Raw genomic sequence first — 67,963 nt, 5'->3', positions numbered from 1 at the left:
AGAAAAAAGGCAAAATTCCAGCAAGGGGTTTGAAGCTGTATACAGTTGGCTCCTGACCTTTTTACATGAAGGCGGAACCACCCTGCAGTTTTTTGTAACATTCAGGTCAGCAAGTAACCTTACATATGGTCTTCGTGATTTTCTTCCCCCTTTTTTGAGTAAGCCTCTTCTCTTTTCTTTAAGTAAAGATACACAGTTAGGTCTTAGTAGGCCATAAGTATCCCTTTAGTTAGTAAAATACATGGATTTGTGCGCTTTTTGGCTTGCCAAGGTTAAAAATTGCCTAATGAGTCCTAGAGCAATTCTGATAATAGGTAGTAAGTAACTGATGACTTCAGACAAGCCAGAAGTTCACTTTCTAATTTGTGGAGAATAAGGCAAGTGGGATCAGCTTTTTTGACTGTAGAGACAGAAAAGCTTGGGGACCTGATATGGGAACAGACAGCTGCTGAGAAGTTTGGTTTGTTGCTGTGACTGGTTAGGAGAAGAACAAGAAAACGTAGAGAATGGTTATTTGTTGGATAGCTAGCTATACTAGAAAACAGGGAAAGTAATGTCATACAAGATTAAAGTTGGAGGGATGAACACTGAATTCAGAGCTTTGTTGACACTTGGCCGCTCATGTAAGCGATCATTCCAGCAATTTTTGTACAAGGGTAAACCCTCAGTGAAATGTATTGCCTGTTTCTTTGGTTTCCTTGTTTGAGCTGTCCTTGAAAATCGACACTGACTTGTAACACTTTTCAGAGTAAGATACTGTAGGCATTAATGGCTCATCTAGTTAACTTGTCTCTAAAAAAAGTAATAACTTTGATAGTATTAATGAAAGATGAATATTGGGAGTTTTGTGATTTATGTGTAGCTTTTTTTTGGGGGGGGGGGGAGGGGAGCATTTTATATGAATAAAACTGGTAAATACATGACTGAGAAATGAATGCCTAGCTGAAATTCCAGCCTTTATTTCACTCCTCTGTGTGTTTGAGGTGCTCTCTGATGTAGTAAATCAAATAAGAAGATAAGAACTATATCTGATTCCTCTCTCCTGTAAGGAAAAGTGATAGTCCTTAATTTCTATTTCTGGCACTCAGACCCCCCCCCCCAGCATATGTGGAGAATTAAAGATTCAGGGCTACTTATTGGCAAGTGGCTAATAGGGATTCCTGCTGTGACTAATGTATTTGTTTAGAAGATGAAACACTAAATCTGGCATTTTGTGAGATTTTTTAGGCCTGCTCTAATACACAAAGCAACAGAACCAAGAACAGGGTAGCTGTGCCCTCTGTGTGCTTGCGCCTGCATGTGTGTGTCCTTAGTGTGCGCATGCAAAAAAAAAAAAAAAAAAAAAATAAAAAGTGAATGCTTTTTAATTACTTCTCAGACCTGTGTATTTACAGCATCATGTTCAATTACTGAATGATTAAAAAAACTTTTTTCTTGACATTTTCATACAGATTTCTTCTTGAGGTCCACTAAAGATTGCATGATGCATAGGCTAATTTCTCTAATGAATGACAAAAGTTACTCTGTGGATTTAGTTCATAAACTGGTTACTTTTTTTGGTTATTGGTAATTGTTTTTGACAGTACACTGCTTTGCTATGAGTTTTCCCACCTTTTTCTTTGCTGTTGTACTTAGGAAATTCCACAGATATAGATAGATACTTTATTTAGGAAATGTTAAAATGAGTAATTTTCTCTGGAGGTTGTTATCCTTATATAAACAGATACTGCAAATGACATTTGGAATCTCCATAAGTTAACACAGTCCTTAAGTGTGTCCTTTTGGAGATCATGCACTGAAAGACAAATAAATGAATGGTGACATTATAAATTGTATGATTTTCATATGCCTCAGGGAAGGTGTTCCATATTCTTTACTTGGGCAGAGTTCCTGCTGACTTTCAGGGAAACCTCAGCTAGTCAAAACATGGCTTGTGATCATATATTAATATTGTCCTTAAAGTAAGCATTGCTAAATGATGCCTTCTCAAATTATCACTCTTTTTTAGGAGGCCTCACCAATCTTGGAACACTGATCCTAGTACTCTTACAGCATTTTGGAAGCCAAGCATGGCCAAAATGGCATTTGAAAGACTGAGCCAATTCACATCTGTGTCTTAAAGTTACTATGGGATTATTATATATATTTTTTTAAGACTCATCTTTATGTTAGCTTTGTAAATACAAACCGTAGATTGAGAGAATTAGGAAAAAAAAAAGCAAGTTAGAAAAAACAATTTATTAAGTAATATCATATAAATAACTTGTTACAAAAATCAATTTGCAAAAAGGCAAATTCACTCTATCTTTGAGAAATCGTTGTTCAAATTGGTTTCTCATTAAATTCATAAATTTCTTTCTTCCCCTCCCCCACCCCAAAAAAGCCGTTACAGTGAACAAGAAGTATAAGGGAGAGAGTGCACACTTTCCATCTGACCATAACAAATTGCCCAGCCACGCTGCAAGAGAGATAATCATTCCAGCATGGATCCCTTTGTAATATATGGAAGCTTCTAGGTGTAAACCTCTTGGGTGACAGAAATCGCCCATAAATGTTCTTCTATGCTTGCTGGTGACCGGTTCCATCCGATGCTCAGACTCCTTCATAGAACAAGGGGATGACACTGTGAGAGACTATGCAGCTGGAGTGTGCCAGCAAGTAAATCCTCCCAGTTGGTGGCATCAGTTTCAATTTATGCTTGGAAGTATTTTTAATTAAAAAAAATCAATACCGAAAAGCATTTTAAGGGTTTAAAAATCGCAAATCGCAATAGGAGTTTGCCAGATTGATTTAGCTCAGTAACACAGTTAAGATGCACATAGCATTTATTATAAGGCCTTTTTTTAAGTTTAATTTTCAAAGCAATGAAAGTAGTCACAAAATTAAAACAGTACAGTGATTCTGAAGAGCTTTTGTGTGTCAAAATCCAAGACAATTTCATGTTTGTAGTGTTGTTTCTTTGTTGTTTTTACCTGAATGCTTAATAATTCTATACATTTGTTTCTTTAATAAACACTAAGGTAATAGATCATAGAAAACTAAAAGCTTATAGAAAGTGTCTCCAGGTATATTTACATAAATAGTGCAGTCTTATAGGAAAGGTCAAAAGCCTGTTGGAGTGGAAAGGATTTCTCTGAGTGCTGGACTTGCGCCTTATTTGTCAAATCAGCTTAGTGGAAGGGGAGATTTTAAAGTTTGCAGCTCCTGTCTTTTTCTCTTTTTCCCCTTCTCTTTTTAAAGAAAGAATAAGACACATGCAGAAGAAATAAGTGCAGGTTCTGTAAAAACTCTTTTGAAATCTAGTAACTGTGCATAATATGACAGCTCTGTGGCTTTTAAGTGTCACGAGCCTGCCTTGTATATGACTAATTACTTTCTGCCCTAAACCCCATGCAATTAATTTTCTTCTTTTTCCTGAAACTCCCCATTTTCTGACTATTGAATGCCCTATAACCCCAGACATGGTTTTTAGATACCTAGTGCTGAATTTTATGAACTGTTCATGGCAAACACAATTCTGGGCTGAAGAGTGTAGTATTGTGGAACGATAGGCAGGTTCAAGATTGCATCAGCTGTGCTGAAATAAAATGGCTGAGAGGACAGACGGGCATTAAAATGTGAAAGGCATCTTGCTTCCTTTCTCATGTGAATTGACTATTGTGCTTTTCCCCTCCTACCAGGGCAGTGTGTAAGGCTATAGACATTAAATATGTTTTTGTTCTTCTTTCTTAAAAACAGAAATAGTCTCTTAGAAAACAATTCTTTCTAAATATTAAAAAACGCTGTAGTTTTGACATTTATTGGAGAAGGCTGCTGTTTCACAGTTCTAGAGGGGTTGAAACGAATACTGCCTTTCACAGTTTATGAACTAGAACATACTAGTCAGAAGTAGTGTAATGAAGGGACAGGAGATGGCAGCATCCAGTGGGACAGTGGTCTTTTAAATCTGATACTTCTTATAGCAATGACATAAAGAGGGATTTTAAAACACACTCTGGTAGGAAGAGCTAGTGTGCTGGTGTCCACAGTCACCAGCTCAGAACCACTGGCCATAGTTCACTGAACACTGCTACGGAAGGCCATCAAGATAGACCTGTTGCAAAAAGTTTAACATGCTTTAGTAATAACCATCAGAAAGTTGCACCAGTTCATCAACTGTGGAGAATTTCTTCCCTAGAGATTTGAATCAAAATAGCCTAGATTTGTTTTGTTTATTCTAAAAAAGGGATAGTATCTTGCTCTCTATCCATGCAAAACTCCCTCTAGCTGGTCCAGGAATTCTGGAGGCGGTAGAAATGGCTCTGCACTATAGACTCTTCTCAACATGGACTCTTCTCAAGCTGCCAATGTTCATTATATTTTTTTGTTCATACTGTGCCTGTGCACACACATTTCTATAGCCATTTTTACCTGCTCCGCTTGCTTATAACCATACCACTTTTTATGAGATTACACAAATTCAGTTATTTTTTCTTTTCTTTCCTTAACTGAGAAATAAAAATGTTGTGCCTTGTAATGCAGCTTGCTACTTGCAAAACTTAATAATTTGAAGACTGCCTCTCTCATTCATGTTTAACAGCTGTAAAATACCTTTCTGCACAGTGAAGCAAGACCTGACAGCTAACAAAATATATAAAATCCCTTCTCTTCTTCTGGAATAAAGTGGTCACTTTGGGAGTTAGAGTGGAATAGCTATGCTAGAATCCTTAATCTATTGTAACTGTAGAGATTTTATTGTTCTGCAATAGCAAGACTGGGAATTTCACCCATGTAAACAGGCCCTCATTTCACCTTAACCCCACTGAATTCCTTGGTGTCTTTTAATAGCTCACCTGTTTTTAGATCTCATGCTTTTCCAAATTAAAAGTGAACTGCATTGCTCATCTCCACCTGGCTTAGCTAAGTCTCTTAACATTGTTTCTTCTTTTCAGATAGATGTTGTTCAAACAGAAGCAAAGTTTCTTAACACAACTTTGAAACCCACTTTGTAACCCATAATCTGACACTTCTATATCTCTAAATGACAGTTCTAGTATTGCGTGAAAGCATTGCATAATATGCATTTCCATATTGTCTAGCACTCTGGCATGCAACACGGTGCAAAGAAATACTATAGCAAAGTTTTGTATTCACTGCAATATGGCATTTTAAGTATTTAATATGCAGTACCAATTTTATAAATTGCACTTTGTGGTACTGCCAAGAAAGAAGGAAGGTCAAAATTGAATTCTTCTTACTGTTTGTGAGAGATACTAAATCTACCTAATTTGTGGAAGAAGAAAGAACTCAAAATCTAGGTGTGTAAATAATAATTCAGATGTGAGTTATGCATTTTCCTCTAATTTTTTGTTTGTTTTTAGAAGAATGTTTGCTATTCAGGCACCACATTTGTGATGTCATTACATAATTTATGTAAAATATTTACATAACAGGCACAAGTAGCCACTCTCTATTTACTGTGTTACTCATTGGACAAGATAAAATTGGCTGTCAATTAAAAAAAAAAAAAAAAAGGGCAAAACTTGAGCTTGAACTGTTGCTGTCACTAATTCAGACAAAATCACTGTATGAACATAGCAAAATGGTTGAAAGGAGATCAGTGATCCACCCCCATCTTGTTATTCCACTTGACCAAGGCAAATTTACTTGCAGGTTGGTCCAGTCAGGGTTATGGGCAGGCTCCTTGTGTCGAGGTGGGTATAGGGACTGCCTTCAGTCATGTGGCAGTGTCTCTCTCTTCCCTTTGGGCTGAGAATGGCTTGCAGGGCCGAATGCCTGGGCATCCACAGGCTTGGAAGGTCTTACAGCCATCCCCTTGCCATCACCTCCCCTCCCCATACAGATCTGTTTCCTAGGGGCTGGAGGAGGGGAAGGGAGAATTCGCTGACACTGGTCGTCTCTGTTGTTCTGAGTTTGAGGCAAGTTGCTGTGGGTTCACTGTACTGCAAAGGGCGAGAAATGGGCACCTTGCAGGGAGCAGTGTGGAGCACTGAAGAGAGGCTCCTGCTTGAAAGAGCCCCCTGAAGGGCACTGTCATCTCTCCACTGACAGTGTGAGGAGACCAGCCCAAAGTGAGGGGCCTGCAGTAGGTGGTGCCAAGCATTTCCTTCTCTACCCATGTTGCTGAAAACCATTTTGGAAACATCGTCTGCTTTGTGTGCCAGAACCCAGTCTCAGACAGGCTGCCTTCTGGATGCTCTGATTTCAAGGAAGCCATGGAGGGCTTGATTTTTAAAGGTGTCATCTTAAACTGCAGAGGGATCCTTAAGAGAATGCTAAGAGCCTAGGCGCATCATTGCGCTTGTGATAGGCACAGCATGCTCAGGCACCTATCTCCACTGGAATAAAGCAGCCTGGAGAAGCCTTAATCAGTGAGACTGGAGGCTCAGCAGCTTTCAAAACTGGGGACTCTCTGCTCTGATGACCTGTGTTACCTATGATGCTGGACAGCTATAAACCACTAGCTACTTTGCTTTAAACTTGTAATTGTGTAATGATATCCGCTGCAAAGCAGTTCTTTCTGATCATGGGTGGGCATCTCAATGCAGGCTGCTTGTCCTTTTAGCTGTGAGTTGGTTTGCAAAATCTGAAATTATGTTGCTGTGCTCATAAATATTTAATACTCTGGCATCCTACTACTCTCTTTGTTTAACTCTCTCTGAGTAATGAATTCCAGGGATTAATTTTTAATCCTTTTTAATTTTTTGTTTATGAACTTTTTTCCCTTGTATTTTATTTTTTGAGTAAATTGGAGCTCTTGTTTGGTTTTCAAACTGTTTCACTGAAGATTCTTGCAGGGGATGGAGAGGGGGAGTCAATCCATGCTTGTAATTCTAGTATGAAATACTGTTTCAAAAATTAGATGAATGAGATTATTTATGAGAGGTGTGTGAATGTGTGTATAAACACACACACACGAACGCGCATATCTGCCCCTTTCCTTGGTATGGTGTCACAGGCTATGTCCCTGCTGTGGGACTCAGGAGTGCTTTTGGCTCCTGAAACTGAGTGGGCCCCATTGCTGCCCCTCAGGATTTTCTCCAAAAGGCCTCTTCTGAATGGCTGGATTTGAATAGCAGCCACTGCATGTTGTTGACAAATCAGCAGAAGTACTGGGTGGTACACAAGCTATAAAGAAAAGGTTTTGATACAAGTACTGTGGCATTCCCTTTCTCCTTACAACAGCCCAGTCAAAAATTGCTTAACTTTGCAAAGTGAATTAATATACCCATGGAGGATTTCTGTTTAAAATGCTATCTTTTGGTGAAGTATTTAATGTCCCTAGCTTTATTAAAAAGAGAATTATAGTTATAAACCCTACTGTTCAGGCCTCTAGAATGACAATTGATTCTTGTGCACTCAGGGCTTGAAATGGCGGAAAAATCCTAAAAGATGAAGAATTACATCCTAGTGCAGAATGCCAGCATCTTCTCTCTCTAAAGAATTTTGCAAATGACTCATCTAATCCTTGCAACATCCTGATGAGGTAGGCATTGTTTCCCCGCTTTACAGATGGCCAAACTGGCCAGAGAGTCAGTCGGGGAGCCACCCTGGACATCCATTCAGGGCATAAAAGTATTCTTTTCCTCCTATGCAGTTACTTCTCTTGCCCCAGTGAGTGGTAGTCACCTTAAAGCAACCACTCCCCTCTTGCACATGTGAAGAGGCAGAAGTAGATAGATATGAAAAGCCTGACTCCCACACCCCCAGCACAGTGGCCGGCACCACTGAACTGATGTGCAAGTGAAGCCATCCGAAGTACAAAGAAAAGCTTTTTTTCTGCTCCTTCCTCCAAGTCACGATCTGGACTTAGATTAGATGACATGCTGCATGTCACAAGGCAAGGCTGGGTTAGAACTTGGAAACTGTCTGAGAATTAGATACAGGGGCTACTGACCACAGACACATGCACACACACAAATTTCTCCAGCAATGCTAGGTCAGAAGAATATATACATAGCAGTCAATGAAATATATGTATGTGTTAATATGATTCAGTGCATTGGGGCAATGGCAAGTTCTAGAAAAACACTCAGATCTGAATGACTATTAGGCCTGTCTACCCTCCTCATGAGTAAAATGCATATTTGATGGTTTTTCTCAGCTGACTCTACTTGTGTAATAAACCTCCATTCCACCACCACTACTTTTGACTATAATACATAGGTTAAACTAGGGTACCTCATTACATAAGGATGTGCAATACACAATCAACAGAGCAGTTGTCTGAGCTGAATAATCTGAATACAAGTAAAAAGAGTAAGTGAGCTTAAACAGTAATATACTCCAATTTACAATATAAGCAGAACAAGTAAAAATATTGCTCCCCATCTGATCCTTTTTTCCCCCTTCATTCTACTGCTGTGCCTGTACGATTGACTTGGTAAACTGGTTACACTAAAAAATAATAACTTTGCCTCTTGGAAGCTCATAAAATGATACTAGAAAAAGTTTTCTGACAGTTGAGCCACACAGACTGCAGTCATTAGACAATTAGAACTGGTAGGATAGAGAACCCTTTCACAGAGCTGTGGAGAAATAGAAAGAAATAGCCACTTCACATATCTCAATGCTGTTTTTGAAAATGAAGGAAAAAAAAAAAGGCAACAGATTAAGAGTCTTTGTCACTGTCCATTGCACCATACATATCTGCCAGCTTTTTAAATCGAGGTCCCCAGTCACTGAGGTAATCGTAGTCCTGATCTCCTTCTGTAGTCACTGACTCCAAGGAGCTGAGGGACTCCGCCACAGAACCATTACCTTCATATGCGTAGGTTGCTAACGAGTCATATGGGGGTGCAGTTGGATCTGTATCATTTTCCTTTAACCTTTGGTTAATGAAATCTCTGACATCCGTGTTATCTCGCGCTGTTGCAGTCCGCCGTGGCATGAAAAGTGTTTCTGGCACAATGTCTCTGCGTAATTTATTATCATCTATGGCTTCGGGGTTCCTCAGCGTGCCAATGTCAAATGCCTGGGTATCTTCCTCTCCGCCACCTTCATCATTATAACTGACGATGTTGTCTCTGATATCCTCTTTGGAAATAATCAAAGGCTCTTTTTTCCGTTGCCTTCTCAGTGCTGCAAACAGCACCACTGTAACTGGAAACAAAAAATAACAGAGGAAGAGAAAGGGAAAAGTTAATCCCTTGCTCTGTTAAAATCCACAAGAAGTGTGGCACCACTTAAGTTTTAAAGGATGTTCTGCAAAACTGTAAACATATACTCCAGGTTTTCAGATTGTGCCTTGTCTGCCTGTGTGTACCTTGTGAAATGAGATGGTATGGATATCCACTAGAAGAAAGGAGATGGTAAGCTTGTAAGAAGCTAACGCAGAGTGTGATTTTTGTCAGAAGTCATTGTTTTACCTAGAGACCTGTTGCTTTGAAAACAGAGCTAGTTTCATTGCAGTTGGGAAGGGAGAAATACCATCACCAAAATAGGTAATAACATCAGGTGTTAATTACCTTGAACCTCTGGGATGAGATGAAGCTTGTGCTATGGACGAGGTTAGTATCTATTAGGCTATCATGAAAAGTTGGCAAGGCTACATTTCAAGAACGATAAGCATCTCCTCCTCTGAAAAGAAGTTTGGAACGGGATGGGTTCTGAGCCAGCACAAAGTACAAGTTCAGTTAGTTTTCCAGTATTTTTACAATCACCTTAAAATAGTACCCAGCTTAAATCTTAAAGACTGATAAGATACTGGTATTATTTAATCTATTAAAGACATGAGAGTTCTCAGACAGGTATTTTACGCTATATATCTACATAATATTCTATAATTGTATGTATTATATATTATTATAAAGTATATGTATACTCTAAAGTGTGTATGTATACATACATACATACATATATATATATATATATATATATATATCTTTTATTCTGAGGGTAGGAATTCTTTCTTAGGCTCTGATCCAGATTTACATATTCACAGTCAATAATGGTCCCTAATACTGTTAGAGAAGTGGGCACAGAAAGGTGGAAGGGGATATATTCAACACTTTATTACCTTTAGAAGCTAATTTCAGGCTTCTTTGGTTGGGTATTTTCTTAAATTGATTGAACTGATTGATTAAATATTTAAAAATGAATAGGGGCAAGGAGCAGGGATGTATTACTACTTCACTTGCAACTGTGTGGAAGTCAGGATATCCCCAAAACAAAATTTTAGCCCATTGAAACTAATATTCCTTAGTTTCACTTGTCAGACTAAAAGATAAATAAATAAATAAATAAAGTTAACTTAGAGCAAGATCCTCTTTGTAGGTGAGCTTAAGCATATTCTGGGAAAGGCTCTTGCTCTGTTTCTCTCTGCTGACTATAGAGGAAGACAGGATAAAGTAGGAGAATACTCTCCTAATTCCTGCGGTGTCTTTGTCACAGACTAGTGTGAGAATATCTGTCAGTATGAGTTGAAAGAAAATCAGTGAAGTGATGAAACTGAAAGAATTAGGAAGGCTCGTTCAGATGATGAAAGCCTCACACTCTCACACTAATGATAATTTACTCATGGTGTCACCTAAAGGCCCTAATTTGAATGATGTTTCTTTATGCTGCTGTACAAAAGCAAAGTAAGAGAGAAATCCTGTCTTAAAGAGCATAAAGCTATAAGACTATTTGGGAAGACTGGGAAAATTCTATATGAGAGAACAGAGGTATCTGAACAAAATCATGGAGAACTTGAAAACCAAAGAGTCAATTTTGAATGGGCTTCTAGAATAGGGACTGACAGAATTATCTGAGAAAGCACAGGAATGGTACAGTTTTCTTTTTACATGGAAGTTTTGCTGAAGTATCCATTAACAAAATGTTACGTAGACTATGCTAGGGTGATTCCTAAAATTGTGTGAGAGTCAAGGCACAATAACTGTCATTACTTAACTTTCATTAATAATTACGTCACATCCTTGATACTTAGGTTTTCTTAATTTTTGCTGAACTTGAAGACAAAAAAACCCTAGATGTTGGATATTAAAGCACATCACCTTTATTTGGTCCATTTTTAGCAATACTTGAGGCCTCTTAATAAACCACTTGGCCTACTTATACTGCAAATAAAATCAGCATTTTTCAAATAGTTTTTGTTGATACCAAACTTTAAATTTGGGATCAAGTCTACCCAGGACTATTGTTTTTCACTCAGTAGTAGTTTCACATGCAAACCCAGCAACCAGACTGAAAATAGAAAATTATATAGTAGAGTTAATTGAAAATCTGCTTATGGTGCATGACGGCGTGAGCAATAATTGACATAAAGTACTGCTTAGCACACAGAATCAATTATTTTCGACTGACATAAAACAGGAAGTTGTTTTAATGACAGATTGATATTAATGAGCACAGTTGTGCTAACTAGTGCAAAGCTATCTGCAGAATCAGATTTCTTTGTCTGATAAGGAATTTGATACAAAGCAGGCTCAGCACTTAGATACATTCATACCAGTTTTGGGAAAAAAGAAGAAAAAAAAAAAAAAGTAAATTAAGGGCCCTGGGGATCCTGTCTGCACTTCCTTGTGAGAATCCTTTCTGAAAAAGGGATAGCATTTATCTGAGAAAGCTGTGACAATATTGCTGAAGTTGGAGAGTCACTATGTAGTCTTTAACTCGTGACTGGAGAGGAGTATTTTTTGCTAATTGTAAAGATCAAGGTGATTCTCCTGTGGTGCAGGAGGGTTGGACTAGATGATCTCCAGAGGTCCCTTCCAACCTTACTGATTCTATGGTTCTACGATTCTATGGTGATCAGTGTGTCTGAAGGAGATAGGAGTATGGCAGAAACAAGTGAAGGCACTGAGGAAACATTTTTTTCTCTTTTGCTTGACTCTACTGTTGTAAAACTGGTCTGACTCCTTTTTTCCTGGGCAGATGCTAATGGTGACTAATGAAGTCTCCTTGAGAACTGTTCTCATCAGATGACTAGACTGGTTAAAGACTGAAGGGCAGGTTTCTTGTTTGCTGTATGGCACACAAGAGAGGTGGAACCTGGTTGAGAGGAATATGCAGAGAAACATTGCAAACCACCCTTATTTTTTGATTAAAAAATGATGACCACCTGTAAGTGCTGTAGCCTACACATCCTTCAAACTCAGGAGATTCCATTTTTTTCGTATCCCTAAGTGCTAGAAATAGAGGACACTAGCTTTTGAGAGAGTGCTTTTATAGTCACTCCCTTTCAGTATCCATCTCCAGCAGAACAAAAGCACTGCATGCGATTCATTTCTCCTCACTGTAGACGTGGAAAGTTAATTATTTAAAACTAAGTTATCTGACCACCTTCTGTAGTCACTGGAAATAGTCAAACACCTCCAAAGGATGATTTGTGTCATCCACCTCAGATACAGGTAAGAGCATGGGATGGATGGCTGTCTAGAGCTGACTGTCTCCATTGACTGGAGGGCAGAGCCTAGTCATCTCATCAACTTGTATCCACCACATCTGCAGTAGCCGTTAGAGAAGGAAATAAAATAATATAAATGCAGGATAAGACATCTGTTATCTCTGCTTTGCTGTTGCCCTAGTCTTGGCATAATCACTTGTAGCTATGGAAAATAAGTCACTGTCATCTATGAGAGTGATCATTCTTATCTGGAAGAGTTCTGTCCCTTTGTAACATTTACTTTGAGGAAAGCTAGTTTAATTTGTCTTGCAAGTATTAAGGAAAGAAACTTCCCATGTATTATTTGTGTGAAATGTTCACTTGTAATCCAGCTCTGAAAGGAACAATGTCTCTCTGCCACTTACCTAGTAGTATAATGATACAGAGAAGAATAGCAATGAGAGCCCCAGTGCTAAGACCAGTAGGATGTATCAAAGCTTCTGCATTACAGGACAGCATCTTTCCTCGATGGTCACAAGCACATACTCGAATAGTCACTGTTTCAGTGCTGCTCTGGATAGGATAGTCATTGTCTGATATTACCACTGGCAAGAGATAGGTACTCATTTCATGCCGGTTATATCTGGTTTTTCGAGTGAAAATCCCTGCTGTGTTGTCTAGAAACACAAAGCAAACATTATATGAGTACTCATCTGAGGAGCAAAAGCAAGGATGAGTTAATAAAGTCTTCCTAGAAATTCACCTCTGTTGTCCTGGAGTGTAAAGTTGGAGCTGCTGACTGCCTCGGGAGCTAAGGAGAATGAAAACTGGTGTCCACTGAAAGAGTCATCTTTATCGACGGCACTTAGTGTTTGTATCAGCTGAAAAAAAATAATAAAAAACCCCATTATCTCCAGAGTTATGGGGCCTTACTCTTATTTAGCTATACTAGGGTTGTAGAGTGATCTTATTGTATTAACTTCTTTCTTCCATTTTTAGGCAGTTGATGCTGCTGCAGTGAGCTTATTAAAAGTGATTCATGTGCTGCTGATGCTGCTTAGGATCACCATGCTATTGTATCCCAGGCTGTCTGCTCAGTAACCTAATGAATTTGGCGATCAGCAGGAGGATCATGTTGAATTCAAGGGAAGGCTTGGGCTGGTGGCACTCCAGCGGGATAGGAAATGTTTGCATTTGACAAGGAATAGAAATAAAAGATGAGACAGTACAAGCTGTCTGTATATTTTTCCACCCAAATGCCATGTCACAGGACTTACTTGGCTGAGTCATCTAAATTATCTGCTGCTTGGAACCATTTAACAGAGGACTAGTGGAGAAAGAGTTATCTGGCAGCACATAGTTATATGACAGACAGGACTTTGTACAGACCTGTAACTCTTTTTATGAAGGAGGCAGTGGAAATGCCTGAATATAACAGAGGATCTCAAAAGGAAAATGCATCAGAGATAACAAGACACAGTACAGAAAGCAACTGTGTAAAACATAGTGTCACATTAGCTACAAGGATGTTAAGTATAATCAGATTCTGTGCAGCCACTCTCTTAATTAAATTTTGCAAAACTAACAGTTTGTTGCAATGCAAAGTACACCTCTTGATGAGGTGATGCAAGAGTGGTACCGAAACTCGATCCATATGGAATATTTTCATAGTACAAGCAGTCAACACACCTGTTCTGCCTTTGCATTTTCACAGACGAAAGTCTCGTAAAACATAGGAAACTCTGGAGCATTGTCATTTACATCCAAAACCTTAATGAACACTGGAACACGGCTGCTTTGTTTTGGGTTATCTGAAATGATAAAAACAGAAAGAATAGAGAATTTATTTAGCCCAGCTACTGCCTTAGTGCAGGAAAAGAAAAGGACAGAGTTCGGGGCTCATTGCCTTAAATCTTTACCTGTTCATATTCTCCATAAAAATCAGACTTTGTTGTAGTTACTCTGATTCTATGTAAACTGTTTGGCTGAAACTGGATAGGAATGAGTCCAGGGTTTATAAATTCATTTGAACATTCCAGGTATGCTTACGAATGTATGCATAATATATATATAAAATAAAATAATGAAATTAGATGAAATAAATGTCTCACCCTAAATAATATGATTTAGAGAAAACAAAGATGATTGATAGCTTCTGGAACCTATCATCTTGAAGTCTGAAACAGGAGGTCTGAACAGGCATGAAGGTTTATTTACCTCTCCATCTGTTATAGACAATATTCCCTGTCTCAAAATCTTGTGCCACATTTAAGTTACTATGACTACCATTACAATATATAAATTGTAACTGCTGTAGTTGTCATAGATCTCATCTAATCTTGTGTGGATTCATTTGGCTGATGTTCTAGAGTTGGTACTCAAAAACATTGGCTGAAGAACTGTAGAGAATCTGCAGATCCCTATATATAAACGTATTATTTCTCCCATAAGGACTATATGAGTACCAAGGCATTGAGGTTGATAAGGATATTCCTCAGCTCAAAATACTTATTAAAATATTGCCATCTTCATCTACAGGCATGGAAACAGTTAAGAATGTATCACGTTGGTATGTGTATATATCACATTCCTCTTCCTGTTGGACTAGTGGACAGATGGACTTTAGTAATAAAGATACCAAAATAAGGAAGGAAGGACAATGGGCAGCACCCTTGCCGAAGAAACATGAAGGATGAAAGAGGCAAGATTAAGAGGCAAAAGATCATGTCATAAAAATCAATGACTCCTACAGTGTATAAAAGACTCATCCCAAAACCAGTTTGTCATCACGAATCAAAAGGAACCCAAGAGACATTGCCAGCACTTGATGATCAGTGTCCCTTGTCCTCCATATCACACAAAAGTGATCCTGGACAGACTGGCTAGACATACACAACATAGTGCTTCAGAAAATGTGAATGTAGGCATGTGAGAGAGTGAAATCTATGAGGAAATGGGTGTGACTGAAATCAGCTTTATTTGAAATAAATATCCTCTCCCACTTTTTATGAACTCACATTGAGTTTTGTTATGTTAATTTCCTACCCATATTATAGTTTGCTATTACACATCCAACTGTATTTCAAGTGAAAAAAAAAGTTGAATAAGATACAGCAGATCCATATCTCTGTGCTTCTACAAGCATTCATTATAGTCATTTGTTGAGTTAGGCTTCAGTGCAAAGCCTCTTACTGTATTTATCATATTCGATAAATTTAAAAATGCCTTCTTGAAAATTAGCACTGTATATTTGTATTATGGAACTCAGTCATTTGGACAAAATATTATACTTTAAAGCTCTGTAGTCCCACTGAAGTTAATATGATTCCATTTGGCATAGAACACTCTAATATGAGCTGTTGGGCTAAATTCACTGAGTTTAGTTGTATGTGTGTTCATTTTATGTGTAATATCTGCATTAGCTGAATTCTGTGCTAAAACATCAATACAAATGTTAATTTTTTATAATAGGCAGAAATCAAAGGTACTTATTTGAATTTGGAGGACTCCTTGCAAGATTATTTTGTATGGGCATACCTTTCTAACAAATGCATTCAAATATTTTTCTTTCCTCTAAAAAAAAACTACAATTGTTTTCTTTGTTGCTTTTTGAACCATTAACTACATGTTTTTATTTTACTTTTTCTAGGTGCTTAAGATTCTGAAAAATTTAAAAATGTATTGTAGCAAATAGAAATTTCATGAAAACCTGTGCCCTGGGGACATGAGCCTTTTTCTTCTGATTTCATGGAAGTATAAGTAGAAATATATTCATACAACTCAAGCATTCTTCTTTTTTATTATTTTTTTTTTACTTTTTTTTTTTTCCTTTCAAACTATTTTTGCAAATGAACTGGTGTGGATTTGGTGGTTTTGTTGTCCTTTAATTACTGCTAAGCTCCAACAAAAAGTTCCACCATACACAACAGATGCACAGAGCTCCTTAAATCTGTTAATCTATATAGCAGTACGTTTTCATTTTAGCTAGCAACCAATCTGAAAACTTAGAAGTTTTTTTCTGAATATGGCCTCAAAGTCTTGCCAGTGATTGATTTATCTTTATGTCTTAAGGAAGGAGTATTTGTTTTTAAATACTCTCAGAATTCTCTCAGATGAATCAGCTGTAACTCTGCAGCTGTGATTTGGGAGCCCTGTGTTCTGAGTTGTATTATCATTTTGTCTTCTGACTATGTCTGGTAAAGTGATCTAGTGTTTCACCAGGTATTTGCTTGCAACACTCAGAGGTTGATTCTTACGGCTGCTGAGGAACTTCGACTCACACTGATGAAACAGAGTCATGGATAGTGTGTGTTTGGAAAAAAAGCCCCAGGGTGTCTACTTTAGATAATTCAAGGCAAAACTTCAGTATTTCCAAATATTTTTTTCTGTAAAATGAAATCAACAGTAGTTATCACTGAAAGGTATTTCTATTTATGACTATCTCATTTGATTACTTTTTATGTCAAAGGGAGCACCTACCTTTCTGAATGCGTGTCCTGGCTCTAGCTAGACTGGAAATTTGTTTTAGGTCATTTCAGGGATACCTGGAGTTTGATGTGATGGTATGTCACTGAGAGTGATTAATGATCAGCTGAAACTTAGTGGAATGGGGTGTAAGATAGCCTTGCCTGAAATCAGCTAGGAGTGGTGAGTGGTAGTGTTTTTCAGTAAAGTCACTTAAGACTAAAAATTAGCCTTGCAGCCTGGATCAAACTTGTTTCAACAGTAGCTCCATTTCATCCAAGGAATTGGCTTTGGAAGGCATCTACCCCAATTAAACCAAATTCAGTCTAGCTTCAATGAAGCACAACCTGGGAGGTAGCTTGTTGCAGCCTGGAAGGATTCAAATTAAAGAGGAATTGTAATTAAGATAAAAACCTGTGTCAGATACAGCAAGTTTAATTTAGAATGCCTTGCCACTTATAAAGTCTGTCCTCAGGAGGAGGCAAGGAATGAAATGTGTATTTCAGATAGACACTAACTTGTTTTTCAGATACTATAGGTATTTTTATAATATATAATAATTTCAGTTCCACTGAGATCAGTACAGGTGTATTTCCTAAATGTTTTTAGCATTCTTTCCTTTCCAGTTGTTTGTCTTTCCTCTCCTCCTCTCCCCAGGAACTCAGGCTGCAGTATACAAGTCTTCATCCTAGATCATTCTTTCAGAGCCGTAACAGAAATACAACCTGACTATGAGTCAAATAGAAGTCAGTGTTTGGTATGCTGAAACCATATACCAACCGTAAAAAGGTAAGTTTTCAAGAGAAGGAGAAAATTATTTAAGAAACACTATTCCTGTAGGCATTAGCCCACTGTTGTTTTATGTAACTCTATCTGATTGCCTTAATCATGTTGTATTACACAAAGTAGTTCTCATTTTTAAAAGAACTTTCTACAGAATAAAGAGCTGGAATCAAGACTCCTTAGTTACATTGTTTTCCCATTTCAGCAACTGAATAAGCTATATATACACAAGAACAAAAGATGAAAAACTAGAGGTTATATTTGTCTCAGATCAAGCTTAAAAAAGAGTGTCATTTAGCTTCTGAATTGCCCAAAGACCTTGGGACAGTTACAGAACAGGTGTTAGTATTAGATCTATCTACCATTCCGCTATGCTTCAAAATCATAGGTAATCCAACTCTAAAGTGAATAGGATCGTGCTTATCTTTGAGTTAATGTGTTACAATAAAGAAGACTTTATTAAGACTACCTAGCATAACATACCCTCATCTAGATCTCTTGCGTTTTAGTTCCTGATATCAGTGTGACTACTATTACCATAAGGTGACTTCTGAGCAGTCCTAAACTAAACAACAAGGATGGTTTGTAACTATGGATTTCGATTTCAAAGGAGAGTAAGGAAGTTAGAAATAGAAACTGTGTTAAAACTGATTAAGAACTGGGTACCTAGATCAATCCAGCCTCCCTAGGCCTACTTGAAAACACCTAGCCTATGCTGAATTCAGTTTAGATCAAAACAAATTTGACCATGGAATATAATTTGATTCTAAACCATGCTGTATACCACTTTTCAGAATTCAACATTTATATTCAAATTTAAAAATGGCTATTACTGATTAGAAAACCCAGAATTGTAACCTTTTCTTCCTGCTCAGCTAAATTATCTCTTCATGAACTGTGTTCCTAGGAAACAGAAAACTGCAGACTATCTCTTCCAGAGTTTCTACTGCTGCTTTACTACTGAGTAGGCCTATCCATATAACCTGACATCTCTCCAGCTTTCCACACACTCAGCTAGAAGGCTAAATTCATTACATTAGGGACAGCAGTGGTATCTAAGTTTGACTTACTGATCTCTGCAGCTATTACTGTAATGTTGTGCCACAGCAGCGTTTCTCGGTCAAGGGGTTTTGAAGTAAATATCGAACCATTTCCTGAATTGATGTTGAATATTCTGTCCATATCAGTGTGTCGATCTACAGAATACCTGCAAATACAGATACAGTGGTTAGAATGCTTTCCTTTTAATTTCTATGTCCTTAAAACATTTTCTAAGACTAGACATCAAACAACTATTAAGTGGGGTTGCTTTTTGTTTTCAGTGCAGGCTTCAGCATCTTTGTGCATTCATACGAAGAGCTTGTTCTGAGCTGCTAGATAATGACACATTGGAGGTTTGATTTAGAAGGTGGGCACTGTCACTGAATAACTGAATTACTGTGGAATTTTCATACCTCTGAGACTTACCAAAGCTTTGTTTTTAGTGAGAAATGTGAAGTCTATGTCCTGAAAGATACGAAGTTTGTTTTAAGGCTGAGTTGGCTTTCCCATTATAAAACTCTCTTTTTATGAGAGTTGATATCTCAATTGTTCCAAATCACTTCTGATAGAAAATTTGACAGCTGGAATTCATTTCTTCCTTTCACTTCCCAGTGTGTAAAAAGACTGCCCCCAGAGAATAAGTCAGCAAGAAACGGATTCATTACTACGTGGTACATATCATATAAAGGTTTGCTGTAATTCATTAAAACTAAGTTGCTCAGCCCTGGTTGATGGTAAGCTACATGTGAAACTGAATGCTAACGAGCTCTGGAGAGGATCAGAGTCTAAATATAGTTTCAGATTTTCAATATGATCTTTCTCTTTCTTTTTCTGCTGTACTGAATCTAACTTGCAGAAGTTTCCTGTTTATGGGAGAGTTTGTTACTATCCTGATCCAAATGCTGTGACTTGATTTCACCTCTTGAGAAAAGAAAATTCTTGTATAAATTATGGAGGTTTTGACATAAATATGTTTAATATTACTAAAGCAGGTATACAACTGCATTATTCTGTTCTTGTTTCAACTCTAATGTGTGCAAATATACAACCCAAAGCCTTAGGAAGGCCAGTAGCTCCCTTGGTCTCCTTGCTGGCCAGAGCAATGGAGGGAAAGCAGCTACTGCTTTCCCTTATGTCTGAGCAAGGATAGAGATATGGCTGAGCCACTATGTAGCTGGATTAAAACTGTGCTAGGAGAATGACAGAGAGAGTATAGTATCACTGTAGACCAGGGGGATGCAAAGGCTAAGGAAAGAAATTTCCATTCTCTGCTCTGCTCTAGGAGCAGCTCTGCAACATGTTGCCCCTTATTTTGCACATATTTCCCAGTTCCTGTGCAGTGTCTCTTAACTTCAGAGAAAAGATCCTTGTATGGAGGAAGAGAATAGAAGAGTCCAGTTCATACCTGTGATTCAGAGGAAAGTTTAAATTAAAGACAAACGTGTTAATTATCTTGTAAATTAATGCTTTTTTTGTTCTTTGCAAGTAAACAGAAATTTCTGTATAATATCCATAGATATGTAGCCTGACGTTATTCTAAAATGAGAATTTAGTGTACCCTGCCTTCCTAAACAAAATTGTAACAAATACTGATTGCCGAATTACCTTTTTTTCTCAACGTTGAATTCCACGGATATAATCAAATGAGAATCAAAGGTACTCAGATAGCTAAAGTGTTTGGGAGGATTTGCATATGCATACCTTGCTACTTATTCAGTAGTTGATTTAGTCTACTTTTTGCTGTCACTGGACCAACAGTATAGGAAGTCAGCTAATCTGGAGTCACTAACTTAGTTCATTTACACAGTATTATGACCCCCCTGACAGCTTGAAAAGACCATGCAAAAAGGTATGTAATACACAGTGCTGACTGATGGGATAGCTCCAACAGAGTATATAGTTTTGTCCAAATCTAAATATTACATGTGAATTCCTTGACTTAGCTGAAATGGAAGAAAGTTTATACAAACTGGTCTGAATCTCTTATTCTTTAACAACCTAACTATTTGATATGGTGAACATTTTGTTTTAACTTTCATTCATTCAGGCTTTTATGTGATATTATGTTGGTATGTTGTGAATTCAGTTATATTTAAGATATCCTGCATCTTGTTTCCATATCTTTTAGCAGTATATCTAGATTTTTCATTCCCATTTGAAATGAAATATCAGAATTTTCCATAGATTAGCAATTCTAGACAACTATAATAGTATGTTTTAGACTCTTGTTCAACAAGATATTTAAGCAAGTGCCTAGCTTTAGGTATGAGTAGTCCATTTTTTTCTTCAGTTGTGCTCTTACTCATACTTCATATGAATGAACTTAAAATATCTTGCTGTCTTAGCACATTTTAATGCCTCAGTATATTCTAATCGCTATGATTACTTTATAAAATTTCCTAAATTCAGTTGTGTCTGTGATACAGTATTTGGGAGAAATGAAAAAAAAATCTTTATGGACTCTTATTTAGCTTAACAGAGCTATAACATCAAGGTTTTTCTCTTCAAGATATTCAGAATTTAAAATACAAGTCTTTGTAGAAACCTTTGTATATTCAAGTCATTTGTAAACTAAAAAAAGCAATAACAGAGAACAGCTTCATGAAATGTTAATTTTATTTCTTCATATTCAAGAGAAAATACATACAAGGTCAATACTGTTAAAGTATATTCTAATTATACCATTAACCCTAGCCTAGAAAGATGATTTTAATAAGCTAGACTGTCACTTGTTTCTGAGTTTATATAATCCTGTCTCCTTTGATCAAGCATTCTTAATTATGTCAAATTGATGGCGATTCTGACTTAACGGTTCATAACCTACTAAGAATTAAGCAGACAGCATCAAACTCATTTTTACATTTATTTAATGAAATCATTGGTGCATATTTGTCAGATTTCAGGATTTCACTCCTTTCAAACCTTGAAAAATTGGCAAGCTAGGAAGTTAAAAGATACACATACATAGATTCCATTATCTCCTTGAATATAACAGGATGAAGGGGAAGGAGAAAGAGAGACTTAACACATGCAAATATGTTGTCAGTAAAATACACAAACAAAATTAAGCCTTACATTTGTTTGCAGATCATTTTCATCTGGGATACTTTAGTAAATCAAATCACAGCAGGGAGGCAGTTCCAGTGACTGATGAACTTCATTATGCCTCTGAGGAGTTACTATAGCAAAAAAACTCAACTAGCAATTTGAAAAGATCTAATGTACAGTAGAGCCAGTTGCAGCATTTTTTTTTTCTCAGTATGCAGTGGATAATAATAATCATTTCTATTTAGATCAAGCACAAGTAGAATGCAAAAAAATTTTTATAGTACAACTGGACAGTGTTAATCAGGAGTTTATTGATGTTCCTATTTATGGATGACTGTTTAAAATAAAGATAAACATCTATTGTTATATTTTTGTATTTTCTTAATGTCATGTGGCAGCCAAATTTATGAATAAGAGTTAGGCTGATGAAATGTGGCTCTGCAATGCACAGGTGGTGAATGATGCACTCTAACAACTAGGGCAGGTATCCACTTCATGTTCTGCTGTGCTTCATTATCTTTTTACTCAGCGGCTTGCTGGCTAATGCAGCCACGAGTCAGGAAGATTTGTGGGTCAGGAAGAGATATGTGTGTGAATTTTTCATAATGCATTTCATAATGTATTGTGAAGGTTTCCTTTAATGGAAGATCAAAGGATCTTTCATCTAACAGAGTTAGGACTCAGATTGTTTAAAAAGAGAAATCTTCACTCAAGTAGAGGGGAAAATGGAAGACTTTCATTGTAAGATCAAGTGTCTAAAGATTTTATTTTAAAATGTCCAGGAAAATTGACAAGCAAGTGACAAGTCATATATATATAGTCTAATTGCATCTTTCCTGAAGCTCAGAGTGAAAATCAGATTTAGCATCTCCATTGCATGATGGAAAAAAAAAATCACCTTGTCAAAAGGATACAGACACAACCTGTGTCCCTAAAGTCTAGGAAATACCCGAGATATTAACACCATGGAATCACATCTTATTGCAAGTTTACATCTCACGGGTACTGCTGTCTGTTGATTTCCTTCCCCTCTTCTGATTTTCCTGTTTCTTCCTGCTGTGTTTATTTCTGTTACTTTAACCTCTTTCTCATTGTTCCTTTTTTTCCTCTCCTTTCATCTTCATTGTTACATCTGGTAGTGTACAAGGGAGACAAATTCCGGCTGCTCTGCATGAATTTTGACACTTCTTTTATATTTTGCTCAATAATTACATAATATCTCCTTATCCTAATACGCAGAGTACCTATACAGTATTAAAGAACTATTCTGTCAAAGACTGGTAACTTCTAGCACATGTATTCAGGAAAAGAGCCAGTAGGCAGCACTCAACAATGTACAGTCTCTACTCAATAATTTACAATTAGGAGCTGGTGCTTGTATGAAATACAAACAGTTGTAGTTTTCACCACAAAGAAACAGACCCCTGACTTCCCTCACTCTGCAATGCCATTAGATATGAAAAGAAGGTTCATATTAGGACTGGAAGGGGCCAGGTTTCTACCCCAGCCCAGTTTTAATTTTCATGCTAGTGTGCCCAAGAGCACATGCTGTAGAAGGTTTTTATTCTGTCCGTGGGCTTCTCTAGAGTTAGCAAAAAACTATGTGGCAGTTTACATTACTATGCTCTGCTAATCCAGAAGTTCATATAATTATTGCATGACATAAGTAAAACTAAATCATAATTAAACTTAGAATGTTTAATTATTGAACTAGGATTCTTGTGCAAAACACTGCACACAAACTGAAGACAAAGAGGGTTTCTGCCACAAAAGGTTTTTAGATTTAGCTTCGTCATCTAGGAAATTGAGATGATAATATTTATCCATCCCACAAAATGAGCTGAGAGCTTAAAACTCACTCTTGTTTCATAAGCATTGTGAGATATCTCGATGAAAGACAGTTGTTTGCAGAAGTGCAAAGTATCAATGGAGTGGACTTTATTAAACTTGCATTGTTCTATTTTGATCTTAAGGCTACTATTCCAAGATGTCCAACCCAATGACAGGCTGAAAATTGACCTGAATTTAATATTGTTATGTTTTTCATTTCCTCGTTTTACTGGCTTCTCAGCAGCATTGAACTTTAATTAAAGGGCACAGATACTTAAAAGTTCTTTCCTACTCTATCCAACATGATTAAAGTACTGAAATGTGTTTTCAGATGCACTGAAATTTCTAAGTGAGACCTCTGTTTTATAAACCAACAGTGTACCTGTTAAACAATTTACAGAAAATGAAAGCTTAGGTTTAGCTACTCTGACCTTAAAGTCTCCTCCACTTCCTCTAAGCAAAGTTTATTGATTCATGGCAAGTGTAATTTATGAAGTCCATGATCCTGATTATTATCTTACTAACCTTATGATGATAGTAGTGAGATCAAAGTCTAGGCATACATGAGCTGCTTCTAAGGCATTTCTGCTTGTAGTTTAGAGAAGGTAAATGTGACCTCAGTTAACTAGGGCTGGAAGGATGGGAGAAGAAAGGGCTGCTGAATCACTCTCCTGTCACACAGCTGAAAGGATGCACCACACTGGAAAGTGTTAGAGGTGGACAGGGAACACTAACCTCTTTTAGTGCTCTTTTTTGCAGTAAATTTTCCTATGTAGGTGGTGTCATTGAGAAATAACCACAAATACTAGTTACTGAAGAAGCTAGGGTGTAACTCAATGATGCAAGGGGCATGCGCACACAAAAACACATGGATGTGTGTGTGTGTGTATAAATATATATATATTTAAATATATGTATGTGTATTTACATATATGTGCTCTACTGTAAGAGACCATTTCCCATCTACAATACTCTGAATTTAAGCATACCTGAACATTTCGTTGTTAAAGACTTTTTTTCATATGCTGACATTACTACAACAAAATTAAACTTTAAAAAATGTAAGCATGAGGTGAAATAGTCAATGCTTACTTGACAGGGTTCTTGACAGCATCTGGATCCTGAGCTGTTACTGTTCCTATTATGCTGTTTATTGGTACATCTTCTTTCACTTCAATTATATATGCTGGTCTGCTGAACACTGGTGATTCATCTACATCATCCACCTGAATTCTGACTGTAGCTGAGTCCTTGAATGGCCCCAAGTAGAGGAATCGAGGGTCCACATGAGTGTTGGTAGCTTCCACTTTCAGAATATACAGATTTTTATTTTCAAAATCCAGTGCCTTTGGAAGAGAAAGAAAAGAGTTTGAGAGATCTCTGGGGTCATTTTGGTTTGCAACCAGATGTGCCAAATAAATGGAGGGATGTCAGGGAGAAGCCTGTGCTGTAACAGGAGCCTGAACTAGGATTAAAATGCCAGCAGAAAGGAGCTGTATGCCACAAACAGTAAGTTCCCCCAAAATGTGCATTTGCAGGAATTTTTTGCCTGGAACTCCTAAACTCCTAGATTAATCATTTCTTCTCAAATAATCTCCATTCTTTGTGATTTTTAGTCTGTTAATTTTGGCATTTAGTTATTTTCTTGTCTGTTTCTTGGCCCTAAGCATAACACACTATAGAGGGAAAGATTTTATAGGAGCTGCTTGTTAGAATACTGGCATTCCATTACTGAAAGGCAACAGCATGTCATCTGGTGTCAGAGGGACTGAGGACCACCTGTCATGGAAAACATGATACTATGATAGGATATGATTATATTATGCTCTGTAAAAAGTGTGAAGGAGAAGCATGTAAGGATGTTTCTTGCAAAGTACCTACTTAGAGGAACTTGGGGAGAGAGGAGTCACCCCATTTTCCATTATGTTGTATGAAATTCCGCAGAAGCCAGGGCTTCCATCAGCAACAGACAGAAATGCAAACAGAATTAGATGGATATCATAATCAGCCCCTGGAAGGCATCTCTTAAAAAAACAAGTAATGGCAGGTGTCATACTGATATCAACAAGCAAAGTGCATGTTCTGAAAATCTACACAGTGTCTATTTAGTAATGACTGAACTTGAACTGATGGAGGATGATATCTGTAACCTTATCAAGCTTGTCCGATATCCCACTGTAAACAATATTTCTCAAATCTTTTCTGACAGCCAATGTGCAATCTAGTAGATGATGTCCATTGTAATCCAGCAAGGCACAGTGATTTTTTTCTGAAGTAAAAGCACACTGATAGATTTTCTTAATTACATTTTCATAAAATGTGTGTCAAAATAAATTTGTCTGTGTACTTTAATATGCCAAAGCCTATACAATTCAACACCTTCTAATAGTGCAAAGTAGGCAATGTGATACTGATTATTTCTGTGGTCTTAACACAGCACCTTTCTAATAAATGAGCAAATGCTGTAAGCACAATAGTGACAAAATCATATCCAGAGTGTATTTCTTTGAGTTACTCTGTGAATATGTTCAGAATGTAGAACTTTCTGTCAGGTCTGTTCCATCCCATAGATTATTTACTGTCTTACACCCCTCAAAGTATGTGCATTGGTTTAGTAAAGGAAGGTATAGGAGCAGGGTTCTGAATTCATTGTGTAAAAGAAGCTTGGCATAGGGAATGTTGTAGAGAGTCCTAATAAATAGCATTCAAATAAATAAACATATGCTGCACTAGAAAGAAAAAAAAAGAAATAGGCATTAGATAAAGTTTTGATTGCGATTTCGGAGGCTGGGATTAAGTATGTTAAGATGTGTACCTTTTTGACAGTTACAATTCCTTCCTGCGTGTCCTTGTCTGTGATAATTCCAAACATGTCATATCCGTCCCCTTCAGTAATGCTGTATTCAATCTCTGCATTTTCATCCACATCAGCATCATTAGCTTTTATTCTGCCAATTGGTGAATCAGGTGGAGTAGACTCAGGAGCTCTGAACTGATATGTGCCTACAGCGGACAGAGAAGGAAACTTTTGTCAGTCAGGACTGTGATATTTTGGATACCACTTCTTAGTGCACCATCTGTGTTGGGCGTTCACAGATGAGGTACTGAGCTGCTGTGTTTTCAGGCCTTCCTTGGGCAAAAACCATCAGCTTCTGCCTTACTTTCATATGGATAAAAATAACTTTTTCTTCTACCTATTCTCCAGTACGAAGGATGGGCATTTTATTTTTTTGCCTACATATATCTTTAGAAACATATATCCCTTTCTAGACACTACTATGATATGATCTCTTTTGGCCATATGAAAATGAAACATGAAAAACTTCCTGCAATCAAACAAAATAAATCAGACAAATAAAATATTTAGACTTGCCAGAGGCAAATAGAACATTGTAACACTAAAAGCAAATCCAGTCCAAACGCCTATTTCTAATGTGCTACACTGAAATCTCTCCTAAGAAAAAGCTACTTGGGGAATATTGGCAGTATGAGGCTGTATCTTTGGCTTTTGTATTGAAGACACTTATGTCCAGAGATGTATAATTAACTCATTGGAGGCAGAGTGCTGTATTTCCTCTTAAGTTGTTCTAATTTAAATGGAAAAGGTTTGCCCACAGCTAAAAGCAGACTTTGAACTTAAATGACAAGTTGCTTCCAATAACTTTCCCAGTGATTTAACTGCCAAAGCTTGCTGATTTGTCTGATAGTATCTGCAATTATTTTCTTGAACAGCTGCTCTTGACTTGACACACACATAGACACACACACACACACACACACACACACATCAGTAGTGAGCAAAGCAAAAAAGAAATCAGGAAAAGGAAAGAAGAGAGAAGAGAGGAGAAAAGAGAGGAGAGGAATGAAAGCTTTTTGAATCTCTTATGGCCATGAATTAATAGAAATGACTGTGTTTGTAAGAGATGTGACTCAACTGGTTTCTTTAAATCTCATGCAGATACCTGCCAACTGACCTGAGGCAAGGCGGGGGGGGGGGGGGGGGGGGGAACAGGCAGAAATTCCTGGTATGCTTATATATATGTCTTTGTTTCTGTGTGCTATGAATATAGGAAAATCTACTGAAGTAAATGCTTCCTGAATGAATATTCATTTTGATAGAACTGCTTTGGGGATCATTTTACCTATTTAAATAAATATATTTAAAAACCTAAATATGTTAGATTGGAACATCCATCTTAAAAATGCAGTCAGCTACAAGGTGCTACAGAAACAATGTTGACCTTGAAATATAATTATATCAATCAGTACTATTTCATGAATGGAAAAATAGGAGTTGTTTTTGTACGTTAATTCACCTCTCAGACTATCTACTGCAACTGGAGCAAAAATATTAAAGATATGCTTCCCAACCACTGCAAATAACCTTAGCCTGGTGCTACTGCTTGCTTCCTTGTGCTTTTTCTTTCTCAAAGGAAGTCTGATATCCTGTAAGTTAATGACAGCAGAAACAATAACTGAGATAAAAAAATACATCAATTTCTGTCCATTCTACTGTGAAGACATAGAACCTAAGTGTTCCATACTCTGGGGGAAGCGCGGTGGATTGTCGTTTACATCAGTCAGTGTGATGTTCACGGTGGTGGTTCCTGATAACCCGCCCATCTGGCCTCCCATGTCCTTAGCTTGGATGACCACTTGGTATTGTTCCCTGTTTTCACGGTCCATGTTTAGTAAAGCAGTTTTAATAATGCCTGAAATAAAAGAGGAGAAATTCATTAGTAATGTGTTGACTTTGATGAAAATTCATATTAAAAAAAAGAAAAAATGGAACCTAAAGAACAAAACAGTCTCTGTGTAATGAATAAACTTTGCCCAGTACAAATATTTACTGTTATGAGATGGCACATTAAATTACAGACTTGTCATATCATATCTCAGTCTGCTGCCTGCATGACAGTTACAATATTAGTAGCATCCCCAGAAAGATATGCTATCTGTTTGTGAGCAATGTTACTTAACATAACTATTTACCCCCTTTCTCTTCCATGCTGGAGTCCCTCACTGAACTGGAAGAAGGCTCATTGTTCATTATAATGTGCTCCATCTTTTCTCACCTGTTTGTCAATATTTTTATTTTGATAGGCATGGCCAAAAAAAAAAAAAAAAATCAAAACCCTTCAACAAGGCATCTTTAAAGAGGAAGTACAACAGCATTAGACAGGAGAAGAGAAATTAAGAAAATTATGAGCATCCAAGCATGCCCAAGTATATATATTTCTATTTATACATTGATAGAAACAATTTTGCCAAGCACGTCTTTCATCAAAGGCACAAGTATCAGTTATGATCTCAATACTTACTGAAATTCAATCATTTAGATTTACTGTGAAACAAAATGTTTGAGTTTTTACTGAGTCTCTTAAAGCTAAAAACTGACTCCTAGGTAGGCAAAAGGGGGAAAATCGTAGTACTGAAATCCATGGCAAAATTCATAGCAAGTTCAGTGGATACTAACTTCACTCTGGTAGTTTTGTCATCGATTTCAGTGGCAGTAAGGTCAAGCCTGTGGTTTACCTTGCTTCCCCTCCTTCCTCATACCTTCTCACTAAAAAGCCATTACTGCTGAACACTCAGCTATATCGTCCTTACTATATCTCTGAATAGAAGAACACATAGTGTACTGCCCAACTCAGAAAGAGGGCATCTGTGCAAGAAATCTCTTTCTTGTAGTATCCAAATATCCTTATGCTTGAAACAAAAATTAACCCCCAGATTCCTCTCAGTTCAGAGAGTGTCAGGTCTTTTTGATTCAGAATTAATGTGTTTGGGATCGAAAAGCTGTTTTGGAGGTTTTTTAAAGCATCTCAAGACTGAAGAAAGCCTTGTAATGCTCCTGCTTTTGGGTTTTCGCACATTATCTCAAAAAGTAGATTGTGTCTTGCATTATATTCTGAGAGTAAACTCAGAGTATTACTGAGTAAACTCAGTAGTTATTCTGAGAGTAAGTTCTGAGACTAGTGTTTCTGCTAGGCCTTGGGCAGCAAGAGTGTCTTTCCGGCAAAAGTCACGTTTTCTGAATTTCACATAGTGTCTGTTTTGGCTTACAGTTTACCTTCCAACTTCATAAATGTTGATGAATACAAATAAATAAAGTTTTGTAAAGATTTCCAGAACAGGTGACTCTTTCCTATAAGCATCGTAAGATAAGCTTAGATAACCTTTGGACAACAAATTTAGCATCTTTCCTAACCTCACTTTCCTTATCACTTCAGACCATCATTGAGGGGTTTCTCTTCATATTTCATTTCTGGGTACTTACAGCTTCAAAAAGAATAGAGTTTTCTTCTGAATCATGTAGCCTGCTCTTCGTTTCTCCAAAAAGCTCCCTTTGATCTTAGCTCTTCCTTTTTTTCAGAGGCATGTACCGTAATCAACTCAGAGATTTTTTTCTGAGACACCTAGCTTCTCCCTCCCTGCCTGAGTCGTTTCAGATTTGGTTAAAACCTGATTAATTTTCTGGGATATTCCATTCCTTTTCTGTGAGGATGCTGAAGAGAACCAGTTCACTAGCTTCCAGCAACCTATCATGATGTCTGTTTTCATCTAAATAGTTTCTCAAGGTCCTTTTTTTCTTCTAGGAGAAATTTGTTACAAATCTTGGAAAGAGACTGAAGATTTCATATGCAATGAGCTAGTCCAATGATACAGCAGTTTCTTTCAGTTAACTAGAATTCATATATATTACATACGCAGGTTTAAGAGCTGTCTTATCAGCCCATAAGAAATTCCAGTCACTGTATATGACTTAAACATCTTCTAAAAACAGAACTCTGAAGTTCGGGATTCTATTTGTGAACTTCTAATGTAGAGTAACAGCCAATTTTACCTCTTATATCATTATTCTTAATTAAGCATTCTTTCATAAAATTAGCATTAAAGTGATATGTTGCAGATGTATAGAAATTATAATTAAGCAAGTTTTAAAGAAGCAGAGGAAGAAAAAAAATGAACAAACTTTCAGTCTTAATTTAGCCATTATGAAGATCTGTGAGGATTAGGCATTTTCTTTCACACCCACCTGCTGCTGTTATTCTTCTAAGAGTCAACTTATTTGGTTTAATTTAAGCATCTACAACAGTCTCTGTACCCACTCTTTGGTGAAAATGATTGAAAATTGGTTTGCATCTAGTTCTAATTTCATTTATTAGACTTGGCTGGTAAGATTAAAATAACGTAGGTGTCATGTTTACAGATGTGTCGCTCTATTAAGTTTGTCAGATTTTACACTGAGTAAGATGTAATCTCTTTGAAGTTTTTATCTAATATGTCCTAGCTTGGCTTAGCATGACATTTTAAATTACAGACATTGTCAGAGAATGACAGATAAGGTCTCCTGACCTGTCTCAGATTCGACAGAGAAATATGGTTGTCCCTGGAGAATGCTGTAGACAACTTTAGCACTATTCCCGTAAGTAGGATCATCAGCATCAGTTGCAGTGACTTGTACAACAAAGGTGCCTGCAATGATAAAGAAAATAAAAATCCATATTTTTTTTCCATTAACAAGACAGTTTATGGTATAGTTATTTGTACTGTCTAGCCAGTTGGACTTTCTTTAATCATCTGAATCTGGGTATGGATAGGTCTTTATTTTAGCAGTGTTAAAGCAATTTAAATGTCATAACAAATGTTTGTGGGTGAAAAATAGTATTTCCTATCCCTGCTTGTCTATTTGAAGGTTGTATAGAAAGAGTTTGATTGAAATATATAAAGAATGCTGGCATAGAAATACACTAATTCAGAGCACCCGAAAGGCAATACAAGGCTTCTTAAAATTCACATTTCTTTGTGCCCAAGATCCAGCAAGCAATTGAATGAAATTAATCTTTTGCATTAAAGAGAACATCTGAGTTGGTTATTTGGATCATGAGATTCTATGGATGTAGACCTTGTGTTTTCTTTAGGAGTGATGAGCTGGAATAAAATAACCCTTTCTGTGCACTCTGCCTTTCCTTTCCTACCCTGGAAATAGACTGGCCAGGGACTAGGGATGCTTCTGCAGCTGCTTCCTTTGGAAATGCAACTCAGTTATAGACTGTATTTGCATTCACTTATTTATTTTTTGTGCAAGGGGAATTCTTTTCCAAGGACATGCAGCCAGTAAGTAGCTGGTGAACCATTAGAGCTGTGTGACCAGGGAACAGTAATGGAGGCTCCATATAAAAGGCCTGTCCCTTCCCTATGATCCATCAGGGTACCTGAGAGCACAGGCACCGTCACCCTAACCCAGGTGTGAGAATGCTGCTAAAAATCCTCTGTGTCCTGAGTGAAAGAAACAATACAAGGCTTCAGAGCCACATCAGAACTTGAAAACAGTGATCAATCTTCCTTCTATTTAAAAATATTTGTAAATAGTCACTTTCCTGTCTGTAATGATAATACAACTGTGTATAAAAGGCAGTGTCTAAATTATAGATAGGAAAATCTCAGAAAAATCACAGGCTGGATGTTTATTACAAATAACTGGATATCATAGGCCTGTAAAACATCTCTCAAAATGCATCTAGAATGTATATTTGTGATATTCTTGTACATCTACTTTGAATACAACTAAGGATCAGGGCAGTGTGACAATATGGAATACATATAAGAAAAGTATGTGCTTTTTAAAAGGATTTTTTTAGACAAAATAAGCATAGTTCAGGTTCAATTCAAGTCTTTCACAGCAGTTTAGAGAAATTCTTATTCTGTGTAAGTGTCTCTGCTCCTAAATGACATAGATAAAATAACAAAATGGTAGTTTGCTTCTTCTGAGTCCATCAAAATACAGTTATTGATTAAATATGGAGATTTTTTATTATATTTCCCATGAAGAACTGAGAAATCCCCTCACCTAGGTACTGAAGGCATTGAAATTTTGAATCTATGTCAAAAATAAAATTTTGCAAATTTATTCATTCTTGTATCAGGTCAAAATAAAATTTACAATCTGATCAAGCTTAGTTCTGAGGTATTTGACACAGGAATATAAATCTGATTTTTTAATGTACCTTCTAAAAAAAGAAATAGTGTGGAATTCTGGGCAAAATTAACAAATACGAAAAATGAACTCAGGTTTGGGGATTTAAAATGGATTTGCAAACAAAGTATTTACTTCACATATTAAAGAGCAAATATTAGAAATATTAGATTCTCTCTTCACCAAGTGAGGTTCCATCCGTGTGAGGAGTCCCATGAATGAGAGGAGAGAGTATGCCCTGCAGTCTTTATTTACCTATTGCTTGAGCTTTATTTTAATCTCTTTCTTGATTATGATTAATTAATGCTTCTCTCTCTGGATATTATTTCAGATTAGAAATGTGCTTCTTGTGGTTCAAGCATCCATCTTTCTCTGACAGAGAAATCAAAATGACCCTCCTAAGAAACAAAGAATCAAAACTTGTCAATTTCTCTGGAAAAGATTCAATCTTAAAATTATATTTGAAAGAAATCCTTTTATTTTCTTTTGTTGATTAATTCGTATAGCTTGATACCTTTTAAATCAGAGGAAAGATTCCAGCTGACATTGATGGACTTTGGGGCTTATTTTTTTGCTTAAAAAGAAACAAAAAGAGCAAAAAAAAGTCAAAGGAGTTTATTGGTGTAGCTCAGAATCAGTGATGACTTGATTTGTGTGATACAACTTCCACTTTTTTTTACTATCCTGAACTAAACAAATGTTGCTCAGTAGATTTCAGGATGTGGATGCAGTCAGGTGACCTTGGCTAAACATACTATTTCATGGATGCTAAATCATGATACCACTGGATGTTAAGCTCTTTACAAGTGGCACATAACGTAGTTTAGCTCAACTATTTCACTGTGAACTGTGCTAGATTGCGGTAACTTGCATTTGTTGTAGGACAACCCAGGGAGTGGGTGTCACCCAGCTGACTCCTCTGATTTCAGTAAACCATTGTCACCATCCTCTCCTAGTTAGATTTTTTTAACTGGTGTCTGTATTCAATGCCTATAAACTTTTGGTCCTTAAGTAACTCTGTTGAAAGAATCCAGACTAGACATTAAAATCAATTATTAGTTAGCACCTACCAACATCTGACATTTCGGGAATGCTGGCATTGTAAACGTCCTTTGTAAACATTGGCTCATTGTCATTGATGTCATGGATCTTAATGATGAACTCAGATTCTGGTTCCACTGGTCTTCCAGTCCTTCTGTTTATAGCCTGGGCACGAAGTATGTATACAGGCTTTTCTTCCCTGTCTAGTCTCTTTGTGGCCTGGATGTCGCCAGTGTTTTCATTGATAATGAAGAGGTCTCCTGCTCCATCTCCAGAAAGGATATACTTAAGTGATCCATCTCCTTTATCCTGGTCTGAATGCAGCTGGTGGTGAAATGAGAATAAAAAAGAAGGGAAAATATATAATAGATACTTTATCTGTTCACATGATATATGCCTTACTATTATTAATGTCCAGGCAAAAGGCTGCACACTGCTTTGGGGAATGAGATGATACCACAGAAGGAGCAGTGAATTGGTAGAGCTATGTCTTCATGTCAGGACTGAAATCCTGGTTCTGCAACCGTTATAAGAAATTTTCTGAGGAAAACCGTGAGAGAAAGCTGCAGATCACCATCCCAGGCTAAGCATAGATCGATTGGATCTAAATGCTAGTGACTTAGGTGGAATTCTATGAATATGTAGAATACTGAAATCCTACAGCTGGAAAAAGAGTTGATTCAGGAACTGCAGTAATGAAAGAATTAGAAAGGGACCAGATAGTTACTTCTTGAGTTTAAATTCAGGTTGCTCGGCTGTTACTCCCCCTGGACATGATGTAGCATACTGCACAAATGCATAACATAGGAAGAAATGAAATACATACATAAAAAACGGCAAAGTGCTTGCATTCACAGGTGTGGCAAACTAAGAGCTGAGGCATCCTAGAACATTTCAGCATTGGCAATGAAGAGTTCAGTTATCTTTTACAGAGGGAAATAGACCAAACTGGGATATAATGGGGGTTAGGGGAAAGAAGGGAAGGATGGTAGTTAGCATAGAAAGTGTGAGCTGCTCCAACCATCATCATTTTTCCCTAGGAGAATTCCACATCTCTGTTGAAAATCTGCATGCCACACACAAAAGGTACAACTGATTAAATCCTGCTTCAATGGCTGTTCCTTTGATAAGGGCACATCTGTCTCCTTGATCTTAAAGTCAAGGTTAATCAATTACATTTTATTCTGCTGTTATATTAGAGAAAAAAAAGAAAATATGAAACATTAAAATGACTTTTAAAGTCAGGGTTTGGTGATGAAATTTGTGGAAAAAAATGTAGGAGACTTCCACAAACACTTAATTCACAGAAAAGATGTATGTTTATGAGTCGAGAGAGATGGACTTTCTGGACCAGCTCTTTACTTTGTCTTTCTGCATACAAAAGTAGAAAAAAAATGCCTAGCTGATTGTCGCAGTAGAGTACTTACTGTTCCTGCGTGGGATGCTCTGTAGAAGAGAGATTTTGGGGTTGGAAGAATATGGTGCACTATGGTCTTCACAAAGATTTATAAAGTGTGGCTATGCCCTTACCATTCTGGAGGGGCAGCCTCTGGCAGGACCATAAGCACAATGTTTGGGACCTCCTCCAACCTTCTGCCCAGATCAGTGCTATGCTGGCAGTTTACTGACAACCCACTTGGCAGCATACTGCCCAGCTGCACATGCCTCTGCCTGTGCTCCCTACAGAAAGTAATCTCCAGGCAATGAATCTGTCTTTAAGGGCAAGACTCTTTGCCTCTATACATAACAAAAGTCCAGCAATACAAAATATCAGAACTGTAGCACAGTTAATCATTAGCAGACATGCTGAGGCACTGTTTCTTCATTTTCTCCTTCAGGGAGACATTCAATGTAATTTTGCACAATGCCCTTTCTCTTGATAATATGAATACCAATAACTGGCTTATATGCAACATTTTTCATCAGCAGATTTCAAAACCCTTCACAAAAATGGTCAATATTATTTGCTCTGTTTTACAGATAACAAAGTATGGAGACTAGCAGCTCCCTGGAAGGCTAGTGTGGGAGCCTGGAATAGCATTCAGCTCTCCTGAGTCTTGCTCAATTGGCCAATCCACTCGGCCACAGGCCTAGAGGAATTACGTGATTTGCTGCATATAAGCTAAGCCTCTGAAGAATATCTGTTAGACCTGCTTGTTAAGAAGTTGAACTGGAAGTCTGCTGAGGGAAATAATTACAATTAGGACCTTTGAGTCTAATTTTTTCAAACGCGATCTGCAAAGGAAAAGGCAGCTATGGATCTGAAAAGAATTCTTCTGTCTTTAAAAATGTGTATTTTTTCTGATTCTGTTTCACATTTGAAATTTATTTGCTTTAATATCTTCTTTAATTTTCTCTGCATCATATTACTATGTAAAAAAGCAGCCCTCTGTAACAGCCTATCCCTAATTTATATGAATCATAGAATAGTGTTTTTGTGAGACTTATTATAAGCTGAACTCCCAAACTCATTTTCATCATCATTTTAATTAAGCCTGGTTTTATCCAACAAGGTAGTAAAAAAGGTCAAGTTACAAACGGTGTTGGCACTACTGGAAATTGTGCTCCATAATATTCTTTACACAGCCTATACAAATTAAAGAGATAACAAAACAAACTTGTCTGAGTTTTCAAATCAATAGTTTATGAAGTTTCCACTCCTTCTCCACATCTAATCTCCCAGTGTAAGAAATGGAGTATGACTTTGAATATCAGGACAACATATATCTCCATGTAATGACTCATTAATGTTGTGAATGATCTCATCTTTATTAAAGCTTCAATGTCCAGCTCTTCAGTAAAAGCACCAACTTCTGAAAAAAACAAGATCGTTTTCAGCTTTAATACCTTCAGTTTTACAACTTTCCTAAGACATGAGAGATAATGTTGGCAAAGTAGTAACTGGGTTATTTACTGTAAGACTGAGAGGTGGGAGAAGTCATGCTCCAGGCAACAGCGTGTTGTACAGAGCTATGACTGGCTGAGTGCCAGCCCTTCAGACTGACAGCTGACGTTACAGTATGTTACCACACACAGCCTCCAGGATCTGATTCGCAAAGATTCTATAAAGCTGTGATTACAACCTGCTTGATTTCAGTAAATGAGGATAGTTCTCTAACTCCTAAACATTAGGGTTTTTGAGATATGCTGATATCAATATACTAGAATCAGCTGAGCCAAAATAGTTTTGATTATGTTCCCTTTTTTTCAGAAAAACATACTGGTTTTATATGTTAGAAAAAAAACAGCTGTCTAGAGTTCTTATAGATGATAAATTTGTAACATTCACCTGTGAGGAAAATACCTGAAAAAATGATTTATTATCTTGGATTAGATTATCTGTCTGTGACAGTTTGTTTGGTAGAGAAGATTTATCCAGGCAAAAACAATGTTTTGTTTTGTTTTGTTTTTTAAGGGCCAGGTTATCCTGTAAGGAATATACTGACTGTGTAACGTATATAAAGAGGGAAATTACTATTCTAGCTATATAAAACAGAAAAAAAAAATAAAATTCAAAGGAGAAAAAAATGATGCAATTTTAGCCCAAAAGAAAGGCCTGGAGGAAAGATGCACTTAAAAATACCATTCACAGTTTTGTATATAAAACTTAATACAGTAGTTAGGTTATGAAGATAAAATGAGTAGTAACAACAATGCCATTTCCTTTTAAGCTGAAGTTTTTTTTTGCCACCCAGAATGTTTGTTGTGATGAGATATGCATATTGAATATACTACGGCATGCTTATAACAAAGCAGGTCCTAGCCCATGTGAGATATTACAGCTCCACTCTGTGTGCAGATTTTACTGAAGTTAAAATAACAGACAATAACTATGGATCACCCCATGGGAGACAAAAGTACATATACTTCTGACTTCAGTAAAACAGTTTGGATTTTTTATTATCTTTCAGTCAGTCAAATTGTAAGATACTAGCTATTCTTTCTTTTCTTCCTTCGCCTTCACTCATTTAAAAGCTTTTGTTGAACACCTTAAGCTCCTAGAGTAGTTAAGAGGACCTGAGAATTGCTAGCACTCCCAGAAAGAGGCTCTATGTACATTTTACCGGAGAAAATTTCATTCTAATTATATTACTCCAGATTTTCCTTTGTAAGTGGAGATCAATCAGTAATAGGATCTCTTTATTCTAGTATGTGTTCCTACTATTCCACCCAACAGCCATCTTTTCTTGAAGCCGTTACTGAGGCCTGGACACACTGACCCGATGTTGCAGTGGCAATGTGTATCCCCGCTATGCCAGCAAGCCACGCATGCGGCAGCGCTGAGGGCAGTTCCACGTTCCATGTGGCTGCACTGAGGACCTGAGATGGTTTCTGTGAGGATGCTTTCTGTGACACCCTTAGGATGGAAAATGAGTTCAAGTGCTGCTTGGCTCCACAAGGGGTAAGCCATGTGGCAAAAGTGTCTCTTATCCTCTGCAGAGTCAGCCATAGACCACATAAATGAGCCATGGCAGATAGTCATGGGCCAGAATAAAAGGTCTTGGTACACAGTGCTCATCTCAGCTAGGCTGTATCACATTATCATTCCTCACTGTAATGCTTTTTCAGCCAAAGGTTTTTAGGACTCCATTAGCAGCAAAGCTTTTTATTTTCTCAGGAACACCATGCTACTCAATAGCATTCATTTCAGTGGGTGGCTGAATTGAGTAATACCCAAAAGGTAAGCAAAATTGTGTAGAAGTAAGTCTGTGTTGCTGAAATAAAAAGGAAATACCTCAGCAATTATATTGTATTAATATCACAGTAAATTAATTCACTCAGAATTTAATCTGGATACTTTGTGAAATCATCCATCAATCACTGGCTAAGGTTGAGGAGGAATGACAAATTAAAGATTTTACTATGCCTTAGGTGTGCTTTTACTTGTTTTACTTTAATACCACTGTTAAGTTAACCATCTGGCTTACTTCTAATAATTCACAGTTAGAAGAAACTATCCTGCCTTTCTCATTATTCTTCCCTCAGAATGTCCTTGCCAAAAATATTCTAAAACAGGTATTTGAAGATGGGTCCATTATTAAAGGCTTCATTGTTCTAGTAAGAAACAGATTTTTAAATGTAATTGCAGGACTGTAGCATTAAAGTATGCTACTTATATTTGACATTCTGCTTGTTATCAAATGGGCATTATTTTTCAAAGTAGACACAATCTGAAATAGCATTCTACTCCAAGATATCACTGGTAATATTTTTCTAAAGCGTATAGAGTAGTGACAATGATGTTAAGAATGCTAGAAAAGAAAAGATGAGTGAAAGCTTTGGTCAAAATATTTGTACTGTAAGCATTTTTTCTGAATTAAGGTATTTACAGCATTTGTATTCATCTTGAATAGGCACTATTTCTTAACTTGAAACAAAACTTCATGAAAATTTTACTGGATTTGAAAAAATAGATTGAAATTAGATAGAAACAAATAGCAATTACTTCAGCAAAATAACTTCAGCAAAGTAAGTGGAAAGAGTTTAAGGAAGTCTCATGCATTTTTGTAATAAGACTGTAAACTGAAATAGCATGAATACAGCAGTTCAAAATAACATTAAATTGCACAGTTCAATGTTGTCTTTTTTGGTATTCTAAAGTCAGGACCTGGACTCTAAAATGTGAGAAAGACTTAAAAATGAAGCAGTATTATGCTTTTTTTTTTTTTTTTTTTTTTTTGATTTTTAACCAGTCCCTGCCCCTACCTGCCCCTTTGAAATCAGCATTGCCAACTCTCTGAAACATTTGAAGTATTTCAGTCCTAGTTGTAGGAATTCTCAGGATAGGGACCTCCCCACTTCACCTTAAAATTATAAATCTTTCTGTGTCTCTATCAGGCCCTATTTTTTTTTCCATCTTTAAGCAGTTTATTATAGTCCCATTGCTCCTAGTCTGGTCTTGTTAGCTCCTTGTCTGCTTCTTCTGCATTTCCAGCAGTACTTTCTCTTCCAGGCACAGGGTAGCAGAGGGAGTGACAAGTCTACACCTTCTTCATCCCCTTTTCTGATTCAGTGCTGCAGAGTGGGGAGCAAAAAGGAGACAGGCAGCAAAGAGCCCTTTCCTCAAGAGAGAAAACGGACTCAGCACAACTTGCCGGGGCTTGCAGTTCTGTCCTCCCTGATTCTCTTGTGAAAATTGCTTCTCTCCCCTAACTCTTCTGTCTCCCAAAGTAAGAAGAAGAGAAGAGAGGGGCTAATTGGCTGCTCTTCCGAAAGGCAAAAGAAGACCACTCAGAAGGCAATTTTCCCTTTAAAATCAGCCTAGCAGTCAAGCATCTGTCAGGACACCATGGGGTTGGTGACTCCCCAAGCTGGGGGCCCCATGTTGGCAGGGACTGCTGGTGGACAGGGCCAGGACTGGTGGAGGGCTTGTGTGACTGGGCAAGGACTGATGGACTCAGGCTGGGCTAAAATGGGGGCTGGGGCTGGAGGAGACCAGGGAGGACCCTCAAGGACCTGCACTCACCTTGCTAAAATCACCTTAACAAGAAATTGTATGAAACAGCAGTAGCAGAGCTATACAACAAAAGTGATCTCCTATGTTTTAATAAAGTTAAGATTAAGCTGTAACTTTTTTGTTTATTTAAATGGAATATATTAGAGAGAACCAGCTTTCTAGCACACATATTTGTAGCAATTTGTTTCTGGGAAGTGTATTTTTTTATAGTTGTGGTAGTTAAATTCCAAAAAGTTGAAATTGCAGGGTGTGGATATTCTCTACAGTGGAATAACATCTCTCCTCTACCTCACTCTACAACACTGATTTGAACAGCATAGTTGATCTCATTTATAAAATGGCTTTAAGTTATGTGAGATGGCTGGAAATTGCGGTTTAGCTTTCACTAATGTCATTCTGCGAGTTATGATGCCTGGGAATTTTGTGAGTGAAATGGTTTCCCATCCATCCGTCCTACAGACCAAGTTCTGTTTCCTATTGTGATCATAACTCCCTGCTCATTGAATTTCAGAGCAGTTACTGAACCTCTGGAAAGATCAGAGTCAATTGACCTTGGGTTGTACACACTGAACCATCAACCTATAATTATCTAGAAATAAGCTGCCTGCTGTGTCTTATTGTTTGTTTGTATTTATAAGAGGAACTTGCTATTCTGGGGATGCTGTGGTTGCATTTTTGTCTCCTAACACAGTAATGAAATAAAGACCAACTACCTGAAATAGTAAATAGGAGTTAGTAGGTAGCTAACAAACAGAATCATTGGTTTACTCTTGGCAGTATTCATAGCACATGATTTCATTGCAAATTGAATAGATCCAAACCACAGAGACCTGTCTAGTAATGTACTAATTCAACTATATGTATTGCTTGAGGTTAAACAGTACAGGGCTACAGCATTCAGAAAAATTAAAGCTCAAAATGACACTACTGTAACATTGCACAGAGGTTCTGTGTCAGGATCATAACCACCTTGTACTCTTCCCTGTCTCTCCTGGCACTCTGTATCCCAAAAGCATTGACCAGCCTCCTCAATTAATATCATAATCAGCACCATTAATATCATTAAATAATCAACACTGAAGTTTTTGCTCCACTTTGGAGATTCTGGGTTAAAAAGAATTTTTTTGTGTATAGGTAATAAATATTTACATATATTTTGTTGAGGTTTAAATACAGACTTACTTCTTTGCTTCCTAATGGGCAAAAAAATACCCCCAAACACTATACATGTTTGTCATATGCATCCATGTTCATACACTAAAACGCATATCATCAGGGCAAATACTTACACAAATATTACATACTGGTAATTACACAAATTCCAAGACATAAAAGAATCTTCCTTTTAAAAGATATTTTACAAGAGCCATAGGAAGATTCATCATCAATGGAAATGATGATGCTTTATTTCCTACAGATGTGTGTACAGTGTTCCTATGGCCTCCATTGTGCTAACCTCCATTTCTTTTCATTATCTACATAACATCTGTTTCGGCTTGTCCCCAAGGCAGAACATCTTGCTCTTCCCATATAAGTTAGCCCACTGCACAATATTTTATACTTTCAGTTCCTCCTTATATCTTCAAAACCTCTTGATTGCAAAATACTAAGCTTCTTCTCGTGTCTCCTAAATGCTGGCTGGAGAAGAGACAGGATGTACTGTGGTTTGCTAGTGGATTGAGCACTCTGCTGACCAAACAGTCAAGGCACAACATAGTTTTGTTTGCCTTGCACAGTTGCTTTTTTTTTCCAAGCTGTGTATGGAATGAATAGGTTTGACCCTTCTATTCCACTATAAAATTTAATTGAAAATGCTTAATGGACAGAGATAGATGTTAGAACACCGAAGCTAGTTATCTGCTTAAGGTCAGATATCTAGAAGGCTATGTCAAGACTTGGTTGCTTGCCTTTAGGATCAACTATTTCAAAAATTTAGCCATATATTTCTGCTAAATATAGAAGGATTTATGCTAAAAAAGAATTTGGAAGAGAATAGGAGAAAGATGATACAGTGGTTCCACATTTTCTTAGGAGAAAATAGTGTTCAGAGAAAACCAGAAGCAGCAATTCCTTTCCATTCGTATATAAAAGAAACAAAATGAAATTTTTATGAAGATTTGTATTTCACAGCCTCAGAAGAAAGGAAGGCAGGATCTTGAAGCAAGTTCAAGCACTGTCATTTTCTATAGAATAGAATAGAATAGAATAGAATATTAACAAGCTGAAAGAAAAATACAAACAGACAGAAGCTTACCAGAACACAACATGATAATTCCAGATATATGTCTATCAGGAAAAAAAAAAAAAAAAGGGAAAAAAAAAAAAAGCTTCCACACAAGGGGCTTTTTGTAAATTGCTGTATGACAGCAATTGCTGCATGACAGGTGCTTAAAATAGGTACCCACTTTTCTACATCGCTTTACCTATCCAGGATGTGTTGTCCTAAGCAATCATTAATCTTGATTGTTCATCATTTTCTTAACCTGACAGATGTTACAGTTTGTAAAATACTTGAAATAATTTATTATAGTAAGTAAACCTGAATATGGATCAGTGTGACTATAGCAATGAGATTGCTACATACAAGAGGTATCTATAGGAAAAAAAAATCACAGAACCATGTAGTATGATCACAGAAAGGCTTAATATAATCAATGACCCTGTTTAGTCTAAAAGACTGTCCTATTTGGAGCAAAATACCTGGAAGGAATTCATGAGTGTTCGAGTTTGTTAATGTACACATGCTTTTACCGTGATAATTGAAGAAAAAGGTACCAAAGGTACAGTATTCCTATTGGAATAAATCATTCCTCTAATGATTAGAAAGAATCTTGTTTCCTAGATTAGATTTGTCCATTGCAACTTTATACTCATTTGTTCTAGTGTCAGCATTGTTCTTCTGCTTAAGGACCATGTCTTCTTGCACGTACACATTCTTCCTCACTCAACACTTTTAGATAATAAATATATATATTCTCAGTATTTTCTTTTTGTTAGACTATCAACCTATATCCAATCTTCTTTCATAAAATAGGCACTTTTAAGTCCTCAGAAGAAATCCTGTTTACAATCCTAGTCTCTCATTTTCAAGACTAATGGATTCCAAATAGAGCAAGTGAAGGAAAGGCCAGCTATAAAGGGCTGATAATCCTAGTTAGTCTTTCTCTGTAATTGCTCTATTTCATCTGACCTTCCTTTTATATGAATGAACATAGGGGTCTTTGAAAAGTGATATTAACATTTTCCTATTTCTGTTAGAAATGAGTAGATGCATTTGCCATATCCATCGTCATGTCAAACTAGCTTATTCCTGTCATCCTATGACTGACAAAAGCACTCAGGTCTTTCTCCTCTTGTTATTTCTAATTTATGATCATCATTGTGTAGTGGATTTTTTTTAATAACTTCCTATTTTATGAACTGTGCATTTTTTTCCTTTTCTATTGCGTCTATCGCTAAGATCATCCTTTTCTTCCCGTAAGATACTCTAGCCAGCAATAAAGAGTAAGATACATTAAAAAAATGTGAAATTATATATGCAAATATTAAATCTATAATAAATTAAAGAAATAGAGCATTGAGGAACTACTGAGATTGTATGAGAATTTTGGGAGATTTGTTTTTTTGGCGCTATTGCAAGATACATTGTGTCTTATTTGTATCATATTTGCTTTTTATTTTTGTCTATAAGTGGTTGTATGACAAATCAAGAAATACTTTAAGTCATTCAGCTGTGGAATTAATTTAATAACAGATAATAGTTTGTGATTTTATATAGGTTCGTATCTACAAGCTGTTTTTTTTAGGGAAACCTTATCAGTCTTAGTTGCATGGAATGAGGTAGATTCAGGTAGAAAACTCAGTAAAATTGAAATTTAAAAAATGCTTTAGAGAATTCAAGAATCCAGTACCTGGAATATCAAAATGCAACTCAAATGTTTTATTAAGACAACTGCTTCAAAGTATAATAAGTAAAGGACAAAACACTAATACCAGGAGCTAAGGGGCCCCTTTAATCTAACTCTGAGGTTTTTACAAAGGAAATATATTCCATAAGACTCAAGGAGAAAATGTTAAGATTATCCCCAGTGCAAATGGGGAAAAAAGCCAAATGTCAGATAGAAGTGTTCAGTAACAGCAGTATCATTTGCCAAAACGATTGTCCTAATTGCAAGGACTACAAGAGGAGTAGAAAACACCTACAAAAAGATCTATTTCTTGAGCATATCAAAATATCATTGATATTTCTCTTTCACTTTCAGAAGTAGCAATGCCAACCCCAAAAATAAATGACATTGAGAGAAGCTTAAAACAGTTTTGTGCTGCTGAACATCATCGGTAAACAAATTCACTAAAGTACTAAGATTCAGAAGCAACCAGGTAGTCAAAAGGGAAACTGAGAATAAAAGATGACAGCATCTGATTTAAAAACAAACAAACAAAACATGGAAAAGTCACTATAATGAGAGAATAGGGTGCTTGAGTAAAAAATTGAGTATGAAGTAAAAAAAAAAACAGTATAAAAAGCACTGGAATAAGAGATTGTCATTTGACCAGGGACAAGAGACAATGTGCTTTCACTTAAAACCTTCGAGATTCATACCTGCCAGGCAGGCTAGAAAGCCTTTTCATTCCCTTTTTGTAATGGCTGTATGGGACTGCATGGCCTGAGATAGACAGGGGCAATAATTTTGCTGGTGATGTGATCCTCAGTCACAGTGTGGAATAGGCTGCCCAAACACTAGCTGGGCTCCTGTTGTTGTTTTAAACATTTGAAGCTATGAATCCATACTTTGGTGTCTCACACCTTTATTATACATCCTTCAAAATCACAAGTGGGTTTTCCGACCTGAAGTGCAAAAATGCTGCAACAGCTAATCAGCTTTCAGGGATGGGGCAAGAAATCAGTTGGAAGGTGTCAGTCTTCTCAACATTGCCTAGGGCTTATCCGCTCTCTCTTGGGATCCCCAGCTGCTGCTGCTCTTCATTGTGATTAAACAAGGACAATGACACAAGAGTTTTTGTTCTGCTGTGCAGTGTATAAGACTAGAAAGGTCACTTATTCTGCTGGCCCTTCTCTCTAGGGGCAACTCGTTGTCAGTTCTTAATGAGTATTTAGCAAAGCTGCAAACTAGGTATAAGCGTCTCCCTGTTCTGACCTGAGAGCTTTTTGCAGCTCAATAAAATGTAATGCAGTTTATTTGTTCCTCTTGCTAATATCTCAAAGCACACTTATAACAGGAATTAAAAAAGTTATGAAAGACAAATAGCTTTTTAATTTGTAAGGCACAAGACGCAGCTCTGTCAAGTCGGATCTTCTCTGTACATAAGGGCTCATGAATTTCATGTTCTTCCATCAAACTTTTTCTTTGAACTACTATATATCTGTAAGAAAGCCAATCTGACTTTAAAAACTCTAAGAAACTCAAAATCATTATGTTTTTGGTTAATAACTATTTTCCCTCACTTAAAAAAAAAGTTCCTTGATTGTAAACTGAATTTCCCCAGCCTAACTGCAGTTGGGCATCATTATTCCTTTGAAAGATTAACAAGACCTCTCCAGCTGAACAGCAGTGATCATAACAAAAAAGCATTGTATAGACTTCTAGAATTACCCTCACAAAAGCTTGGAGATCCATTAGTTAGTCATTTCTCAATTTCTTAAGAAAGGCTAAGGCTATTTAAAGAACCTTTTAATGCTTTTTTTGTCCATTTATTTTAATATCTCTAATTTCTTTGTTGCAGTGACTGTCATCCCTTGTTTGCCACTGTTTTTAGATTGTGTGGTACAAACAGTACCCAGGAGACATGAGAATTAATTTAGTTGAAGCATCAATGTTCACCTACTAGAAAGCATAAAGGACTTAGAAAGCCATTCCAGACTTGTTGTATTAGCTCAAATACTAAGAATTGTCTCTCTTACACATATATCTGAGTAGATGATTAGGAGAAATTGAAAATGATTTTATTACCTATTTTATTTTATTCTATTACACTTCAGTGTTAAGGAATGAAAATTCAAACCTTTGAAGCCTTGAAAGATGTAAAGAACTGTACAAGTTGTTTTGTTTAGGGAGATAGAATTTCTCATCACTGCAGATTTCCCACCATAACTGAATAATCAATCACAGCATTCAAATGTGAGTCCTAAAGACTAAATGGGAAAATCAGTTTGAGGTATCACTGATAATTTGCTTGGTATCAAAATAAAACACTAAAAAACAAATAAGGAATGAAGCGCATTTATGTATGTCTCTGATAAAACACAAGATATTAAGAGGACTGACAGATTTTAACATTGTGTCTGTCACAGTCTTCTTGACTGATCTTAGACAGATCACTTTCTGATGCTTTCACATTCTCCCTGCAGTAAAATACGGGTTGTTAACAATGTCCAATGTTGTATGTAATGATTATAACATGATTTGAGAGCTTTGGGTACAATTTGCTCTATGTTAGTCTGTAGAAAGACTGAGGGTTGTTCAACTGGAGTAAAGATCAGCAAGCAAAATACTGTGGCTTTGGCACAGCTTGTTGCATTTAGAAGGTTGGTGCATGTCCTATTTCTAAACGAGCTGTAGTGCTAGAAAATGTACATGCTCTCCAGTGTTGGTTGTTACTTACCAGCTGAAGGTTACTGTCCCCACAGCTTAGCTGATGGATGGGGGAGTTTCTGCACTATGAGACTGGCTATACTAGGTCAAACAATATCTGAAGGTGTTATAAGACTTATGACTGTGCTAAAGTGAACAGGAGTATATGTGCTTTCTTTTCTGCCAGGTGAACTGTAAGGTTAATAGCAGTTAAATGCTTCGCTTGTAGGGACTTTCAACAGGAATGCAATGACTCCCTAAAGGAATGCATGCCTCCCTAGAAATTTCTTTCCTAAATCTCCATGTGTCTATATGAATTGTGCATACAATTCAAGAACACCTAGTTTCTTTATTGCTTTTTTTCAAATTAGAGCAAAATAGTTACAATGTCCTGATGTCGTTGTACATCTCAAAAGCAGGTATGTGCACAGGAAGAGATATATACAGCATATTTTATATATCTTCCCTGTTTAAACTTAATAATTCTTCACTATTTAAGCTTAATAATTATTAACTATTAACTATTAAACTTAAAGCTTCTCATTTTTGTGAGAAAAGGTGCTCACTGAGACAAAAGGCCCAGATTTATATCCCATCTTTTAAAAATTCCACAGAAGAAAAAAATATCAACTGAGCAATTTATGGCAGAATACTTTTGTGGTTCTGATCTAAATATCTGTAAGTAATTTGAAAGTCTCCAACTGACTTTAATGAGACTTCTATCCTATACTGCATTACTCAATGAAAAAGAAACTCATATAGTAGCAGATGACAGCAGGTAAACAGAAGAAAACTTTTTTTTCCATAAAGGAGTGGTTTAATTTAATACATTCAACAAACATGTACCTTGATAACTAGTAATTTCTTTTAGTGTATACTCTTAATCTCTAGACTATATGATAAGTATAGTTAGTGATATCAGGGTTTTTTATGTATCTAGGTTGGATTACTTTTGGTATCTCAGTGAGTTTACTTGAGAACAGTTGCTTATTGTATATCCACTGTCCAAATTACCCTTGAAATCATTATTTGAAAAAAAAAATCTTACCTATTTCAATTGTTTTCCTTGGACTCATGAACTAGAACTTTCAAAAATGCCCCCATATAATATGGTGAGCAAACGCAACACCTTATTGTATTACATCATCCTAGCAATATCGCATCAGCCCTGATCAGTCTCTATGGATTTACCATGGATGCATAAGGTTAGATGAAGCAATACACTTTTAATTCAGTGAGAACATCTGTTCTCTTGGTGAGGGCTGAATATATCTTAAAGATGAACTATAAATAAAAAAGAATACCCTTTGGCCTAATACACAGAAATGTTTTTACTGAGATATGGTTAAATAAAACATCAGGCATCTTCAGCAAGTAACAGCTTCTTACTACTCCCTGATGGATGCACTTGAAAGCAAATTCTCATTCTGTGCTTACTGACAAAGGTGACCTCTCAATATTCTGAGCACTTGATGCTGACAATCAAATCCAGAGGTATGTGTATGAATTTTGTATGTTATATAAAAGTATGTGTGGCAGGGTGGAAAGTAGAGGGGTGGAGAAGAGAGGATATATTTTTTTGGCACCCAAAGAAATGAGAACCCACATTCAGATTTAAAACCAAGCTTTAACAAGAGAAGAATGAATTCTTATCCACAGGTTTGGTTGAACCTTTAATCTAATTGTGTTCCTCAATCATATAGCCTTACAATTCAGAAGCTGGGGGAAGGAAAAATATCTCCATGCCATCATTTATCCCAACTTTGTTTCTAACCAAAGTTTGTGCCATGAAAACTGAAAATTAAAGGACCTTTTGAGACAACAGATATCATCTGAAAGTCCGTATATAGGAGTTGCACCAAGACCCTCTTGAGGGAGACCACTCCACTAGGAATATATTTTTGGGAAGTCTAAGCCGAAGGTGCCCTTCAGTCAATTCTTCTTTCAAATGTATATTCCCAAAAATATGTTAGTCAGAAAATGATGGGATGGCTTGCATGACTTGAGTGCTGCAACAGAAGGATGTAGGCCCTGGAGGAAAGGCAGACCAGGAAGGCAAGGAGGTGGAGTAATATAAGATCAGCTTAAATTCATGGAGCTTTGCTTTAGAACAAGTGACAAATCAGTTGAGAACTTCTGAGTAAGAGTCAAAGGAAAGATCAACATGAGTGATATCATGGTAGCCATCTGCTACAGACTGCCTGGTCAAAAAGAGAAAGTAAATGAAGCCTTCTTTAGATAGCTGGAGCAAGCCTCTCAGCTGCAGGCCATAGTACTCATGAGGGACTTCAGCTACCCTGATGTCTACTGGAATGACAGTGTGGCTGGATGCAACCAACCCAGGAGATTTCTGGAGAGTGTTACAAGGAACACTACATGATTTTAGCAAGGCTAAACAGTCTCCCATTGTATCTGTATAGATAAATAAATGGACAAATGAAGTGGGTGGAAAGTTGTGGGGTAGCTGAGCTCAAAGAGCTGTGATCAGTGGTATGAATTCCAACTGGTGACTGATTACTAGTGATGTTCCTTGAGGGTTGTTATGATACTTGGATCAGTACTGCTTAATGTCTTTATTAATGACTTGAATGTTGTAATGCACCCTTACCAACTTTGTAAATAATACAAAACTGGAGGTTAGGTGCATGGAGAACTGGCAATATTGGGAGGGTAGGGCTGCTCCCTGGAGGGACCTAAGCAGCCTCAGGAACCTTATGAAGTTCGTCATAGACAAATGCAAAGTCCTACATCTGTACTGGAATAACCCCATGCACCAGTACAGGCTGGACAGAAAGCATCTTCACAGTGAAGTAACTGGAGGTTCTTGTGAGCAGCAAGATGAGCGTGAATCAGCAATATTCCCTTGCAGAGAAGAAAACTAATTATATACTGGTCTGTTTTAGCAAGAGTATAGTCAGCCATTTGAGGGAAGTGATTATTATCCTCCATTCAGCACATGTGGTAATGGAGTACTGCATCTAGTTTAGCCCCTCTGTACAAGAAAATATATTGCAGTGAGAGTAAGGGAGGGTCACCAGTAGGGCTAGGGAGCTGGAGCACGTAATGCATGGAGAGAGGAGAAACAGTTTTGTTTAGCTTTGAGAAGGCTAAAGGAGAATCTTCTTGCTGTCTACAACTATCTAATGGAGGCAGTACAGCAGATGGAGCTAGGTGCTTCTTGGAGGTGCACAGCGATAGGATGAGAGCTAAGGATACAAGTTGCAGCAAGGGAAATTCTGATTATATATTAGGAAGAAAAATTAGAAAAAAGGTGGTTAAGCACTGAAAGAGGTACTCTGTAGAAGTTATGGAGTCTCTGTCTTTGGAGATACTCAAAACTTGACAGGACAAAGACCTGAGCAATCTGCTCTGATTGAACCTGCTTTGAGCAAGGTGTTGGACGAGATAACCTCAAAGGATATCTTCCAGCCTAAATTATTCTGTATAGCAGGAGTGATATTGAATCCCACGCTCCAAGTAATAGTTTAGGATCCAATGTTGCATGTCTAGGAATGAGGGTTCATTTTGACTGGAGAGCCTGGAATTTTCAGTGAGTCAATATTTACATCTATGTTCCCTAAATTATATCATATCTAGTATTTGTATAATAAAAATTTTCTCTCTGAAGCACAGGTAATTGTTGCAATCCAAACAGTCTAAATCACTTAAGAGGAGATTTACTTTTTTTTTTTTTTTTTTTTTTTTTTTTTTTTTTTTTTTTTTTAGGTAAAAAACCCAAATATTTGCATGAGCTAGATTTACCAGAGTGAGTCGTGTAAGTCCTGAGAAACCTTTTAAGTTGGAAGCAACATCAGACCCAAGCTCACACCAGCTCACAATCATTTTGGATACACATATGAGAGTTTTCATGCATAGGGCACTTTACTTTCTGCCCTCAACTCTGTTGGAGGGTGTTATCAGCCACTTGTACAGAGCATTCTGTGAGGAATTTTAGCAGCTGTAAGCAGCATTAACTCTGTGTTAAGCAACTGACCTGAAATGTGTAAAATCACAGAAAGAGCATGAAATGGAAAGAAGCTATGAATGCTCTGACACCTCTGCTTGCATGCCCTTTAAATTCGCTGCTGGTGCTGCATTCAACTTGATTGCAAAGGATGCTAGGTAGGAGAAAGCTTGTCATAGAGCCAAAGGTATAGTTATTCTGTTAGCTTCTATCTTTTAGGGAGAACTTATTTATTAATGATCACATGATTTGAACACAGAAGTTTTACAAATGGCTTAAGTTGATGTTGCCTTCGAACATGAAGATATAACATGGGCAAAGTTGAAAAAATGTTAAAAAGTCTGAGTGATGATTATGTAAGCTTGTACAGGACAGTAAAAACTTCTTTGTTCCAATAGACATGTAATGGTGAAACAACCTCTAATGTTTCATGAAGAGGGAAAGGAAGAACAAGTGCCAGATAGGTGACATCTCTATACAGAGCAGCCACTCCTGCAGGGTTCTTGGCTCATCTTGCTCTGTACAGCGTTGCATATGCGAGTTGGGGATGGAAGGGCTGTGTTCACCCTTGGATGATATGACTCCAAAATAAATAACCCTGAAAAGAAAACAGTGGGAATGGTACTTCCAGGGAAAAAGATTTTCTTAGCTGTTTTTCCTCTTCTTTGATTTACACCTTTACCTCTCACTCAGTATGTCTGTCTCTACAATGTTTGTTGCTCCTGGTTTTTTTGTGAGATTAAAAAAAAGAGAGAGAAAGGACTGATAGTCTTCCAACTATGGAAGGATGATGGCTCATCCTTCCTGAGGGTGATTCTTCCCTTCATCTGCCACCTCAGACTTTCACTAAAATCACAAACTTCTCTCAACCCTGAAATACAGGCAAGTGCATGCTGAGGTTTGTTTCAACCCATTAATAGTGAAAGGAAGTCACACTCTGCATTAGCACGTATGGATCAACAGTAGCTATTCATTTCACAACGTATTTTCAGTTCGTGTTTTGAAATGTTACGCTGACTGGCCACAGCTCTCAATCTGCTGCTGTCCCACTGTGAACTTATGTTCTCCAATGAGGGAAATAGCAGCAAAAGCAAAGGGAGTCACAGAGCATAGGAGTTAAATTTAATAAAGAGATTTCCCTAAGCGTTATAGTTTAATATTTTTAGCAGGCCAAGTGTAAACAACTAGGGATGGAATAACAGTTGTTCTTTGTCTTGACCCTGAAATGAGGGAGTTTGAAGTGTTGCTAGCCTGCATGTTCTGTACTCATATTGCAGCATTACAGTGAGGACTCTACTGTGCTATACGCACAAGGAAAAACTTCAAAAACCAGTGACCTAGATAATCCAAAATAAAACATGAACTTCACCTGCAGTCTTACCATGCTTTTGGGGAGAAATATTAATGCATTCAGTTGTTTTTCTATAGCTAGAAATCTCAGGGCACACAGTTCAGGAATACATGCAGATTGCTGGGAAGAGAAGGAAGGATGATCTATATAAAGATGTAGCCCAAAATATAAGCACTGATGTAAACGGTTCGTTAACATATGACAAACAAATTCATTTAATTCAGGGCACAAAAGATGAAAAATCAGAAAAGAATTAACAGAGAGAAATTTTGACATAGGGGTCTCAGTATTTGCTTTTGTTGGTTTCTCTAGGTGTGCTGGAAAGAAGAGGAGGAAGTTATATAACTTTATGCCATAATATGCCATAATGTAAGAAACGTGGTTTGTTTGAGACAGATGGTTGTAAGGCTCTACTATTGTGTACTATATTTGGGAACAAGGCTGACGCTAAGTAGATTCACAATTACAAGGATCGTAAATACTGAACATGCTATGTTTCCTGCCATTTTATTTTCTGAGTAACATTTTTGCTCATCCCACCCATTTCTCGTTATCTCTTTTCTTAGCCCCCACATGACAGTTAGAAATTTGCAAGCTGTTTCTGGATTCTCTTCCTGGGCCTCTGACCTCTTAACTGTCCCTCATTTCAAAGTTATCTCTATTCCACAGAGACCGGCAGTACAGAGAACTTCTATCAATGCCTGTAAATCTTTCAAAGAGGAATATAAGACAAGTGTGTGTATGTGTGTGCAATTCAATATGGGAATGAAGGGCAGTTGGGAAAGTCAAGTGGTAGAACATAAAATATGGATGATGGATGAGGAATAAAGGAAGTGCAGATGCACCAGGGCATTTGTTCTACCTTTTACAAGAATGACAAGTATTCAGCTTGTTGAAGCGAAAGGCATGTGGCCTAATCATCTGAACAGGAGGGTATAGGCTAGGAACTCTGATTTTTTTTTTTTTTTTTTAAATCTTGATTTCAAAATTTCCAATTTTTAGCTGTGCATAGGCCATTTAAACTCCTTGTAGATTGATTTCCTCATCTATTAAATGGTGGTAATGCTTCCTTAATACTGGCACACATAAAGAATTATCTGACTTTCCTGCTAGGAACAAGAGCAGGAGGGTCACTAATGGTCCACAGAAGCCGTACACCATGCTAAGAGAGAAGTGCCTCTGCAGAGGGGTGGCACGGGCAGCCATCAATGCCCTCCAGGGACCACAGTGCTCTGACACAGAAAGTGTGCCAGAGAGAGCCTGCATCTAGGAAGGTGCAAAGGTTTAGTCCCTCTCCTTCTGTGTGATAAAGGGTATAGAGCTCCTCTGAGAGATACAGCATAAAAACAAATTCTCTGTGCACATTCAGCTGTGCAAGAAGAACAGTGAGGGCTTACTGGGGACAGGAGTCCAAACCCAGACCCCTGTGTCGGCAGTAGGCAGTGCCATGGTCGTAGAGCTGTTCAGACTGACTGGTGTAAGCTAGAGGTGACTGACGGCTCTCTTCGTTTTTTCTGTGAGCTGCTCCAAGCCCAGGAATAGTTCAGGACTGAGAGGCCATACAGTGACTTAAAGGCTGTCTTTTGGGCTGCTAGTTCTCCTGGAAGCAGTATCTAGCCCTAGAGAAGTGATTTTCTGAACATTGAGAGAAATTGAAAACCCTTTTGAACAGACTCACTGAATAAATAGAAGTCACAAATAGAATTTTTAATTTAGGCCTCACTAAGAGAACAAATAGTAACTATATTTGGAATAGGAAATGAAGACATCAGGAGTATATCATAGCACAAAGTACAAGGAAGAGAAAGTAAATACTGAGTGTTTGCCAATAGGATTGCATAAAGTATGTTAAAAGGGAAGATGCAAATAGTCAGTTTAGTTTGACTTTGCACATCTTGGAGTTTTTTGGGAACAACAGTTTTGATGATAAGGACAGAATGCTAGCCTATGAAATTTCTGAGAGAAAGTGAGGATTTCTCTTGCTTATTATCATGCCATTCAACTAAGATATGATAACTTCTAACCACTGGGTTATGTGACCCATTATTGCCTGAAATGCTGAAAATACATAGACTATATAGTAAAAACTTTTTATTTAATCAGCCCTTTGTGTGTGCTCACAGTCAAGTAGCTTTTCTCTCTCTGTGAGTTAGTCTCAGCACTTGTAATGGTTTGGAGAGATTCTAGCTTCTGTTTGGATTCTGGTGAAATATCTTGCAGGGAACTGTTCTGCTTGCTTTCAAAACAGCTGTAGCCAGAAGTAAAATCAGTAAAAAAAATCAGAAAAAACAGTGCCTGAAAGTATCTTGCAATACCATTCACTTCATCCTCTCCTCACTCAAAGCCTCATGGAGGAGAACCTATGTTTACGAGTGGTTCTTCCGACACCAAAGAAACTAAACAAAAAGATCCTGGTTTTGCCCTGAGTAATGCAGTGTCCTCTCTGCTTTGCCAGGCCACATGTCTTTGGCTTTATCTTCCTTGAAAGATGGAGCTGTCAGCAGAGAATGATTGTTTATGATGGGACGTGCAGGTAGTAACAGCAGACAGCTTACAGGCAAGCACACTGCTTGAATTATATGAACATCAGTAAGACATAGCAAAAATGAAAAGTACATCTGCAAGTTTTGCTTTTAGTGCCAGACAGAGTGTGACAAAACTGTTCTACTGTTGTCCCTGATGTTATCAGGAAAGCAAGTTGCTTCCTTCCACTGGGGGCTGCCAGAAGCTATTTCTGGGTTAATGAATGAGATTTAAGATTTTTTCAGACCTTTTTTTAGTCTAAAAGGAAGACACATCCTATCCTTTTATTTAACAATGACTTGCAAGTTTGTGCTCTGATAAGACTACTTGGTGATGGATGCCAGTACATGGATTTTATGCCACCAATGGGATGGCTATGTAAGACATCAATTGTGTACAAATGGAGAGATGTGGTTACTTGTACTTTTGAATATGCTATTGTAACAGGGTGGATTTTTCCACTCTGTTTTCCAGGTGAATCGGAATACATCTAGGGAACATAGTGTTTATTTCTACATATAGCTGCACTACCACTTCAACATTTACCTGGGATTTAGAGATGCATTCCCCCCCAGCCCCTTAAAGTCCTACTAAACAGGTGCTGGTGCAAGTAGAACTTTTTAGAAATCTAACTCAAATGTTCAAAATTTTTGCTGCACAGTAATGCTGTGCACTTCTTTACTTTGATGACCATGTAATCCTTTTATTTTATTTTGGAATTGAGTCTCTGCCAAGTGCCATAATTTCTGAACCAGAAGAAAAGATATCTTCAGGTTAAAATGTCACTGTGCCCATCAATCACACTCCAATGAATAGCTGCAGTTCATAAGATATTCAGCAGCACAATGAATAATTCCAATCTAGAACTTTTCTGCAAGTTCCTTATATTGTTATACTTGCAACTAACCAGTTCTAGAGGTGTGACATTCTGTTTTTCTTCTAAGGCTTCATTTCTGGAAATACAGGAATGAAATTTAGTAATACAAGACCTGGATAACAAAATAGTGGATCTAGTGTTAGAATTACTGCATGCAATCAACTTGTGTTGATAACACTGGAAGCTGCTGCTTCTTGTCAGCTGCACATGTGATATAGCAGCATATTTGGTCTGGTGGTAAGATATCCAACATACAAAACTGGGCCACTTTTTAATAGTTTATTAGTTTAATATTTAGGTATCCATGGGTATCAAGTAAGGACTACTTTGTTTCATATGTGGTTAGACAGTTAGCTCCTGAAGGACATTCATTGGATATACTTTCTGAAGTACATTGGACATACAGTACAACAGTGCTCTGGTCCATGACTCAGATACTACTTCAGCACCATCTTCAGCAGTGTCCTGAAATCTATGGCTCTGTTTGATGTATTCAGAGAGATCACGCTGTTTTATTATCTCAAACTTAAATGCATTTCTGTCCTCCCTTCCTCCTGTCCTCTCCAAAAATAGTCACAAATTTGTTTTTGTAGTATAAACAGCTACAGGATGTTCCAGTTGTAATTTGGGTGGTTATAGAAATAATGCTGTTGGAATATTTTACAACAGACTTCTTTTTTTCTCAAATTTTGACGCGGTTGATTGAATTAAACGGATGTTAACAAATTAACAAAAGACAAAGTAATTTTTTTTTTTATTTTATGACAGCTTTTGTAAAATCATTTCTTACAGCTCTGATGTTAATCCTCACCAGTTTAAACTACTAAACACGAAAACCAAGAGCCAGATCTGACTGCATAAACAATCAGATATAAGCAGAACTCCCTTTTATGTTATATGTTGCTAAAGGTGTTAATCATTTTCTTGTTTACATTTCTTTATGAGAAAACCAAAATATTTTAACAAACTATACTTATCATCATCAGCTCTTATTTAAGGTTAATATCTTTGAGAGAAAATATGCTTAATAAACATGTTCATTATCCTCATTTGCCCACACCAATCAAGTTTAGTTGTTCAGTTAAATTGCCTGGTTACTTCCATTTTGAGACATACAGCTATTTCCATCATTTATTCTCACACCAATACTCAACTTTCTCTAATAATAAATGGCTTCTCTTTCATGCCTCTTGGCTAATTGTTCAATTACAAGGGTGTGAGCCATTCTGGCATTTGAAAGACGTGTGAAAGGCCACTTGTGAATAGCCCAGGGACACAGAATCAATGACATTTATACATTATGTGTCATTTCTATGCTTTGTAACAGTAAGTGTATTAAGGAACCAATAGACGGAAGACTAATTCTTAAAAATAATGTTATAGTCCTCCACATTTTTTCTCTCTCAGCGCCTCCAGTTCAAACTTTCTTGATTTTTCTAATCTAGCTAGACCATTTTTAACTATCTCTCAGAAAATTCATTCTGAAGTAATATTGGCTTTCCCATCAATCCCTCTGAAGACAGTAGCTTCTACTCAAATTCTGCAGTGGAGAGAATAGGGGGGCTGGGATTTGAAAAGGTTAATGTCATAGCATAAATGACAGGCTATAGAGCTTGTCTCAGCACCCTATGCTTTATCTTTGGGGAGAGAGCTCCCTGTTCTCCTACCACCCAAGAAGTGCGTGAAATCAGAGAGTGGGTGGCAGACTGCTGTCTTTCAGCTTGTATTCTTTTTTTTCCCTAGACTCCATATTTCTCACTTTTTTTTTCCCCTCACCATCTTAACTTCTCTTTCTATTGTTCTCTCTTTAGGTAGCCTTTTTCCTGACTTCTATCCTCTGTCCCCATTTGATTTCTCTTTCCACTGCTCTGTCTTGATTCCTCTCTGTGAAGTTTCCTCTCAGTCCACCTCTGTCTTCCTAGTTCTTCCCTCTTACTCTCCCCTGGCTCATTTTCCTACCCACTTATCTTCTCTCCCTACTTCTCCTCTCGGAGGACTCTCCGCCTTTGGCTTTGTCCTGTAGATTCATTGGGCTCAATGGTACTCCTCATGAATGCTGATTATCCTGGTTGGAGCTCTATGAGTATTGTTGAAGAGCTATGAGTATTGTTGAATGAGTATTGTTGAAGAGTATGAAGAGCTGAGTAGCTCTTCATTTGAATCATGCCTTGCAGCCATTTAGTAGGAAAAGAGTGTCACATCCAACTTTGACTAACAGCTGATTGGCAGGCAAGCAAAGCAGCTTTCATCTCTCGTGGGAACGCTCAGAACCTTGCAGAGGGAGAAGAAATGTCAATCCACTGCAATCTTCAGTCTTTGCTTGAAAGATCAAAATAGATCAATCCCATTTTAGTTTGGAAAACTAAGCTTTCTACTTTGAGTGTCATCAATAGCACAATTTCTACATTCTGCAATGCAGAATCCTATAGACTATGGCACCTTGGACAGTATGGACTCTCTCTGGACTTAACAGCAGTTGTATTAGCTCTGCAGTTCACATAAAGATTGCTGTCTACATGGGACTCTGCTGCTCTGCGACACTGCTGTTCTCAGAGTTGTGGGTTTTTTATATAATAGATCCTTTTTGAACTGTTATCATGCTTCGAGTATAGAAAATTTCAGCCATTTATTGTTTCCTAATGTAAAGTACAGTGTGCTTCAACTTCATGTGCTTCAATTCATGGTCATATTACAGAGTCTTCAGTGGCATTGTAAAACCTCATCAGAGGTATCGACAGTGGGGAATGAGAAATGAGATGGATGAGAGAAACCTCACCAAAATACAGACAGAGCAACCTCATGAAAATACTGGCACTATGAATCCTAAATATCTTGGACCAAACTCTCTTCTTGTCTATATGGTAGAACTCTACCAAAATTAATGAGCATGAGTGAAAAAGCATATCAGATTTTAAAGCTGGTCGAGAATATCCCCCTATAATTGAATTCAATTATTTCCAGACAAAAATAAAAATAAAATCTTTAAAATAATAGCGTATGATTGGCCAGGGGACTCGCAGGTTGAACTAGGAACTTTGTCTTCCTCGCTGTTGATTACAATTTGATGCTGAAGAATGCTAATCTTTCTCTGGCTGAAGCTGGACAGGACAGAATGAGTAGTAGACATCATTCATATATACTTGTTATTGCTGGATTTCTAATGCTTTTAAAATCAAAATGTACATGTGTCTAAAAGAGTCTTACCTTGCCAACATATTGGTAGTCAGATCCTGTATATTCCTCCAGTAAAAAGAACTGATTCCACATCCAGCTCCTTTTGGAACGACTGAAGTCTTTTCTGCTGTTTCCAGACAATACCAAAACCTTTTCCTTTTCTGGAAAACCACTAGTCCTTTTGGACAACAAAGTTAAGAAACTTTGGTGGGGCTGACCAGCCCAAAACAGCAGCCAGAAGCAATGGTAAGTTCTCATCATGGCAATGCAAGGAGGTGCAAATAATGACTTATTTTCTTGTCCTCAAACTAACCTACTTTACTGCACTGAATCCAGTCTCATGCCTTCTTCTTTCTTTAAATAGTCTTTGCAGTCTCAAAGGATATCTGAAAATAAAAATGACAACATTTTAAACGTTTTCAGATGTACTTAATCGTTACAACAAGTAAGTCCCCAAAGTACAAGAGTAATAACGATTGTTGAAAAGCTAGGCTTTCTGGTTCAAAAACGTTGCAAGTGGTCCTTCAAATAATCTAAGTGAATCTGTACTGAGTAGGAAGAAGTATTCCTGATGTTTATTTTTAACTTTACCTCCGTTTACTTCCATTCCTGGATTAATATGCACTAGATATTTCTCTTTTTACTGCCTGGACATTGGGATATAACTGATTACATGGTGACTGAGGATCTGAGACGGGCTAGCAAGAGTGCAGATTGCTTCCCCTGGAAGTGTAGGTTGCTACAGTTACGGACTGAAAAACCTGGACTTACTTAAATGGCTCTATGATTTTTACTTCAGATTTAAAAATTTTGCCTTTGACTTCATTTGGAAAAGGACAGGTAAACAGGCTAGTGAAATAAATGTGCCTATTTGTCTATATCTTTCACGCTTAAGAATTATTTGATACTGCATTATTTGATACTGCATAGGACATTAAGTGGACAATTTGGTTTTTTAAGTTACCTACTGCCAGAGTTTTATACTGAGCACTGGATCTTAAACCACATAGTTATATATATAAATATTTTAATTAGTAACTTTTAAAGACAAAACCTTTCAGCTGATTCATCTTTATCTGTGGGTTCTTCCTAGCTACTGTTTCCTGCTATTATTCGTATTAAATATCTGGACATATAGAAAAAAATTATGAAAATGATCCCAATTTCTGAAGACTTCAAAAATTTCATCATGAACAAAGCTATACAAACAGTATCATAGTGCAGTTTTAATTATTCTGTTAAAAAAAAAAAAAAAAAAAAAAGGTTGAAATCTGCCATTCAGGAAGAAGAAATTATATTATGTGTCTCAAGTGACCAGTCATGCAAAGTGCATCATGAATGACTTTGGAACACTTTAAAGTCTGAAGAAATTAAAATTAGTTTACAGAAACATTCAACAACATATAAGAATATTTTTCACAGATACTTTGTTCGCTTTTTACTCCAAACAGATCCATACTATTAAAGAAGGAACGTATGTTTTTGATTTTCATTTTGTTTTGCACAGATGCTCTTTGGAAAAGTGAGTTTTTTTTTTTTTTTTTTTTTAGTATTCTCATCAAAAACCATAAATGATTCTGAAACAGCTCAAAATTCAGTGCAGCAGCAGTCAGTAATAGAAACTGTTGATCTCCAACCAAATCTAAAAGAGAAAATTTTGTTTTTGCTTTCTTTTGTAAACATTTTGCACAATACTATTTGGATCATATTCCATATCAAAGGCCAAATTCTTTGCTATATTTTGTGTCTTTATATTTTTTAAAGATGTAAATCAGGCAGAATTTAGCCTTTGAGCTTCACAAATGGAGTTAAAGCACTTGCAATGCCTCGGGTTAGCCACTCTTCTGGTTGTCATTGTTCTTAGCAATAAATTGTGTAAAATAACCTCAGGTTTCTTACAGTTCCTCTTATTAAATCATTTTCTTTATGAATTACCACTTAGCTGTTAGATGGATAGTAGGTGGTGGAACAGGCCTGTTCAAACTATATCATTTTACTGATTTTCAAGGTAAAAAAGGTAACTTCTGGGGAAGGGGGAATCCATTTTTTAACATTAAGAGGAAAAGTGGTATAGGCATAGTTCATCCTGAAGCAGTGTAGTCTTCTCTTGAGCAAAGGGAAGGTTTCCAGTTATCTTTCATTAACACCCCAAGCCTTCTGTAGGTTAAAAAAAACTAACTTTTTTTCTGTAGCCTGTGGGAACTGATTCATATAAGGCTTTGAGTGCTGTGAGACAGAAGGACACAGATCTGTACGAACACATGCACACGTACCCGCATTTGTCGGTATGTATACAAACACACACACACACGCATGCACGCACAGATGTAATAGCAAGAATGGACCCACTGCCCAGTGTGCTTTTCCCTTAGTAATAAGAAGACCTTCACAGTGGAGAGTGGAATTAAAAATGAAAGGAACAGAAAAAGCCAGAGTGACTGAGCTTTACAACATATACAGCAATTGCAGTCAAGGCGATTAATGGAGTACCAGTAAATAAATGTGCAGGTAGTTAGAGGGGCATATGGGCAGAGTCAGGCACCAGGCTACAGAGAACTGAGCTTGGTTTAACTCCCCAGGTTTTATATTATCTGTTCTCTCTCCTGTATCCTTTGATTCACTTAGGGTCTCCTGGTTCGCAGCTCTGCCGACATCCGCTCTTCTCACCTCCCCGCTCTGACTGCAGTCTCTGCTGCTGGGCACATTCGCTGATGCGATGTGAAAGGAGAGATTATGTCTCGTCCAATATCTTTGACTTTCGTTTTGTTGTCAGGCTGCTTTGGGGCGAGGCTGCAGCCCGCCCAGGTGAGTTAATGAGCGCCCTGGGCAGCGGCGGCCCGGGCGAGCTGCTGCGTAACAGCAGGCTTGGCAGGATATTTGCTCTAAGTGTAGATGTGAGAAGACTGAGAGTAGATGAGGCGTTAGTTCTGGCTGCGTGCACGTGGCTCGCTGTATTGGGGAGGCAGGGTCTGAGGCATGCGAGGCATGCAGGGAGCAGAGCATGCGAACAAACCTATTATTTTGCTGTTAGGGAAGTCTGCATGGATCGCAGAAGTGCAAGGGAGCAAAAATCATCACTTCATGAGCACCCCCAGCGTTCATCTCATTACCCCTATGGACAGGCCTGCAGTGGGGCTCCATACCTATGCTCCTGTACATAATGTTTCCTCAGCAGCACTGCTTGGAGCAGAATTCCCTGGAATGGGAGTGTGCCAGCTGTTTAAAGGATCGGTCCTGTAAATGCTGGTGGCCAGGAAACAATTATTGCTGTGGGGGAATTTTCTGTACTTGAAGTCAGCTATATTTCACAGCTCTGATGTCATCGGAGAGGTTTTGTAGTGGCTTATGCTGAAATACAGCCCGTGAGAGTGATATCATAGCTGTGAAATACAGCCTTTTATTCTCTTCTGCTGAGATGTGTCCAAAACACTGAACTAAGAGCATGATCCTGAAATATCCTGCTTGCCTGGGTAGTAACTTCTTGCCCCAATAACTTCTGTGCAAGCACTAAGAGAGCAGACACATTTCACAGATGTGAGCTTAAGTGGGTAGTAGAGGTAAGTACGAGCTGAAGTCCAGGATGGTTTTGCCCTATAGGTGCGGAAAGCTATTCTATGGGTCAGAGTGGTACCTTCAGCTGCGTGAATAAAGAGGACGGGAGCACCACACTCTGTGCTAAGCCTTTTGTGAAGTGTGAGCGCTGGTGGTTTTAGCTGCCTTTTTGTGCTCCAGTTCCCGTGGCTCATGCTCCAGAGAGGTCTCTGCAGTGTAATAATTTCTCTCTTGCAATTGCTGTATTTCCTCCTTTCAGTATTCTGAAAACAATTCATTCACAAGGAAATTTTTTTTTCTTTACATGGAGGTGTGTAAAGTATAACTCATGGGACCTTTTGCTTGGTGGGGAGGGATGGGGCTAAAATTTCTTCAAATCGTATAAAGATGGGCAATGAGACAAAAGAGTCACTTTAAAAATCTCACTTTTCTCAGTTATCAGCTGGTGGGGGATCTGATTGTGCTAGTGAACTAAAATGTCAAGAGTGAAAACAATCTAACTGTATGACAGTCTCAAACAATTGGCTTTAGTTCTGTCAGCTCAAATATGTAGCAGATCTAGGCTTTTCATGGGAGCAGAAGGAAACTGCAAGCCCAAGTTTAAAAAAATCTCAGTGTAAAGTTTGGTATGATGATTCTTAACATAAAAGCAATGTCACTTGTAGTCAAAGAATTGTCTTCAGTGTGACAAGTCATAGATTCAAAGTTTATGATCATGCCTCTCTGAAGGATCAAAACCTCAGACAATTACTTAATCACTGTAAATATCAACTTCAGAATTATTTCCCCTAGGTGATGATATTCATAGTCAACCTTTCAATTTACCCTCTCCCCCAGCATCTTGTATGCTGAATGTTGATGTAGATAATGCCTTAATGCGACCAATGCGAGAATTCAGTGTAGATTTACATGCTTACTGAGAGATACTTAATTATTTCAACCAGTAGTCAAAGAAGAAATACCTCTGTTAAAGTCCCCTTGGCTGATCAGGGAGCACTGCTTGGGCATGGCTTTTTCTGCTCAAACTGGCAGGTATCAGGTGCAGATCCTTGAAACAGGGAATTACAAAGAGGTTCTGTCCCAGCTGGTACTTAGAGATGTAATGTTGCCTCCGGATAGTGATTAAATAACACCACCCTAGTAAAAACAATTCCTATCAGAGCCATCAGGGAGGAGATGGAAAACATTTTTTCTTCATTCTCTTGTGTTCACCTCCCCCCTCAATAGATTCTGAGAGGAGTATACTCTATAAATCGTCCTACACTTTGGACTTGAGCATCATTTCTTTTCAAATCCCATGCATTCGTTTACTTTTCTATATATATTTATGTGCCTCAGACATTACAGGCTGCTGCTGATTTGGTTTTGAATATCCTCTAAATACATCAGCAATAATCAGTGTCTCTAAAATTTCTGACATAATCTTTATACAAACAGAAATGCCAGTATAATAGACCATTCCCTTGTCATCATTTCATTGTTTGAGGGCTGGGTACAAAGCTTCACATTTTAGGATTAAGGTCCATTAGTGCACTAGAATTAACATTAATTGTATTGCAAGAATCAGTAATCCGCAGTTGCTGTCATACTGAGAATGCATGAGGAGGTGAAAATTAATTGATGCTATGGCATAGCAATTTAGGAAACAGAGCATGGGAAATGTTTGTTACTGATACACCCTGGGTGAGTGTAGTTTGGATCTGAACATTCATCTAATATGAATAGATAGTTGTTGTTGTTTTTTTCCTGTTTTATGTGAAACAATAAACAGTATTCCTCCCAGTGGAGACTACTTAGAGGAAAACAAAAACAAAAACAAAAACAAACAAACAAACAAACAAAAAGAAACCCAGAGAACTGACCCTGCTGTTTCATTCAAGAAGTATTACACTATGAATGGATCTGTGTGTATGTCTCTACTGCTCCAAAATTATGCCTGATTTATGATCAGTGGTGGAAAGATGCAGACTATTTCCTGGCTTCATCAATAACTGCATCATATAAAGTGTCTACCATTGCCTGTGGAAAAGAAGGAGGGTTCTGTCAGGGAGGCTTTAATTTATATTTATTTTTTGTAGAAGATAAAAGATAGGGGAATGCAATAAAAATATTTTGATATCATACCTCCTAGATGCTCTACTCAGATGGCTTTCTCAGCCAGCACCAAGTGAGTTTGCTAGACAAACTGACCCTGCATAAATCCCCAGCAATTCTACAGAGCACAAGGTAAACCACAGCAGCCTGACTGCAGGCATTTCAGCATTGTGCCTTCCCCATGCAGGAGACAGAAGTGCCAGTCCCACAGGGAGAACATGCACATGAGAGCTGCTCTCAGGACTTTTGTGGCTCTGCTGAAAGTACCTTCCCCTGGCTGCAGCATCAGGTTATTCTGTCAAGCCAGAGAGCAAGGAAGGTATCAACACTTTGTTGTCAGTGCCTGAGGAATGAAGGAAAGGGAAAAGAGTTAACAGAGGGGCAGGGGGTGGTATCATGGCAAAATATTGAGTATTAGGTTCAGTGCATGAGATGTGACAGACAGTGATTTCAAATGAAGTATGCTAGACAAGGATGTGGTGCTCATTTGCTTGGATTTTACCTTGCTGCAAAGCCATGTCAGAGAAGCAGTGTCTGACTCCCTAAGAGAACTCAAACAACCTGTAGGAGCCAGGACCTCAAGCTGTCCCTGGGTCATGCTCATAAACATGAAGGATGCCATTCTGCTATCCCAAATGCAGACTGTGAGAAAAATCTTAAGACTGCAAGGAAAATCCGAAGAAAAAATTACTTTCTTCCTGTGGAGAAAAGGTTGAAGTAGCAGTAGTTACACGGGGAAAATAAAGTACTCCAGCTAACCTCAAAAATGGAGGCTTCCAAATTTATCATATTCATTTACATTCAATGTTATATTCATATAGCCAAATACATCATATTGATACATTTTGATATGTAATATACAATTTCTTGCTAGATCTTCAGTAATAACTAAGTTTCATTTACTCAGAAGCTGTAATACTGCAGACTTGTCCATAATTGACTTGGACTTAAAAGGCAGTTGTTGAGTTTGAGCTTGCTTTACAATTACATCTCTCTTGTGACCAGTCAGATCTGAAAGTCTCCATCTAATAATTTTCTCAAGTGTGAATTAGCTTTTACAGCTCTGAAATCCAAATGCCTTTTTTCCTCCTTTCTCCATGAGACATTCCTTTGTAAATATCAGTCATAAATACAAAAAATGTCAATTTCTTTAAAGACAGCTGATGAAATTTTAATCTTCTGATATTCACTCTTTTTTTGGGATATCTTTGTTATTTAAACCCATATGCTCTAGTGATCATTTTTGTAAATACACCTCTGAAATCACAAAACAGAGTAGGGCCAAGAGAGAATTCAAACTAAAAAGATTTGTGGTTTTAGACTAGAAGTACTTTCTGAAGACATCAAGCACACAATGTAATTGCAGCCAGCAGTGGTTGATTATAGTGTCTTTCAAAGTCATTTTTTTATTCAGTTCTCTCAGCATGAAAAAAGGCCCAGAACTGTAAAAATAACTGAATGCAGCAGAAATGTTAACTACTACCTCCATCCTGCATTGGGATCTATTAGGATGGCCCTTATGAGCAATGCTGCTGCTTTAACCCTAGAGGACCTGAATGCACACAAACACCAGTCATCACAAAAGCATATACTTACAAAAGAGGGAAAGCAAGAAGTATATCTTTTTATTTAGTGACTGGATACTAGTGGCAAAAGATGACGGTATGACTCTGTAGGATTACTGAGTAGCTGGTGGGTGTACTGATGATTTGGTTTATCTACTCCTACACATTTTTATTTCTTTCACTTGTTATTTGAAAAGAGCCTTACTGTCACTTTTGTTTCTGAGCTGCCCCTCTAAGTGTCTGTATTTAGCAAAACTGGAAGTGTATCTTTTATCCACTGTGCATAACAATCTGAAAACACAAGCCGGATGAAGGGCAGAAAAAATGAAATCTTGTTTCCATCGTAGAGTGGTATTAAGTAACTTATTTATGGTCCTACAAGAATGTCTGTGTCACAGCTTAAATTTCCTGAGTCTAGTGTATTAATCACACAATTATTTTGCATCCTCTTGGATAGTGACATCAATTAAGACATAACATAACAAGCATCTGTGCTTTAATCACCATGATTAACCTTGGCTGCACACACGGGGTAGGGTGCTGCACCTCAGTGTGCACTGGACGGTGTATGGATGAGCAGTGTTGCAGCAGGAACATCTGGGAAAGGATCTGACATTTCCTAAGTGTGCAGGCAAGGGCAGTGACCCCAGCAGCTTTACGCAGGTGCCACAGGTTATTCATGTTCTCCACAACCAGCTCCATGGAAAAGTGCAGAGGAGGAAGAACAGACACTAGCTCTATCTGATCCTGTCTTTCTAGTGAGCGAGTTCTACACAGCATTATCAAGAAGCAGGAGTTGGACTTTTCAAAGGCTTCTAGCTTTTTTGAACTTTTGCAGGTGAGGTGGGGACAGGCCTCCATGGCATATCACAGTCCCCCTACAGAGAGAATCATTCTGCTGATACTGTGTTATAATCTAAAAATAGAGACTAGCAGGTAATGCCGAAGAATACTGTAAATTACATTATATTGTTCCTCGAGGAAAAGACTAAAATGCTTAAGAAATCAACCACATTTACTAGTAAAACATATTGGTAGCACTTCTACGATTGTGTGTAGCTGGTACACAGGTCTTTTATTCCTAATCAATACTTTGTAGGCAGGGAGTATCAGATGTGGACCAAATGGAAAACAATTCCATTTGCAAGGGCTTGTAGCAGGACCAAAAATATCCTTGAAGCTATGAAAATGCTGTAGGAAAATCTCATTGCAGTACTTGGTGGAAACTTGCAGTTTTGCCATCCTGTTGTGAAAGTTACTCTTGTTTTTAGATATATGATAAGCAACTATGATACTAGCATATGTTTTTAAAAGGTTGGGTATTTATGTTCTCAAAAAAGAGAGAAAGATAGGGAATTGGGGTTCTTTAAAGCAAGAGTATCATCAAAGAAAACACCAAAACATCTGTCTACCTCATGCATCAAAATCTGACCTCTCAAATGGAACCTAGCCTTTTTATACAGTTAATGGAAAGTTAATGCATCCTCCTCTGCAGGATGACAGGAAGTGCCTAAGGCATTATGTCTCTCCACTCAGATAGTGTGAATTCCTCTGCTTCTCTGTAGGCTCTGGTGCTCAAAACTCTTATAGAGAGGCTCTTAGAAGTGATCACTGACTTTTGAGGCTGTAATTTTTAAAAGAAAACACAGATCTATTTTTATAAAAGAGTCCATTCTGAGAAAGGTTAGGGTGCTGTCACCCCAAAATCTCTAGTAATAGAACTATTTCAAATCTTTAGACACTTAAAAAAAAAAAAAAAAAAAATTGGCCACCTTCCTCCCCTCCCCCCACATTATCTTCTCCTTAATGCTAGTGAGACTCCATGGTTTGCTTTTTCCATGAACAGTCAGCCAACAGTTTATTAGGCACCTGTCTCCATGCCGTCAATGGAAGCCAAAAGCTTCCATAAATGAGATGGAGCAATGGACAACAGATCCTTTCTTTGCTGACAAAAGGCCAAGGTGTCCAAGATACTCTCCAAACACAAGAGAAAAATCTGGATTTGCAGTTGTTTTAGTGACATTGCAGTTCTCCCTAAAGGATTGCAGTGTGATAATGAAAGCAGAGGTTATACTGCCACATGCATAGCCAGGAATAAAACAAAGCAGGAGGTAAAGTTTCTTTTTCAACAGGTACCAGTATGTCTTCCTAAGGCTGACTATTTTTGACTGTAATAATTAGACAGTTCACTAGCAAGCAGACCCAAATAGAAGAACATACTTTGACAAGAATACTTTGTTTGTTCTTTGGGCAGTGTATATTATTGTCAGACATGATATTAATTACTAAAGTCTTGATTTA

General features: G+C 37.5%; 1 protein-coding gene across 4 annotated transcripts; it reads right to left on the bottom strand.

Annotated features, from left to right (window-relative positions):
* Positions 1-8,611: 8,611 nt before the first annotated feature.
* LOC134136237 (cadherin-6) lies at positions 8,612-58,712 on the bottom strand. 4 transcript variants are annotated; one of them, XM_062568009.1, is made up of 12 exons: positions 58,482-58,712; positions 33,542-33,836; positions 30,851-30,970; positions 28,036-28,203; positions 26,307-26,494; positions 24,584-24,837; positions 18,643-18,779; positions 14,015-14,136; positions 13,089-13,206; positions 12,751-13,002; positions 11,173-11,184; positions 8,612-9,102 (listed from the first exon to the last, which is right to left on the bottom strand). In XM_062568009.1, exons 1-12 carry the CDS (start codon positions 58,710-58,712, stop codon positions 8,612-8,614), a joined length of 2,388 nt encoding a protein of 795 aa, XP_062423993.1. The 4 variants fall into 4 exon arrangements, with proteins under 4 accessions (XP_062423993.1, XP_062423991.1, XP_062423992.1 ...); XM_062568007.1 differs by lacking the exon at positions 11,173-11,184; XM_062568008.1 differs by lacking the exon at positions 11,173-11,184 and having other exon boundaries at positions 8,612-9,096.
* Between the last annotated feature and the right edge of the window lie 9,251 nt (positions 58,713-67,963).

Source organism: Rhea pennata, chromosome 2 (genome assembly GCF_028389875.1).
Source record: "Rhea pennata isolate bPtePen1 chromosome 2, bPtePen1.pri, whole genome shotgun sequence".
Taxonomy (NCBI): domain Eukaryota; kingdom Metazoa; phylum Chordata; class Aves; order Rheiformes; family Rheidae; genus Rhea; species Rhea pennata.
This window is presented reverse-complemented; position numbering and strand designations above follow the sequence as displayed.

What these genes read in the sequence shown, in the direction of transcription:
- LOC134136237 (XM_062568009.1), bottom strand. Translation starts at nt 58,712, where the DNA reads ATGATGAGAACTTACCATTGCTTCTGGCTGCTGTTTTGGGCTGGTCAG. An exon ending in GCTGTCAAGAACCCTGTCAA is followed by an intron (nt 18,780 to 24,583) that starts GTAAGCATTGAC and finishes CTGTATTTGCAG; the next exon opens with GTATTCTGTAGATCGACACA. An exon ending in AAAATGCAAAGGCAGAACAG is followed by an intron (nt 13,207 to 14,014) that starts GTGTGTTGACTG and finishes ATTTTTTTTCAG; the next exon opens with CTGATACAAACACTAAGTGC.